The sequence below is a fragment of the Spermophilus citellus genome (genome assembly GCF_964194105.1).
Source record: "Spermophilus citellus genome assembly, chromosome: 6".
Classification (NCBI taxonomy): Eukaryota; Metazoa; Chordata; class Mammalia; order Rodentia; family Sciuridae; genus Spermophilus; species Spermophilus citellus.
The window spans coordinates 67,469,101-67,541,189 of record NC_138187.1 but is presented as its reverse complement, the minus strand read 5'-3'; the positions used below and the strand labels follow the sequence as shown (position 1 = coordinate 67,541,189).

The window sequence follows — 72,089 nt, the reverse complement described above, 5'->3', positions numbered from 1 at the left end:
TGGTTAATCACCTGAAAGCAAATTTCTGCCACAGATAAGGTATCTTTTCCCAGTGAAACAACCTAAGACACAGGGCAAAATCCTTTGGTATAATTAGAAATAACCACTTTATGTTATTGTAGATTATTGCTTTATTAATCTGATTTGAGTGGTTGGGCTGGTGGCAATAAAATTTCTGCTGGTTTTCCTATGACTTGATCTGTTTAATCCTAGATATTGGTTGTTATGTATATACACACACATGCATAATACACACACACATATTGAGTATAAAATATATAGAATGTATACAAGTCTTGTTTTTAAAAAATAGAATAAGTAAACTTGCCAATCACCATAAATAAATGAAAAAATAGGAGAGATTCTTCAGTTTCAGTTATCTGAATTATATCCACTCTCCCAATGATGTAATTAATAGTTAATATTGTATGATTTGCTGAATGCAAACAAAATCATAGCTGATGAAGACATGAGGGAGCTGCTACACCTTGTCAAACCATGAACCCATGATATAATCAGCCCAGTGTTCTGCAAATGAGAGGCAGATTTTGTGAAAGATTTCTACTTTTATGCCTGAAACTAACTTCAAATTGTCAGGAAGTTTTCCCAAAATATCCACTCTATGTTTTCAGGGCACTGCTCTTACTAAAATTACCCCTAAGATTTTGATTATTCTAACTCCCCAATAGACCAAGACTTCCTCAAAGGAAGACTGTTCACATGGAAGCTGTTCACATTTGCATCCTACCACCATCTTGAGCACAGTATGGTAATTAATGGGTTCTTATTGAACTTCAATTTCATTTAATACATGGGATTTAGTGGCACTTAAGAGATCCTGAACACTGAGCTAAATAAACATTTTTGGAGAAGATGAGTCAGAGTCGCTGCCCTCAAGAAACTTGTTATATTCTTGGAGTGATAACTAGAGACTAAGGCAAAAATGGTGGCCAACTAAATATGGCAGATTGAGTGAATTCACATTTACCTTTGATCCTCCCTGAAGCTCCACTAAAATAGTAAAGATATACAAAAATCCTAAAGTTACAAGTATAAGGAAAACTTGATAGACGACCATCATCAGGCTGGATTTCAGCAAAATTTTGGAAATGTGTAAGTGCCTAAATAGCTGGGAGAATGTTATGACCTATACTGGCAGGGTAGAAAGTTAAGAATTAAATCTGTTTTCTACAAAGAACACCAGAGAGCCTCAGGAATTACAGATAAGGAAAGGTAGAGGTGAAGGATAGAGCTGAAAATAGAAAGATTTAGTTAGAAGTTTATGTAGAGAGCTGTTAAAATGCAATTCCCCTCAACCAAAAGTGCCAAAAGATCTCTCCCTCCCTCAGGACAAAAAAAGGAAAAAAGTTCACTATCTGGAAAAGTTGAACCAGAGGAGGTTATGGACTCATAGGCACTAGACACAGCTAAAGAGAAGGATGCTTTACTGAAAACAGGGAAATAAAGTCTTCAAACTGAATGTTGAGATTTCTTAACCACACTTATCTGAGAGAAACTGGTAACCAGACTTATGCTAATCTAACAAGAAATTAGAGAGTTCATCTCTGGGGAGAATTAACCAGTTAAAGACATTTAGGTCCATACTGCTGAATGTAATTCCTATCAAAATACCAATATCATTCTTCACAGAAATAGAAAAAGTGCTAAAATTCACATGTAACTACAAAGACCATGAATAGTCTTAAGTAAAAAAGAGAAAAGCTGGAGGCATAATGATTACTGACTTCAAAACACACAAGACTATAGTAACCAAAACAGCACATTATTAGTGTCAAAACAGACATGTAGACCAATGGAACAGAAAAGGTAACTCTAAAATAAATCCACACATTTACAGCCAACTGGTTTTCAACAAGAGTACCACAAACAAACCTCGGGGATAGGACAGTCTCTTCCCTAAATGGTATATTTAATGGCTATTCATATGCGGAAGAATGAAATTAGAACTTGTCTCATACTACATACAAAATCAATTCAAAATGGATTAAAGACTTAAATAAAACACCCCAAACTATGTAACTACTAGAAGAAAGCATACAGGAAAATCTCTACTACAGTTGCAGGAAAATGATTTTTTGGATATACCCCGAAAAGTACAGGCAACAAAGGCAAAGATCAAAAAATAAGATTACATCAAGCATCTAATAGAAGAAAGTAGACCATAATCTCCATCGTGTGGGATTAGGCCCCAACTTCCTTAATAAGACTCCTGTGGCAAAAGAATTAAAATCAAGAATCAATAAATGGGATGAACTCAAATTAAAAAGTTTCTTCTTAGCAAAAGAAACAATCTGTGAGGTAAATAGAGAGCCTTCATCTTGGGAGCAAATCTTTACTCCTCACACATCAGATAGAGCACTAATCTCTAGGGTATATAAAGAACTCAAAAAGCTAAGTACCAAAAAAAAAACACAAATAACCCAATCAATAAATGGGCCAGGGACTCAACAGACACTTCTCAGAAGATGATATTCAATCAATCACAAATATATGAAAAAAATGTTCATCAGCACTAGCAATTAGAGAAATGCAAATCAAAACCACTCTAAGATTTCATCTCACTCCAATCAGAACAGCAGCTATTATGAAGACAAATAACAATAAATGTTGACGAGGATATGGGGGAAAAGGTACACTCATACACTGCTGGTGGGTCTGCAAATTGGTGCAGCCAATATGGAAAGTAGTATGGAGATTTCTTGGAAAATTGGGAATGGAACCACCGTTTGATCCAGCTATCCCTCTCCTCGGTTCTATACTCAAAGGACTTAAAAATAGCATACTACAGGGACACAGCCACGTTAATGTTTATAGTAGCACAATTCACAATAGCTAAACTGTGGAACCGATTTAGATGCCCTTCAATTGATGAATGGATAAAAAAATATGGCATATATAGACAATAGAATATTACTCAACAATAAAAGAGAATAAAATCATGGCATGGCAGGTAAATGGATGAAGTTAGAGAAGATAATGCTAAGTGAAGTTAGCCAATTCCCCCAAACCAAATGCCAAATGTTTTCTCTGATATAAGGAGGCTGATTCATAGTGGGGTAGGAAGCCAGAGCATGGGAGGAATAGACAAACTCTAAATAGGGCAGAGGGATTGAAGGAGAAGGGCGGGGGCATGGGGTTAGAAATGGTGGTGGAATGTGAGGTCATTATTATCCAAAGTACATGTATGAAGACACGAATTGGTGTGAATATACTTTGTATACAACCAGAGATATGAAAAGTTGTGCTCTATATATGTAATAAGAATTGTAATCCATTCCACTGTCATATATAAATTTAAAAATTAATTTAAAAAAGATTACATCAAGCTAAAAAGCTTGTGCACAGCAAAGGAAATAATCAACAGAGTGAAGAGACAACCTGCAGAATGGGAGAAAATATTTGCAAATTACGAATCTGAAAGGGTTAATATTCAATTATATAAGAAATGTGAACAACTTAATAGTAAGAAAAAAACATATTTTAAAATGGGCAAAGGACCTGAATAGGCATTTTTTTAAAGAAGAAATGCAAATGGTCAACAGATACCTGAAAAAATGCTCAGCATCACTAATCTTCAGGGAACAATTCATAATGAGACAGCACCTCATACCTGTTAGAATGGCTATTATCAAAAAAACCCAAAAGATTAGTGCTTGCCAGGTTATGGAGAAAAAGAACCTTCACATACTGTTGGTAGAAATGTGAATTAGTACAACCATTGTAGAAAACAATATGGAGTTTCCTCAAAAAATGAAAAATAGAATTACTTTACAATCCAGCAATCCCATTACTGGGTATGTTTCTAAAGGTGATGAAATCAATATGCCAAAGAGATATCTCCACTCCCGTGTTTATTGCAACATTATTCACAGTAGTGATCCCCAGCACTAATAAATAAATAAATAAATAAATAGATGAAGAAAATGCCATATAAAACACAATGGATACATTCATGCGTTAAAATGAAGGAAATCTTGTTATTTGTGCAATATGGATGAATCTAAAGGATATATGTTAAGTGGGAATAATGTAGGCATTGGAAGACAAATACCTTATGATCTCACTCATGTAGAATCTAAAATAGTTGATTTCAATGAAGCACAGAGTATAATTGTGGTTTCCAGGGGCTACGGTGCTTGGTAGGGGGAGAGTTGGAAAGCATTAGTCAAATTATACAAAGTTTTATTTTAAAGGAAAAACAAGTTCTAGAGATCTATTTTATAACATGGCAGCTCTAGTTAATACTATATTGTGTTCTTGAAAATACTAAGAAAGTTAACACAAAGGGTTCTTGTGGCAAAAATGATAACTATGTGAGGCTAATTGATACATTTAGTCATTCACTATATATATATATATATATATATATATATATATATATATATATATATATACACATACATACTTTAAAACATCATGTTGTACATGATAGACACACACAATAGTATGTACCAACTTAAAAAATAAAAATTTGAACTTAAAAATAATGTTTAGGGCCAGGGTTGTGGCTCAGTGGTAGAGCACTTGCCGAGCATGTGTGAGGCACTGTGTTTGATCCCCAGCACCACAGAAAAATAAACAAATAAAAAATAAAGGTATTATGTTCATCTATAACTAAAAAAAATGTTTAAAAATGATGTTTAGAATTTCTGTAATGAAATGAATCGGTCCTGCTCAGTCACACAGTGGTAAAGTCATCAATTTCTAATCTAACATGCTCAAGTTTTCATTAAGTTTTTGTTTCTCATTCAAATATGTTAAAACGCCACAGTCTACCACACATTTGAAGAAATTCTCAGATCCCAAAACAAACCATAAAGAAAATATAGAAAGAGAAGAAAACTAAAAATGAAACAAAAACATATCCTTAGACTGATAAGAAAAATTGCTCTGTGAAACAAAAACATTTCACTAAAAACATCCATTCAGAGAATAAAACTTCATAGAATTTTATGTGCTTGCACACACACAAGGGTAGGATTAGAACATCCAAGAATTTTTATTCTCTGAATATCTGTATCTATCTATTACATCTCTCTATATCCCCAACAAAAGAGGTGAAAATAAAGTTTAGAGAATTTCTGAGAAAGGAGAACAAAAACCAAAGGAATGGAAAATAGGAAAGAAAAAAGAAGTATAGGCAAAAAGATTCTAAAAGCTTTTGAATGAAAAAATTAAGATCACATACAAAGGATTAGACTTCAAAAGGAATCAGATATCTCAACAGGAGCTAGAAGACAGTGGAAAAATACCTTCAAAATGTCAAAAGTAGCTTTATGTTTCTGGTGGATATGTGGGATATATTAGGAGTAAATGATTAGGGGAAAATTGAGGCAATTTTTAATTCCAGAAAAAACAAAAAGTTGTACAAAAGAGGAAATGCAATCATAGGTATTTACTTAAAATGTAAACACTATATATTGATTTAATGATGATAGAAATATTCACATAAGATAAGAAAATGTGTGTGTTTTTTCAAATGGGGAGCAGTATAAAGGAGCGGTAGCTTCATTTAATAATAATTATTAATTAATTAAGAAACACAAGAAAAAGATGTTATTTATAAACATGGAGATAAATACCAAAAGAAACTGCTGAAAGAGTTCAAATGGCAGCACTGAAAAATAGAAATGAAGGAATTTTGCATTATTGTAGTGTAATTTTAATTTTTAAACTGTGACCATGGGTTACTTTGATAAAGTAGTTTTAAAAATATGTCCTAAAGAATTAAAGTATGATATTATATAGAGTTTGGGTGTTTTCTGTCCAACCTATGAAATTATTCCATGGTGAAAAACTACTTACAGAAAATGGGAATTGAGGAAAGATGGATAGATTCAGAGAGGCATGAGAGAAAAAGACACGGGGTGAGATAGGCATAACTTTGAAATTAGCAAATCACAAGAGGGACAGTGAAAAGGTCAGTTTCCAGGGGTTAAGAAAGTAAGTTATGGAGCAGTGAGAAAACCCTACATATCTAAGGGGAAGTGGAGTGACCAAAGGCCTTGAAGTCCAACCAGAGGAATTTGAACTTGTTTGAATCAGATAGAAAAAAAAAGTGGGGGGAGATGTAGGTTCTTGAGCAATAAAATGATGTAATACAAACAGTATTTTAGAAAAGTTAATCTGAAAAGGGCCTGCAAAATAGTGGACATAGGAAGAATGCTTTAGTCTTTTCACTGTTGTATCCCCTGTCCCAGCACCTGTCCCAGTAACTGGTCTTGGTAGGAACTCAACCCATAATTATGGAATGATCAAATAAGAAAGAAGCATAAAGTGCGGCCAATTTGGAAAGCAGTATGGAGATTCCTGGGAAAGCTGGGAATGGAACCACCATTTGACCCAGCTATTGCCCTTCTCGGACTATTCCCTGAAGACCTTAAAAGAGTGTACTATAGGGATACTGCTACATCGATGTTCATAGTAGCACAATTCACAATAGCTAGACTGTGGAACCAACCTAGATGCCCTTCAATAGATGAATGGATAAAAAAAATGTGGCATTTATACACCATGGAGTATTACGCAGCACTAAAAAATGACAAAATCATGGAATTTGCAGGGAAATGGATGGCACTAGAGCAGATTATGCTAAGTGAAGCTAGCCAATCCTTAAAAAACAAATGCCAAATGTCATCTTTGATATAAGGAGAGCAACTAAGAACAGAATAAGGAGGAAGAGCATGAGAAGAAGATCACCATTAAACAGGGTCGAGAGGCGGGAGGGAAAGAGAGAGAGAAGGGAAATTGCATGGTAAAGGAAGGAGACCCTCATTGTTATACAAAATTACATATAAGAGGAAGTGAGGGGAAAGGGGAAAAAAAACAAGAGAGAGAAATGAATTACAGTAGATGGGGTAGAGAGAGAAGATGGGAGGAGAGGGGAGGGGAGGGGAGGGGGGATAGTAGAGGATAGGAAGGGCAGCAGAATACAACAGACACTAGTATGGCAGCATGTAAAAAGGTGGATGTGGAACCCATGTGAATCTGCAATATGTATACGGGGTAAAAATGGGAGTTCATAATCTGCTTGAATCAAAAGTATGAAATATGATATGTCAAGAGCTTTGTAATGTTTTGGACAACTAATAATAAAAAAGTAAAAAAAAGAAAAGAAAAAAAATACATTGGGAATTTAAAAAAAAAGACATTTCCATAAATTCAAGCAGCAAGATAAAGATGTATACCACTATCATTATTATTCAACATTGCTCTAGTTGTTCTAGTCAAAATAACAAAAGAGAAATATAGAGAATTTCTCAACTGTTTCATACATTTGGAGTGTACAGTGTCTCTATTCATCATAATATTTTTCCATTGTGTTGTTTTTTCTGCTATTAAAATTGCTCACATTTTTCTTGTGTTAAAAAAAAAAAAAGAAAGAAAGAAGCATAAAGTACTGAATAAACCCTGGAATTGGAAGTGGAAATACAAAGGGAAAGATGTGTGTCTTCTACACATTTGAAAAGAGAGAAGCTAGCCTGGCACCACAGTACACACCTGTAATCCCAGGTACTCAAAAGGCTGAGGCAGAAGGATTGCAGTTGGAGGCCAGCCTGGGCAACTTAGCAAGAACCCATGTCAAAATAAAATAAAAAGGACTGGGGATGTAGCCCCTGGATTTAAACAGTAGTACCGAGGCGGGTGGGAGAGCAAGGAAGATATGCTATAATTTCCTATTCTAAAAACCTGTTTTAAAAAGTAATTTCTCAAGAAATATAAAACGTATTTTCTTATAATAATAATGTCCTAAACATTATAACAGTAGTTATAAGACCTTCCTTCAACTATTTAATTTATAATTAATCTAAAATAGAGTTCAATTTAAATATATTTATTAGATCTAAGTAACATTTAACAGATTATTCTGTGGTAAATTTTAAGTTCCAAATTGTAGGTTATTATTTCATTTATCAATTGCTATGTAACAAATTATTCAAAACTGAGCAACTTAAAAAAATAACCATTTTATTGTATTTCATGACTTTATGGGTCAGGAATCTGGACAGGCCTCAGCTAGGTGATTCTTCTATTCTGAGATTGTCAAGTGAGATTACTCACTGGTATTCAGTGGGTTAATATGCTGATTTGGATAGTCCAAGATGGCTTTATCATAAGTCTAGTCCTTAGGTAGGGATGAATAGAAGGATAGGATCAGCTGGGACAATAGCTTGGAGTGCCTACATGTGACCTTTCCAGTACCATGCAGTGTAGCTAGTCTGCTTGTATGGCAGTCAGAAAGAGTCTTGCAAGAGACTAAGATAGAAGCAGCACAGGTTCTTCTTACCTAATCCTCGGCATGCAATATCATGCACTTCTGGCACATTACACTAGTTATAAGTGTATCATAGGTCCAGCCAAGGTTCTAGGAAGGAAACTGCACAAAGGTGTGAATAAAGGAGGCATGGCTCCTGGGAGGATAATCATTAGCAACTAACTTCCACAGTGATAATTTAATGTTTTTAATCTGTATAAGTAAAGGTATGACTTCGATTTTCATATTTAAAAGTTGTGTCAATAAGTTTCAAACTATATGGAAACCTACTATTTCTCTGCTAATGTGGAATAACAAGTCTTTTTGAGGAAAAAAAAACTGGAACTGAGAAAAAAACTGGAACTAACTGGTTTTTTTAAATCAATCTTTTGTTTACCCATGAAAGTATTTCTGAAACCCTTATTGCCTGATACCATTATTCTTTACTAGTGTGACAGGGAAATTTCTAGATAGGTTTTGTTTTTCACATAGGATTTTTCTTTTAAAAAATTTTTGTAGTTGTAGATGAACAGCACGCCTTTGCTTTGTTTGTTTATATTTATATAGTGCTAAGGATCAAACCCAGTGCCTCACACATGCTAGGCAAGCACTCTGCCACTGAACTATAGCCCCAGCCCTTTCTCCTCTATTTTTGTGGTGACAGTCATGATCCCTTGTCCAGGAGAAGTATGCACAGCAGGTCTGAAAGCAGAAGGCTTTTGCAGGACACTTTCTTTTCTGGCTTTTGTTTTAATGAAGCCTGAACTTTCAGAATCTGCTGTTCAGGAAGAAGGAAGTGGTGTGGGTTGAGGGTCAATAGAAGTTGATTGGTACCTTATAGAGATTCCCAGAGCCTCATTCTGTGGCCCTTCTATTCACCTCCTTTCCCTGCCTATACCCAGAAAGTCTCCTGAGTCACCTCTTTGGAACCTCTGTTTCCATGGAGTAGAACATGGAAATCACTGCTCTAGATCAATTATTCCTCAGATTTCCCAAGCTGGGGAACAAATGAGAGCAATGGAGTGGAAAACTGAGGAACTTCAGTGATTGTAAACTTCTTAACCTGGAAGGATGCTGATTGATTCCAGTCATCAATCTAGAAAGCTGAGTAGTTGAATTAAGTCTTGGCAGGGAGTGGAAGACAATTAATTCCATTTCTTTTTTTGGGGGGGGGGCAGGTAGGTACTAGGGATTGAACTCAGGGGCACTCGACTACTGAGCCACATCCCCAGCCCTATTTTATATTTTGTTTAGAGATAGTGTCTCACTGAGTTGCTTAGCATCTCGCTGTTGCTGAGGCTGGCTTTGAACTCACTATCCTCCTGCCTCAGGTGTCTGGAGCTCCTGGGATCACAGACATGTGCCACTGTGGCCAGCTTTAATTCCATTTCTGAAATGCTAAATTTGAGGCTATGGTATAGCATATATGCTATGATAAGATGGCTGGAGAGATGGGAACATCATACAGATGAAAAGGTAAGGTTGTAGACAAAGAGATTCCAGCAATTGTTGAGGAAGTGAGCTCAGAGATAATAGAGCAGAGGACTGAGGATAAAACCTTCATGACATCCTGCTGCAAAGGCTGAGCTGGCAGCACACCTGTATCTAGCATACTAGACACATTTTACTTAGCTCACATATTATTTAAATTATTATTATATTGATGGCAAATTTAATTTAACATCAGGAGTTTAAACACTATCTAAATTATGCCTTTTTTGGAAAACAGGAAGACTTAACAATGTTGGGCCCACATTCTTCATGTAGAGAGTTAAATAACCACTGCTATTATCAGATGGGGCTGCTTCTGAGCAGTGGGACATAATCCTTTCTAGTGAATTTCACCTACATATACTACAAAAGTGACAAGATTCTCTTCTTGACTGAACTCTAGTCAGGTTCCTCTGAGGTCTTTCTCAGTTAGGCCTCACCCTTGGCCTATAAGTTCTTGAACAAAATACTAACATAACTTCTAATAGCTGAATGACACATCCCTAGGATGACCCCAGCTGCCTTTAAAGTACATTTCACAGAAAACACTACCAGAAAACAACAGAAGATAGGGTCCTTATCTCTCAGCATCTGTGGAAGTGTAGAAACCTAACCTCTATATATGACCAGTAAACAAACTCAAATAGGTTTCACATAAAACAACTTCCACTTCCTGTTTTTTTGTCATTGTTGTTTGTTTGTAATTTTTATTGCAATAGTTTATTACTGATTAAAATCTGTCCTTATCACTTTAGGGTCTGGCTTTATCTTTGACAGAGGCTAACAGTCAGCAATGAAGGTGTTAGGTTTTGTTGTTGTTGTTTGAAAGATGGAAAGATTAAGCATATTTGTTTCCTGTTTTTCCTTCAAGGAAGCTGAGAAAACGGAGAAATTAAATATATAAGAAGCTGATGAACATTGGTATAATCCAGTTATTGGAGTTAGAATTCAGGATGTAAGTGAAAATTAATTTTAGAGAGGGAGATAGCTGTTTTTTAATTTTTCTGAAATTAGAGATAAGGGTAATAAGACATAGAGAGAATGGAGAAATCAGATGAAGAATAAAAAGACTGAAGAGGTGAGAAAGAAAAAAGAAAATCTACCCCATCAGACTGGGCTAAAAAACACAGTTTCAAAATGAACAGGGAAAAGTATTTCCTTCAAGGACATGCTGAATCCATAAAGTGTCACAACAACCTCTTTCTTTGATTACTGGTTTTTTTGCTGAGAAACTTTGTTCTCTAAAATCATAGACTAATCAGAAATTACTGTTACAAATTACAACAGTCAGAACAAAACATTCCTGCCTGGAGAATCTAATACATAGAGAAATAGCCTTGATTTCCAAGGTAGGTGAAGAGGATTTTTGGTGGGGGGGGGCGGGGGAGGGTGTTTCTGAGGACATTTCACATCTATATTAAATTTGCAGGTTTCACATCTATATTAAATTTGATGCTTTTACTCATAGTTCTGTTTCTCATGAGGCCTTTCAAAACACTGTGTCATTTAAATTTTACCAGTATTCCACACATCTCCCCAATGGCCTGTGATTACTCCACCTTTTCCTTTGTTTGGTGGGATGCTCCACCATCCTGCTGGTGTAAATTCTCCTTCATTCAGCATGTCAAACTAAACCTACAAAACAATAGGTTCAATTCTGGAGGTATTAGGATGCTTGGGTGAGCACAGAAGACACTGGAGGTTTTCATAGTCCAATTTTTCATTTTACAAACAAAAACTGGGTGCCGGAGGGAGAGTTTTAAATGTCATTGAAGTTCTTCTTAGCACCCCAGAGCCATTTCCGCATGAAGAAGATATATGGTATCCTTCTTCTAAAAATAATTTTTTGTAGTGCTGGAAATCAAACCCAGGGCCTCAAACGTGCTCTACCACTGAGCTACATTACCAGCCTCTGGAGTGGATTACTTAGACATGTAATCCACAAACTTATCTAGGCCTTTTTAAGAGCATCTTTATGCTACAGGTCAGTCATACCCATCCCAACCCTCTCCCCTCATTGAGATTGATGAATTCTGTAAATCTATTGTTGGGGGAAAGTAAGACCCCTGATTGATTGAATATGCATGAGGCTGCTCCTGTGCAGGTTTGGGAGGCTGCCACCCACCTGTGCGATGCTAGGCCCTGGACAACTGAGGATGACAGAAACTGTGGGGTGAGGGGAGTGGAGGGGTTCTCCATCTCATGCTACTGCTCCACATTTCTTCAGCAACCTTTTTAATTCCTTAGGAGAAATCTCACCCCACACCCCCCTTACTCCTGGGTTCCCACCTATTAGCTGAAGAAGGAGCAACTACGTCAAGGAGAGTCAGGCCCCACCCTTCATTCAAACCTCCCTTTTTTGGAAGCGCGCTTTAAAAAGGTGATGTTTTCCCCAGGGCAAAAACGAAAGCAAACACTTCCTTATAGGGATCTGGAAATGTATTTAAACTAAAACATTAATAGTTAAACTCCTTCTCTCCCAAAGAAAAGTTGGCTGAGAGAGTCTAAAGAATTCGGCGGCGGGTCGGATTGGTCGCACACAGCCGCCGCTGATTCTAAAGGAATTTCTGCGCTGAACTTCCAGAGAACTTAAATCTGCGACCCCCGCCGGGAGTGGCAGCTGAGCCGCCGGCGCGAAGCGAGCGGGGATTGGTTGTCTGGACGGCCGGGCCACCGCGCCTGCGCAGTCCTCCCCTCAGCGCCACCCTGCCCGGCGCCCTGTCGCCGGTCTGTGGCCTCTAGGGATCGGGCGTCAGCCGGCAGTGTAGCCGGCAAGTGGACAGCCGCGCGGGCGGACAGGTGGGCCCGACTTGCTCGTTATCGGGAGAAAGGAGAGGGCCACTTTCTAGGGCCCCAGCATCTCCCCAGTTCCAGGAGTCTGCCCAGCCCCGCGAGGGAGAAGCTGAAGGAGCAGCCGCCGGTCTACCGGGTACAGCCGCCATGGCTGCCATGATGGATCGGAAGTGAGCCTCGGGGCCAGGGCTGCGGGCGCCGGCGTCTAGAGTCCCGGCTCCCCGGCCGCCCCTACCTGGGGAAGCGCGGCGCGGCGCGGCGGACCGCTGACTCTCAAGTCCCTTGCGACCCCGGACCCTCAGCTCAGGCCGCTCCCTCCAAGACTGAGAGGCGGGGAGTGGCTCCCGGCCTCTGGCCCCGGCTGCAAGGAAGATGGCGGACCCAGCCGAGTGCAACATCAAAGTAATGTGTCGCTTCAGACCTCTCAACGAGTCTGAGGTGAACCGCGGCGACAAGTATATCGCCAAGTTTCAGGGAGAAGACACGGTCATGATCGCGGTGAGTGACCCCCGCCCCCACCTCTCGTGCCGCTTCTTCGAGCCTGACTGGGCTGGGAGTTCAGGGACGTGGCGGGGTGCAGAGTCGAGAGGGAACACTGGTGTCCCGAACACTCTCCTGCGGGTTTTCGCAGGTTCAAATCACTCAGTCGTGGAAACTGTTCAGTTGAGTCCGGTAGCATTCCTGGATCGTCCCCACCCGGGTCCTCCGCGCGGGGAGGTGGGAGGCGCCTAGGCTCAGAGTGGGACACTCCCCCACCTGGGGCGCTGGGGGAACCCTCCGGGAGCTTAGGGCACTTTTGCCAGTGTTTGTGCTCCTGCTGTTGCTGATGCTGTTGGTATCTTGGATTACGCCCCCCGCCTCATTTACCATTCATTAAATGTGTAATATTAATTCCGAGTTTAACTAAAGCATTGAGCCATGAAACCAGCCCTAATGTATCTTAACACTTACGATGCTTAGTATAAAACTAGTTTTGGAAAGCTAACGTACAACTACAAACATACCTGTCTCAAATGTTCACCTACCTATCTTTTGAGAGATGAATGACTTTTCATTTAAACAGTTACTGTGAAAAATCGAGGACGGTAAAAAGAAATCGTCTTCCTTAAAATCGGAATTATCAATTTAATTTTATGGTAGATTTAAGCAGATTAAGATTTGGTCAGATTACCATCAGAAAAATTCAGACTCTCAAATTTACTCGGTTTTATGGGGTAGCAGTTTAGGAAAAAGTGTCACCACTGTATCAGACAGAAAGTACTAATAAAAACAAATTTATAAAAAGTAACAGTTGAGGGCTGGGGTTGTGGCTAAGTGGTAGAGGGCTTGCCTTGCACATATGAGGCACTGTGATCCTCAGCATCACATAAAAATAAAATAAAGATATTTTTTAAAAGTAACAATTGACCATTGTTGGATTCATATTTATACAGTTAAGGTCCACGTTGAAGAAAATTGATTTTGGTAATCCCAGAGATAATAAACCATTGTTCTTTCCTAGGGTAGAACAATTAGTTTTGACTATCATTTTAGGAAGACCAGAAGTGAGGATTTTTTGAGATCTGAGAAAGTAGCATTTTTAGTTCTAGTAGATTAAATGTGAATAAGATATTGCATACAATACAGTGAACTATGACTATAAATTAAATTCATCTATTTTGGTAATGTCATGTGGTAGTACTTTTTTTTTTTCCTACATTGTTATCAGGGTATACAATTGTAATATGTTAATACATTGTTTCCTCTAATGCATTTTTTTATTTAGTGTATTGTTTGTGCTGTTTAATTTGGAAATAGAACAGAGAGGTCACAGGAGATGGAACATTGATGACTTGAAAGTATTAATGTAGAAAACAGGACTGAAGTTGTTTGGAATTTTAATGTGAAGGTTTCCAAAGTTCAACTTTAGAAAATGAATGTGTTAACTTCACATCTTCTTAATAGGCTTTTGAGGGAAAAAAAGAAAAATCATTAGGTCACTAATAACTGCAAACTGCTGCTGTGTGAAAACTGTCAAGCCAGTTCTTTGTTAACAAGTCTGCAAGAAAAACTCTAGCTATAAATGACATCATAGCAAGGCAGAGAAGTTAAGCACAGTGATCCTTTTCCTTTAGGAGGATATATTTTCCATGGCATTGACATGGAATGAGTGGATGCCTGAGACTCCTGGATTAGTTGTCAAACTTGAGGCTACCAGTTTCTTAAGTTTTTGTGATTACTCAGCAATGCTTTACTTAACATAGCTATTTTTTCTTTCCCACTTGTATTGCCTCTTCAGACTTTTGTTTTTAAACAAACCTATGAGTATAAGAATGTGTTTGTTGGAATGCTAAAATCTAGGACTCACAAAATTATTATGATTAGGTTAGAAAGTAAACTTTTTGGCTCAAATATGACTTAAAATATGAAGAAAGACTTAAAAGAAACCAAATAATTACCATAGGAACCAAACATTATTCTAGGCCATTTCCTTTGGAAAATTTATAAGTTTCTTTCAAAGTAGGAATAAATGAAAATATTAGAAGTAAAGGATAGGTGTTTTGTTTATGAATCAGTAATAAGCATTTTGTTGACCTTTAGATAAACTTGTGAGCCTTTTGTTGGTCTTTTTAGAAAGTATAAGGGAAAATACATTATGATTTGGTTACATAGCCTTAAAAAGTGTAAGGGAATGGGTAGTTCATTATTTTCAGGAACCTGCTTTCTTGCATATAATAGGTACATTTATTATGTGAAAATTGTCTATTTTGTTCAGTTTTTTGAATCAATCATAGGGCAACTGGAAGGAACAAAATTAGAAAATCTCCAGAGATTCATCTCCTGGTTTGTTTTATTTATCTTAAATGTGATTTAAAAACATCTGAATAGTTTTCAAGTTAAAAATTTTTTTCATCGCCTTATTGATAAAATTGAAGTATGATAAAATGCACATATTTGAAGTATGCAGTTTGATCAGTTTTGACATGTATGTAAAATACATTAAAATTTAAACATGTGGGCTGGGGTTGTAGCTCAGTTGGTAGAGTGTTTGCCACGCATGTGTGAGGCACTGGGTTCGATCCTTAGCATCATATTAAAAAAAAACCCCACAAGTAAATAAAATAAAGGTATTGTATCTGTCTACAACTAAAAAATATTTTAAAAAATTTAAAACATGTATTTTAGCTTATGATGTTACTGAATTGTAAGCATAAACAGTGCTCATGGAGAAAATAATTTTTAAGGATTCTGGTTTTCTTCTAATTTTTAATACTTTGTGTAAATATCATTCTGTTACTCAAGGAAGCAGTGACTTTAACATAATATTACCCCATGGCAGGCAAGCCTTTTGATTTTATGGTGTTTTTCTTTGTGTTATACAGCTTTTAATTTATTAGCAATTTAAATGCTTAGTGAAGTGCTATAAATATTACATTGAATGAAATGAATGATTTTTATGGAAATTTTAAAATGATACAAATATAATCAGTTTGTTTTAAATTAGAGAACTTACCCACAAAACAGGCAGTTCAAATGAGCTTGCTGAAAAACACTAAAAGCAAAATCAATAGAAAAACTTCTGCGCCTGTTTATGCTCATTTGTATGATTAAATCATTGCTAATTGTAGTTTCTTATGTGGTATACTATAGAAGTTGGCTAGAACCCAAAACCACCTGTTGTAGTTCATTGAAATTAGAAAAAGAATACTAATTAGATCATCTTGCCCATTTCCTTGCCTAAAGCAAAACATGATTTCCCTTTTTAAGTCATCAATGATTTGGGCGTGATTTGATGGTTTACTTTGTATGAAAATCAAAAGAGGGAACCATCATCACTTACCTTTATAATTGTGGAAGGTTAACCCAAAGTCATTGTCTGATAAAGAAAAATCTTAGGGGATGTGCTTCAAAACCAAATTTGGTATTCAGTCTGGTCTGTTTTAGACTCAAAACAGGCTCACTTCATTTAAGAAATCTGAGGTATGAGTTCTAGTTCAGATAAACTTGTTCTTTTTCATTTTTCCTCCTGAAGCCTAAGTCAGATATGAATGCATCTTATGACTTGAGGTTTGTAAAACTTAGTAATTTTGAAGATACATAGAATTATAGGCTGCATCATGTATATTTCAAGTCTAAAAACCAGGTTTTAAAAATATAGCTGTCTGGATAATTATTTTTCTTTGTTTAATCTATTTGAAAAATTGAGATGCCTTAATTATACACCATTACAAATAAATTTTGTTTCACAGTCTTGATTTCAACCCAGGAAGCCAGGGTCAATTAATAACTTTTCAACTAGATCTTTAATCAAAACATTCACCTTGCTTACTAAAACTATAATTAAGTTTTGCAGTCAAGAAGACTACTCGTCAACTTAATGCTAAGCATTTAAGTTGATTTTTTTGTTTAACAATTAATTATATAAATCACTCTCTTTCAACTTATTTATTTTTATATTTGTGCTTTATCTTTTAATCATTGACATTTATTCTGGTGCGGTGGCCTATGGCAGTAATCCCAACAACTAGGGACTAGGCTGAGATAGGAGCATCACAGATTTGAGGCCAGCCTCAGCAACTTAGTCATTGCCATTTATATTATTTTAATAAGGTTGTAGTGGTAGTCTTGCATATTTGCTTCGAGATGCTAATAAAGTAAATAATTGCATGAAGTTCTTTTAAGGCAGGCTTTACTGTTACCCGTCATTTCTAGCATATCTCTTTGTAAATGGTTTAGGACCACTATTTTTAATTGATATAAAAATTGAGATATGATATTAAGCCGAGTAATATTATTCTTTCTGTTTTAAATGTTTATTTTAATAAGGTTTTATTATTTTTGAAGGGATACTTCATAGTTGTCCCCATTTTCTATTCATTAACTTGTTTCTTGTAAGCAAAATTAGCATTAACTATTAATTTTTGCTTTCATATCATTCTTTACATAACTGTTTTTAAATGTATATTTTGACTAGTTACAATCTCTTGGCTTCTTTACCAGATTTAGGCTATCTCCATTTCAACTCAATTAACATTACTTTATCAACTATATTATAGATCCTAGTATTTAACTTCTGTTGATAATCAAGCTCTACCCAGCCTTATCCTTTATTACTTTTTGAACTCTACAGTCTATTGTATAATTAAATATCATTTATAAAATTGTGTTATTTATCCATAATATCTGATATTTTATAATCATTAAGTGTTTTCTGGATAAATAAAGAGGAAAGATTACTTTCTTTTTATATAGAAAAACTATTTGCATGGTTTATCTCTGGGTGGTGAATATTCTTTTTTTGGTACTGGTGATTGAACTCAGGCACTTAATCTCTGAGCCACATCCTCAGCTCTGTTTTGTATTTTATTTAGAGACAGTCTCACTGAGTTGCTTAGTGCCTTGCTGTTGCTGAGACTAGCTTTGAACTCATGATCCTCCTATCTCAGCCTCCTGAGCTGCTGGGAGTGAATACACTTTTAATTTTATATGTTTTCAGTGTTATTTACCATGAATATGTCTTTTATATTTGATTGTATTTTTTAACCATAACTGTGGAATTTAATATTAATGTTTCAGTAGCACCTTAGCAAAAGATACTTTCATCTATGTTATAGCTAAAGAATAATCAGACATTGATGCCATTTTAAAATTGATGACAAAGTGAGGTCATCTTAATGTATTTATGAGGAATGCTTTTAGAAGTACAGGGAAAACAAACAGTAGTGGCTTCAATAAATAAGAGGTTATTTCTCTCACATAACAAAAGCCTAAGAACGGGCCCTTAACTCCTTCTATTTCTAGAACCCTGTTCTGTTAAATTCTTGTCATTCATAACTGTTGAATTTTCATCATAATATTTGTCATGTTTCCAAGATGGATGCTACAGTTCCAGTGATTCATTATAGGAAGGAAAAAGAGCAGTTTCAGCTGAAATGGTCCCTTTTATCAGGAAAACAACACACTTCTCAGAGACCTCTCAGCAAATGACCATTTCAGATTATCCAGAATTAGGTCATGTGACCACTAATTGCAAGGAGACTAGGCTAGCTGGCCTTCAGGTTTCCAATGGGAGGTAGTAAGGCAAAAGGAAATTAGGAATGACTTTGGATAGCTCTTTAGGGAGTGTCTGCTTCATTTTAACTGTTTTCCAAGCTTTGGGGAGAGGACTATAAGATAATTTCTGAAAAAGTAGATCTTTTCCAACTAAGACCTAGAAAGTATTCTATAATGTTATGTTTTTTTCTGGGGTCATAATTGTTTTGTCTGTTAGGGCCCAGCTTCTTTTCCTTTAGAAGAAACTGAGGGCAGGCAAATGGTTGCAAATACCCAGAACCTCCTGTCCTCTTTCTCTCATCTTTAGATACTCACTCTCCCTACTAGATTATTTGATTGTTCCTGCTAGTGTTTATACTTATTCAGGTCTGCCCATCTTTTAAAAATATAAGCGAATAAAGTAGACCACGGCCAAATTTTCTGTTCTATTTGGTTTCTTCCCTTCTTCTTGTTCTTTTTTTTTTTTTTTTTAACCTATTGCAACCTTATACTTTTCAGTTTTGTCTTGGCCTCAGGGCTATATTTTTTTCTTTGATTTACCTGGATACTATATTGTGATTCTTTTCTACTTCCTTTGGTTTCTTGAATGCTGTAAGCTCCTTTCTGCTTTAGAATCTTTAAGCATCTATTCTTAATTCCTACACTACTATCCTTCACTAACCTCCACCCCTTCCTGACTGTTGTTGAAGAGGGTGACAGTGAGCTAGGTGCTACTTATTCTTAGATTCTTAAACATCTCTTTTCTAAGAGTGTTTTCCTGACATTTTCCTACTCTCCCCTAAATTCAACTTCTCCTGTATTCTCTTAGAACTATGAAAGTACCCAGCTGCATGAGTCAGAATTCTAGTCAGTTAATAGTCTAACTAGTCTGCCCCACTATTAGTTAATCTCTACTAAAGTAAAGAGAGTATCATCTTGGTCATCATTCTTTGGTGGCATCTCACATTCCATAAATATATGTTAAATGAAACAGTGCTTCAAAAGCTGTTTCAGTAAACTGAAAAGCTGAGTAGAGTAGTAGAAAGAGGCCTGATTTTAGTATAATTGTTTTACTAACAAAATTAATGGAATATTTGAATTCAAATTTAGTTTTCTCATTAACAATTTTTGTTTCCAAGTCCTAGTTTCCTTATCTACAAAACCATATTAAGCATTGAAAATAGAGACACAATGCTTGCCAGAGTAGACATTAAAAAAAAAAAAAAAAATCAGCAGTATCTGACTGGCTACCATAGTAGTGCTAATTGTAATTACTGGACTGGGCCCTAGGAACATAACAAAGACTGAAACAGAAATTCTTGTTTTCATAGAGATTATTCTAATGGATTTGTACTTGGGGAACCATTTAAGATCCCTTCCTACTTAAGATAAATAACATGAAATGATGCATACTGTTTATGTTACTTTGAAGGTTAAATATATGATGACATCTTTAAAGGAGCTTAGAAATATGCTCTCACCGTTTTATTTGTGTAATTGAAATGCTTTTCTGTTTTTCAGTCCAAACCTTATGCATTTGATCGGGTGTTCCAGTCAAGTACATCTCAAGAGCAAGTGTACAATGATTGTGCAAAGAAGATTGTTAAAGGTAAATATATTTAACTTGATGTATGCAGTTTACTTATTATAGTCGAAGCAGTAAATAAAATTTGTTTGTGATTTTTTCACATTTACACATTTGCTTTTTCATTATAATGCCCCTTTCTTTTAAATTAGTTGCAGAATAAAGATTTTAAATAATAAATTACTATTTAATTAGTAAATACTCTATAATGCTCAAATACCATGATCTCATTCTCGTATTCAAGGGTGTTCTAAGAATTATCTTACATACTTGTTCTTGAAAGATGGATTTCTGTTAGAAACTAGAAGTTTCCAAGGTAGCAGTTCTAGAAATAGAACAGCATGAAAATGAAAACAAAATGGCTAGACAAATTTCAAAAAAACAGTAGAAAATGGCATTTATCTTTCTTTAGTTTCATTGTTATTCTTTCTCCCAAACTTTTGTAGTCAGCAGAAACCTTTGAGAAACCTAACAGCATTTGCCAAGGATGAGAAAAGCATGCACAGTCCAGTTAATACTGTTACCTTATACTAGAATATGTCCCAATTTTATATTTTCTAAAATCATAGAATTCTAGATTTGAAAGGGTGCTGAGTTGATTGCTTATTTTCCAGTTACTATAAAAGTACCTTTTTCAAAGGAATCCTACAGTTAATTAGCTATTTATGATACAATTCATTTCATTTTTTTGACACTTGTAGTGTTAAAAGGGGCTCTTAGATTGAAGCAAAATCTCTTTTTTCTTGTGGCATTTACTCAAATTAGAGGTTGGGATTTGGTATAAAAGGTTAGATAAGTAGGAGCACAGACAGTACGGTAGTAACATGAGAAGAAGTAGAGTTTGTGGATAGAAGTGAGTTTATAGATGTGATGGAAAATGTAGACAATCTTTTTATATTAATACCATATTGTCTGTGATATAAGAAGCAAAGTCATCACAAACAATGGGGAAGAGAGGGGGGAGGTTTAAGGAAAGACGTGAAATGGATGGATTAGGAGAGGGTAGTGGTATTAGTTAAGGACTAGATCATAGAAAAATTAATATCTTAGAGGCCAGGGTGTTTTAGTGAGTCATCTTCTGTATGGACACTGAGATCACCAAGAATTGCAACAGGAGTGGTATTGGTGAGAGACAGTAAACTGGGTGTTGAAATCTTTATAAGAGGAAAGAGGGAATTAACTTGTGACTAGAAAAAAGAGGTATAGGTAGTGTCATCTTATGATGTGAGCATCAGATAATTTTCCAAATGGATCTATTATTGAACATAATTACTACATTCTTTGTGATGTCTTATGTCCTGATGTCTAAAGTAACGTATCTACTACTTTTGTTCTGTTTTATAACTGTTTAGAATTCTAAGGTGCATCATGTGTTTCTTGAAATTTTCCACTTTTCTAAAAGATTAGTTTTTGGTTTTTTTTTTTTTTTTTTTTTTTTTTGTATAAGGGATTGAACCCAGGGGCACTTAACCACTGAGCCACATCCCCAACCCTTTTTATTTTTTGAGACAGGGTCTCACTAAGTTGCTGAAGCTGGTTTTGAACTCATAATCTATTTCCCTTTGGCCTTCTGAGCCACTGGAATCATAGGCATGTGCCACTGTGTCCAGCTTTTATTAGCTTTTTAAATACAAGGACATGATTGTTCCTTGAGCTGTGGGCAATTTAAATGTTCAGATCTTTTTCACATGAGTTACAGCCAGTTTAAACCCCATTCTATACTTGTACACTACAGTGCAGGCCTTTAAAGAATAGGTTCCATTTTGTTCATTTTAGCTCCTGATCATATTTTAGTGTTGTTTTGATATTTGTCTTACTCTAGTAACTCTACCAAGTTAGGACTGTTAGCATATTTGTTAAGTCATTTATGGTGTCTAGGACATCAAAGTTTAAAAAATATTATTTTAAATCATCTGTAAATGCTTAATGGATTGTGGTCCTTAGACCAATTTTCTGAAAACTAGAAAATGCTGGCTTTTAATTAAATCACACTGCTTGGTGGTATTCAGCCAACTTCAGAGCCTGTCACCTGTGCAATCTGGTTCATTGTCAAGATACCTACAAAAAGATAATGAAAAATTTGGTTCTTTCTGTGAAATTGTGTTGCATGACTCTGGTATTTCCCCCACAGTACCAACTGAATGTAAAATCAAACAAGAAATGAAGTTAGTTTGACCATATTTTTTCCTTATGAAATTTTGGTATACTTGTTTATAGTTCCCATAATCTATTATTTTTTTTTCCTTTTTGGAAATGAGTATAACATTTGCAAGTTATTCATATCCTGTAACCTTTGTTCTCTCTTGACTTTTAAAATTTACCTGCAGTAACTGAGAGATTTTTATCCCTGGAATTAATTCTCTTTGTAACTAGAAACGTGGGCTCATTTAAAACCTTTTTTCCTGTCATCCTACCCACATATCAATTCTTTCCAATTTATTCTGGTTTTGTTTTGAGGATCATCTTTCTGGAAGATAGTGATAAAATAGGAACATCTCTGTTTTGGAATCAGTTAACATCCTCTTTCTTAAGCAGTGCAAGTTTATTTGTTCATTAATTATTTTTTTCTGGGTATTGCTTTCAAAGCTCATTTTTGGGCTTTAGGGTTTTTTGGTTTGTTTTGTTTTTTGTTTTTTTGCTTTTATAAGATTTATCCTGGGTGTTTACCTTTCACATACTGTTTTAGTGATTTTTTTTTTTGTCTTTTGTAAATTCTTGATTATATATAGTCTTTTTAAAATAATAGACTCATACCTACCATTCTCAGAATGCTTTGAAATACGTTGTCCTGATATCTAGGGTACATGTACTACTTTTGTTCTATTTTATTACTGTTTACAATTCTAAAACAAAGATAATTTATTTCCTGAAATTTCCCTCATATTAAATTTTTAGTTCCTTTGACATTTTTCTATTTTACTGTTTGGAACTGAGTTCAGGATAATAGTTCTCTTTCGCAGTACGGTTAAGAACATAGAATTTATTATCAGACAGACCTACATTGAAGTCTAAGCTCTTGTTGCTTTTTATCTGTGTGACTTTTGATGAGTTACCTAATCTTTCATTTTCTCTTCTACAAAATAGGAGATACTATAAGTTCTTACACAACAGATATCAGCTACTGTTTCCTCTATCTTCTGAGACAAAATTGTTAATTCAATTTACTGAGACTGTACCTGGGAGAAACTCATAGTGTATTTGCACTCTGCAAAATTAGATGCCCGACAAGTGTTGGGATAGAAAGTTTCTGTCATTATCTTTCTTCCTTTTATATGCCAACTTTGTAATTTATATTAGTTCAGTGTCACCTGGCTATGATTTCCTTTTGTCTTCACCCCTTTGTCTCTACCATTTTAGGGGAGCCTGAATGTGGTAGCTAGTAGGACTTGTCTTGGCTAAGGATGTGAATGTGACATTTACCACTAAACAGAGGTTTAACTGGACACAGTGGCACATGCCTGTAATACCAGCAACTTGAGAGGGTGAGGCAGGAGGATCACAAATTCAAGGCCAGCCCTGGCTACTTCGTGAGACTCTGAAAGGGGAAGTACTGAGTTCTAAAATATAGTGAATTATATTCTATGAATGTATAATTATGTCAGAATGAACCCACCTATTTTGTATAACTATACTGCACTAATAAAAAACATTTAAAAAGTACAAATAAATAAAAAGGGCTAGGTATATACGTCAGTGGTAGAGTGCCCCTGGGTTTAATCCCTACTACCACAAAAACATACATACATACATATGCAGAGAGATTTAAGGAAAAAGATGGTGTGGGTGCCTAGAGAAGTGGGAAGATAGGAAATCAATTAAATATAAGGCCAATTGAACTTGGTACAGTCATTGATAAATCAGTTAGATGAAGGACACAGAAGCTGTTGGTGGGCAAGATCAGCATTATCATGGGCCAGTTTGAATTTCTCCTGAGATGTTGATTTGACAGGTAAATTGCCAGAAATGAGTTGAAAACAGATAGTACTCTCTGGGTCCCTGTCAGTGACATTTCATCGTGTTTGCATCAGTTCATAAATATCTGCACAACTATAACATTATTATGTGTGGGGCTGTTATCTTTCTGTAGATTCATTAGTAGAATTGCTTCTTTTGAACAAGACTTATCCACTTGTATTCTCTTTTGAATTCTGAATCTGAGTAAGTCCGTTGAATTTGTTGCCCCTATATTAAGTAGTTGCTCATACAATGCCATGTATAACACCAAACCTTCAGAGATTTCTTTGTTTCCTGCCATAGCTACCTGGACTACCTGCCACTTCTGATTTTTCCACATGTAGTCTGCTACATATGTATTTTATCTCTTGTGCTTCTTGAGAATATAGTACAGGGATTAAGAGTATGTCTCTGCAGACAAAAGTGTGTCTTAAAGGATACACAAAGACTAAGGAGAAGAGAATGGTGCCTTCCAATCAGAGAGATGACCCCTGGACCAAACCATTGCATGTGCAGAAATAGCAAACATTTATACTATGACTTTGAAGTTGAACCATATGAAATTTAAAAGTATCTAATTTTATCTGACTACAGTTTTGTGTTCCCTAGAATTTCAAATAGTTGAGTATTATTTGTATACTTTAAAATATACACACCTAAGGAAAAATGTAAAATACTGAATTCTAGTTAGAAGTATATATGCATGGTGAAATATCTAAGTGAAAATATACTGAAGTGTATTGATGTCTGCATTTTACTTTTAAATTATTAGAGGAGTGGATAAATATGTGATTAATAGAAGCAGTAAAAATATAAAATGTTGGTGGTAGAGTATTTGATAATAGGATTGTTCACTGTAAAATTCAAATTTTTACACATTTAAATTTTTAATTTTTATAATTAAATGCTTAGGGTAAAATTGCTGTAGAAAACAGGTTGAGATTTGAAGATAGAGGAAAACATATTATAGTCGACCCTCAGTATTCTTAGGTTCTGCATCCACCAACCTCAGATAAAAAATATTTGAAAAATTATGTCTGTGCTAAATATATACAGATTTATATATTTCCTGAACAATAAAATATAATATCTATTTATATAGCATTTCCATTGGATTAAGTATTATGAGTAATCTATCTAAGTATTATGAGTAATACCTATCATGGTAATAGCAAGATCATCTCATGAAAGTACCTTTTAAAGTTCTAACAAAATTTTATGCTTAAGTTTTATGTAATCGATTAAAACATCTCAAGCAGGGAATGTGGCATAGACCTATTGAGAATAGTTTTATATAAAGGAGGTGAATTGGAATGGGTCTAAAAGGTTTATTTCCTAAATAATTTTTTCTGAAGAATTACTGGCAAAGGTGTCGCAATCCCATCTATCATAAATGTACTTTGTGAGATGATTTTGTGCCCCGTCTTAAAAATAAAACCAATTTTGAAGGAAAGTTTCAAATGTTTGGAGTCTCTTAAAATTTTTAAATCTGGGCTGGGGATGTGGCTCAAGCGGTAGCGCGCTCGCCTGGCATGCGTGCAGCCTGGGTTCGATCCTCAGCACCACATACAAACAAAGATGTTGTGCCCACTGATAATTAAAAAATAAATATTAAAATTCTCTCTCTCTACCTCTGTCTATCTCTCTCTCTCTAAAAAAAAAAATTAAATCTTCTGGGGAATTGAGTACTGATGCTTTCTTTTTCTCATTAGCTTCTGTAGTAAATCTTTTGTCTAGTTACATGTGTCTGATGTTGGGAGTTTGTTTCCTTTTCCTTTTAGAAATAGTAAAAACAAGGATTCACTTGCTTACTGCTTTTAGTTTTTCCTGTCACCATCTGCTGTTTGTAACAGAGGCTTTTTATTTTGCCTTCCTTGAAAATATGACAATTATATAGTACCTTTCTTATCATCAAAACCAAAATAACAAAATCATTGAAACTGAAAATCTAAAGGTTGCCTTGTTTGTAACCTTTTTTTTTTTTTTTTAAATCTCCTTCAGCCTCATAGTGGAAGATACTTAATATGTTAATGGTAGATCTTGGAGTTAAAAAAGATATTTTTGTAATTTCATAAGAATATTCTGATAATTGTTTTTGAGATAGGGCTGAGTGTGTTATGTTTTATAGGTGGGGTAAGGAGAAAAGTATGGGTTTGTGAGGTTTAACCACCACTTAATTATAATTAATCCTGTTTCTAAAAACTAATTCATGTCTGTATATAAATTGGTAGAGGATTTTTTTCTTTTAGGTCACAATACTTTGGAATACAAATGTAATGACATTTGAAATACATTGATTTGAGATGATTGGTTATAAGTAATCTAATTTAAATTTTGTTTCTTAATTGATCATAGAAAGTAATTTAGGTCTGAGGGTAGGAAATTGCTTAGATGGATCATCACTAAGAAAAATTATTATGAAATATATTATTTATTTTCTTTTGATGTCTTTATAAATCCTTTCTGTACTAAACTTTGATGGACCTTGATGGACTCTTTCACATTAGTGTAAAGAAAATCTGAATCTTATCATTCTTCCTACAAATATTGTATTATTGCAGAGTTGAATATACATGGGTTAAGAACAGAGTTGTGTTAATGAATTTGTTTAGAATGATTTATATGTCACTAAGGTTAGGTGTGACTTTTCCTATAACATTCTTAAGTAATTTATTATGAATCTTACTGAAGGAACACATTCCCTGACATATAAAATCTCTCATTTTCTCATAGATGTACTTGAAGGATATAATGGAACAATATTTGCATATGGACAAACATCCTCTGGGAAGACACACACAATGGAGGTAATACTTTATAATCTGTACTTGAATATGGTTTGCAGTACAGACAAGTCATTCATTATTTGTGAGATTATTTTACTATGCTTAAATCTTTATTCTTTGTTGCTTTTTCTCATATAAATAATATACAGGGAACATCATTATTGGAATTAAATTAGTTCCTGAGTTTGAATAATAAGGCATCACCTATGCTTGAAGTATTATGTACCTTTATCTTATCAATTAGCATATGTGATAACATTTTAGAGTATAACAGGGATTTTCTGTCACCCCCTTATTACATGGGAAAATTTGGATTCTTATGTGTTGTTTATTCTATTTAGAGACATTAATTTTTTCTCCATTCCTTGACCCCTCCCTCCAAAATACCTGCAACATTTCTCAGATAAGAAAGTTGTCACAATTATCAGTGCTGCTGTTAATAATAGATGTAGTGTGTTCTAGCTTTGCTTCTATAAAACAGCCTGTGATTCTCTACCACTGGTTCAGGTCATCTGCTTTTATCATTTATCTGAGGATAGTAAGCAAAGTAGTTGACTGCTTATTTTGGTATAATTTCTAATACTCATTCTCATAAAGTAATAGAGAATAAAGACATTCCTAACGTTTGCATGAATTTGATTTGAAGTAGAAGGAACAATGCAGACTTATGGAAAGAAACTAAAACCTTTTCAAATATATGCATTTTACAAGCATTGGTCATCTAGATGTAGTGATAAGGAGCGAGGATCAGTTGATAAACTATGAGATTGATGTATGATATTATGTATAATTGTTGAATAGGATTAGGAGTATTTGTAGAGCTATACATTAAAAAATAGCTATTACAAATTTTTATCCTATTGAATATAAATTATAGATTGAAAGTTTTCATTTTTAATTTATATTAATTTAAGAAGTCTAATTTTGTTTTCCATATAGGGTAAACTTCATGATCCAGAAGGTATGGGTATTATTCCAAGAATAGTACAAGATATTTTTAATTATATTTACTCCATGGATGAGAATTTGGAATTTCATATTAAGGTAAATCCTTGTGGGAAAATTGTGTTTAGGCCTATACCAGAATAATTTTTTCCCAAAAGAATAGTAAAATTATTTTTTCAGCCATATATATTTGAAAGGTAGTAACCTTAATTCTTATTCATATGCCACTAGATTACTTTAAATAAGTCAATTAAGTCTATAATTTTTTTTATCATTTATCTGAGGATAGTAAGCAAAGTAGTTAGCCACCTTCTTTTTTTTCTCTAGCCACCTTCTGTATAAAGTAAAAAAGCTTGTTTTCTGTTCTGTCTAGTCTGATTTATTTTAGATGAAGATATTAATAGAAATTGCTTTTAATTTTAAGTATTTAAGCAACTTAATTAATCTATGTCTTTCTATTAGAATGTGAAGTGTCACTAATTAATCTATAACTCTGTCCCCCTAGTGTAGACTATAACTGCCAGTCAGACCTCATTAAATATTTAATGGGTAAGTGAATAAGCTAATTTCTAATTTTAATGGCTTGATCTTTTTTCTTTGCCCTTTAGGTTTCATATTTTGAAATATATTTGGATAAGATAAGGGACCTACTAGATGGTAAGTTAAAATTTTGCTTTTTGTTCATTTTTAAGTGGTACCTGTTACTTTTAGTAGAATGAGACCATTTCTTAATAAGTTATATATGAAATTGACTTAAATGATAGGAAATGGGCATTTAAAGTTTTGCTTTTGAGGTTCTAGGGAATATCTTTTGACATACAGAATAATTGATTTAAAGAATATACTAGTGAGTACTTTTTAAACAATACTTAGAATTGGGAGTTACAGAACCCGAGTTCTGATGAGCTATCAGTTAGATACATTGTCCATATATAAACTATTGAATCACTTAAGCTTAATGTTCTTATTTATAAAATGTGAGTAATAGAGGTTTGAATGGACCTAAAATTGTATATTGCTGGATTGGTTTCTATTGAATTTCCAATTGTATATAAAATATTGCTTTAGGAGCAGTATTTTCATATTTTTAAAAGTTTACTTTACTTTTTTAGGCTGTTCAAGGAAGCCTGTTATTTATAGGAGTTATTTCATAGCTAGTGTTAGAGTTTAGAGTAATATTGATATTATTTATTTTTAATTTTCAGTTTCAAAGACCAACCTTTCAGTTCATGAAGACAAAAACAGAGTTCCCTATGTAAAGGTACTTATTAAAATAATAGAGAATGTTTAGAATAGCCTCATAACAAATTGTTTGAAGATATTGACCTACTTTTAAAAACAATTATTTCACAGGGGTGCACAGAGCGTTTTGTATGTAGTCCAGATGAAGTTATGGATACCATAGATGAAGGAAAATCCAACAGACATGTAGCAGTTACAAGTAAGTAAAAAATTTGTTAATACTACGTAGGAAATAAGTCAAATTTTATATCCTTAAGGATATGAGAATGACTGGATTTATTTCTAGTTGATTAATTGCAAGGCTTTTCTTATATAAACTAATGCTTTAGGAAAATTAATTAGTGAAGGAAAGCCGTGTTTATTATTGTTTATTTTCTTTTCAGATATGAATGAACATAGTTCTAGGAGTCACAGTATATTTCTTATTAATGTAAAACAAGAAAACACTCAAACAGAGCAAAAGCTGAGTGGAAAACTTTATCTCGTTGATTTAGCCGGTAGTGAAAAGGTAAAGTCTTAATTTATATACTCTTGTAGATATTTAAGCATTTTTCTAAATTTTAAATTGGGATTTATGTAGTATTTCATTGTTATAATTTGAAAATCTATAATATTGTATTTGGTAATCTGAAAATTTAACTGCCAATGCTTTATGATTATGTAAGTTGAATTATCTGTTTCCAATTTGTCTGGCCGTATTTGGTTCAACCAGTAAGTACTACCTTGACTTAAAATCTATATTTTGATTGCTTAAAGAACCAATAAAAAACAAATTATTTGATGAGCAAAAAGAAGTCTAGCAGAATAGAGAAAGGGGCAGGTGATGACAGGAGGGAAAGGGGGTTCCTGAACTGAAATTGATTTTCATGTATGTATGAGTTTATCGGGTGAACCTAACTATGTATACTATGTATAGCCATAAAGCTCTTAAAAAAAAAAAAAGTTGTTCAGCATATGTCATTATGCATTTTATTAGATATCTCTCTCTTAATTTTGCTATTTATTTTCTCTGTATTGACCATTAAAACTAGTCCCTTAGTCCTTTCTGGTTTCATCCTACAGTTGTTCCTCAGTGTCTGTGGGGGATTTTTTTCAGAAACCCCCCAAGTCTCTATACCCAAATCCTCAGCTGCTCAAGTCCCTTATATTAAATGGCTTAGTGTTTGCATATAACCTATACTTAACACAATGTAAATGCTGTATAAATAGTTTTTTTTTAAAAGAGAGATATGTGTGTCAGAGAGAGAGAGAGAATTTTTTTTTTTAATATTTATTTTTTAGTTATCGGCGGACACAACATCTTTGTTTGTATGTGGTGCTGAGGATCGAACCCAGGCCGCACGCATGCCAGGCGAGCGCGCTACCGCTTGAGCCACATCCCCAGCCCAAGTTATTTTATTTTGTTTAGAGAATAGTGACAAGGGGGAAAACTTCTATATGTGTTCAGTGCAAATGAATTTTTTTTTCCTGAGTTTTTTCCATGGCTGAATGTATGGATACAAAGGGTCCATTCTGCTTATTTATTTTCTTTCCTTTTGAATGTTTGTCATTATTATAATTCTGTTTAATCTAGTTCTAGTTTATGTTAAAATTTGAATGTTTGGATGTTTTAGTACGGACCTCTGTCGCCATTATTATTATATTGTTCTGGTAATATCATTTCTTCGGATTAGAATAATGTATTTATTCCCTTCTACTCAAGTCTTGTATGCATATTTCAAAGACTACCTCTCATTGTGCAAGAAACCATTTATTTAGTAACATTGCTAACTTACTGTTCTAACTTATCTTTAACATGGTATTTAGACATTTTACATTTTTTAAAAGAAGCAGGTTTTCTTATATGTTTAAACTGCTTTTTAAATTATAGCATCAATATTAGGCTTAGTAAAGTTTAGATTTCTTTTTCAGTGTAGCAAAGGGACTAGCAAATTATTTAAATACAAATTTGCATGTCAATTGGTTATCTTCAGAAACACAAACCAAAAATAAAATTTGATGTCTCTTTAATCATATTTTTATGCAACTAGTTGTTTGATAAAGTCTTTAAAAGTAGAACTCAAAAAATAGGAGTACCTTAAATGTTTGACAAATAGCATCATGAATCTTTCATTTTTTTCTCTTTTCTTCTGGTTACTGATGACCTATATGAGTTTTTTTTTTGAAATTCAAAGAAAATCATCTTCAACTTTTAATTTTTTTTTCATTATTTGGGATCTTACGTATAGGTTAGTAAAACTGGAGCTGAAGGTGCTGTGCTGGATGAAGCTAAGAACATTAACAAATCACTTTCTGCACTTGGAAATGTCATTTCTGCTTTGGCTGAGGGTAGTGTGAGTATACATATTTTTAATTATCTTGTTATTTTATGGGGAATTATTTAACTGATTAATTATTTAGAGTAGTATATAACGTACTTATTATAGAAACCCTTCAATCTTCTGTGTTTTCTTTGTTTTTGACTATAGACATATGTTCCATATCGAGACAGTAAAATGACAAGAATTCTTCAAGATTCATTAGGTGGCAACTGTAGAACCACTATTGTTATTTGCTGCTCTCCATCATCATATAATGAGTCTGAGACAAAATCTACACTTCTATTTGGTCAAAGGTTTGTTGTTAAGAAATCTAGGGCCTAGGGCTGGGGTTGTGGCTCAGTGGTAGAGCACTTGCCTTGAATGTGCGAAGCACTGGATTCTATTCTCCGCACTGCATAAATATAAAAAAGTAAAGATCTATCAACTAAAAAAATAAATAAATATAGGCCTTTTATTATATTTATTCCTGTCAAATATCTAATATTCAAATTAGTGCATATTATTGATGTGCTAGACTCTACTTTTTAATTTAACTAGACAATACTAGTTAGGTCTACATTTTATTTATGCTGCTTAAGTTTGAGTTGAATTTCATGATATTTAAAGTCAAACATTAACTTTAGCCAAATTTATGTGAGCAACTTTATATTCACCATTAATGCAAGTGAGCATATGAAGCATATAATAAAGCCCAACAAATATAATCCTTCATTAAGCTTCTTTACATGCCTGACAGATTCAAATAATCTATAAGAATGTTAGTCTAGGAAAATCAATGGCAGTGACCTTATCTTTGACCTTTTAGTGATAATTTACTTTTTAAATTTAACTGTGCAAATCACTTGAGAATATATATGTACTTGTTTTTTTTTTTTTTTAACTTAATGGATGGTTGATTTTTATTTTTTTAAACTTTTCATAGATTTTTGGGTCTGGCTCAAATTTAGCTGTTTTGTGAATAGAATGAGCACTCTATCTAATAGCTTTTAGTATTTAGACTGAGAGAACTCCATGTTAACAGGACAGTCTGGAGTGTTACTTAACCATTTAAACATATTACATAAAGATATGAGAAATAATTTCAGTCACATCCTTTTCCCCTCCAATTAACATTTTTTAGGGCCAAAACAATTAAGAATACAGTTTGTGTCAATGTAGAGTTAACTGCAGAACAATGGAAAAAGAAGTATGAAAAAGAAAAAGAAAAAAATAAGACCCTGAGGAACACCATTCAGTGGCTTGAAAATGAACTCAACCGATGGCGTAATGGTAATAACTTCAGAATTTGTCTGTTTACATTTTTTTTTTTGAATAGAGATTTAGGCCTATTTTATAAACTTGAGATTTTGACATAAAATATAAATAAAAATTACAAAGCATATTCATTTTAAGTTTTGAAACACTTGGGAGTCTTCAAATAAAAAGGAAAATAAATCTTTTACATTAAATTTTGGTTTTACCTGACGTAGTAATTATATAGGCATGGGTGCTAATTAGAAAGTCACAACATAGCAGGGTGCCTAGATAAGGGTGGAGGCAATACAATGACAAGATTTGGTGACTGAATTTCAAAGAATAGAGGAGGATCAAAGATAATTCCAGATATTAGAATCTCAGAGACTGGACAGAAAAGAAAGTTGCTAATAGCTGTTAAAACTGAGTAAGAGAGGGACAGAGCAAGATGGTGACATAGGATGCTAGCAGTCATCCTCTGCAGAACCATGAATCTTGAATAACTGTCCAACAAGAAAATACCATGAGAGTTAAGAAACCAGGTGAAATCACAATACCTGTTTATAGCATAAAACTAGGAAAAGATTTAATGAAGAAGATAGAAAGCACAATTTTATCTTACCTGTGTCATCTCTTTCTCAGTCCCACATATCATAGTGTTTAGGAAAAAGAGAAGGAAATGAGCACAGAATTTTTCAGTGGACCCCAGGACACTAAAACCCAGCAGTAGGCAGGCTCCCATTGCCCTATCCAAGGAGTAATTTACAGACTGAGCCTTCAGGTCATCTCAGTGTCTGGTGGAAAAGCCCAGACTCTGGACAGTTCTCAGCAACATGGCTGCTATTGCAACTCCAGTCTTACAGCCTATCCTAACACTAAACCACCCTAATGGCCCCAGACTATACAATTACTTCATAACAGCTTACCCGGAATTTCTGGGTGGGCTGGCGGTAGAAGGGCTTTCCCAGATGAGCCCAATCTAAAATGACTGGAATAAATAGCTATTTCAAATGTGCCTCAAAGCACAGCCATAAGGGTCAAGAACATTCAGGGAAAGGTGGCATCACCAAAGGGATAAAATAAGTGCTGGTGACTAACCCTAAAGAAATGCAGATATGCTGGGTATAGTGGTGCATGTTTGTAATCCTGGCAATTTGAGAATCTGAAGCAGGAGGGTTGCAAATTTGAGTCCAGCCTGGGCAACTTAGTGAGAAGGCTGAAGTTCAGTGATAGAATGCCCCTGGGTTCAGTCCCTAGTACCAAAAGAGGGAAGGCAGAAAAGGAGGGAAGTAAGAAGGGAGGAAAGGGAGATATTAGCTACTGGACAAAGAGTTGGAATTAACTGTTGTAAGCTGTGGAAATTTCAGGAAAATACAGAGAGAGTCCAATGAAAACAGTAAGTGACCAGAGTGAAAAATTTTAGCAGATATTGAAATAATTTTTAAAAATCAGCCAGAAATCCTAGAGCTAAAAAATACAACAAATAATGGGAAAAAAAAAAAAAACAATGAGGAACACCAACAGCAGAATTGATCAAAGCAAAAGAATATGTAAACTTAAAGACATGTTATTTGAAAATATACAGTCAAAAAGGAAAGTAAAAATGAATAAAATTGAAATTAGTTTTAGATAGGTAGATTTTGATTAACCATTTTATTGTCTCATTTTAGGGGAAACAGTGCCTGTTGATGAACAGTTTGACAAAGAGAAAGCTAACTTGGAAGCTTTTGCAGTGGATAAGGATATAAATATTACCAATGATAAACCAGCAGCCACAATTGGAGTTACTGGAACTTTTACTGATGGTGAAAGAAGAAAGTGTGAAGAAGAAATTGCTAAATTGTATAAACAACTTGATGACAAGGTAGGCATTGTTCATTTTAGATCTTTTTTGTTGCAGAATATTACTAACAGGTATTTTTATTCTATTTTTTTCAAATTTCAGTATTAAGGTCTTTATGATATTTATACACATTCATTGATTTCTTTTAACCTTAAACAATTGGTTAACCAGGTGTGATGGTGCATGCCTGTAATCCCAGTGACTCAGAATACTGGGGCAGGAGGATTGCCTCAGCAGTTGCATGAGACACCGTCTCAAAATAAAAATAAAGAGCTAGGAGGTATAGCTCAGAGGTAGAGAGCCCTCTGAGTTCATTCCCCAATCATCCCTTCCCCCGACATACACACAGTTTTTTTAATGTATTTTAAACAGATGGTATATGTAAAGTGGGCTACATGACCATTTTCAATAAAAACTTTAAAAAAACTTTTATTTTTTTTTAGACATTGAAGTACTTAGTGAATGACTTTTATACCAATGATTGAAAGAAATTCTTTTTCTTTCAAATTTTTTTTAAGATGTAAGCTATGTTGAATTTATAGAGATGGTTTTGAAATATTTTGAGGAAAATTCATTTTTTAAATTTATATTGGAAAACAGAACCAAGTTGTGAGCTACTTTTTTAACTGGGTACTTTTAAAATTCTAGGATGAAGAAATTAACCAACAGAGCCAACTTGTAGAAAAACTGAAGACACAAATGTTAGATCAGGAAGAGGTGAGTTAAATACCTTTTATGATGCTTCCAGAAAAGCTTTACAGTTGGTCTTTATCCTTTTAATATAAAAGGTGAAGGAATTACAGAGATGTGATACATAAAAGATCGTATTTTGAAGTTTGAATTTCCTCTAACCTGGAGGGGAGAAGAGATCTTTTAAAAATATTCATTCTTTAGCAAACATCTATTGGATTGTTTTAATTATCCTCCACTTTATGTTAGAAATACATTGCTGTTTATCTTTTTATTCTCCCTCAATAAAAAGTACATGAGGAAACAAATGTATAAACACAATTTTTTATATTCACTCATTCATTTAAACACAAGGTACAGGTCTAAAGTGTTAATTTTGAATATGACTCTTTTTGTGGGGAATTGAAAATGTCATGTGTTGTGGTCAGTTCATTTTTATGCTTATTTCCACTATAGTATTGTTTCTCAAAGTGATATTTGACATAGATAATTTTTTTGTCTTATGCATTATATAGGACATTTAGCACCCCTCATCCCTATTTCTAAATGCTATTAACTCCCATTATTGACACCCTCACAAAGCTGGGCATGTAGGTCAGTAGTATAGTACTTTCCTGGGAAGTATAAAGTCCTAGGTTCAATCCCCAGCATTGTAAACAACTCTGAACCACTCATACACATTTCCTGATGTCCCTACTGAAAAGCTTCTTACCTGCATGGTTGTAGTATTTTCCTGACTAGTCTCTTCTTGTCCTTCCAGTTAAATTTTTATATGCTGATGCCATAGTTCTCTGAGGCATGGCACAGATGCTACTCCTTGTTTCACCCAAAATGAGTCTAAACTTTTTTTTTTTTTAAGAGAGAGAGAGAGAGAGAACTTTTTAATATTTATTTTTTAGTTTTCGGTGGGCACAACATCTTTTATTTTTATGTGGTGCTGAGGATCGAACCCAGCGCCCCACGCATGCCAGGCAAGCGCATTACTGCTTGAGCCACATGCCCAGCCCTAAACTTTTAAGTAATTCTTCTGAGTATATGACTTCTTGTGTCTGTGTATACTGTTCTTGAGTCTAGAATTCCTTTGTCTGCTATCAATTCTGATTTGCACAAGACTTAAATCTCCCTATCCTTAGCCGACTTTTTTATGAATTCCTTCGAGAAATATCCCCCTTTCTTATACTATCAAGCACGTTATTTGTCCCTTTCCTCTTTTATGGCTCTTATATTCCATCTTGTATTGCACTTATTTATGTGATGGTCTTCTCTTTTACTGGATTCTTCAGAGCCAATGTCTTTATTTTAATATCTGCTTTCCATTTTGCCACAGTGTCTAGAAAAGTGCCTAGACATAGTAGGCATTCAGTAAGTCTGTTAAATTGATGAATGTTGATATGCCTAGCACCCACATTTAATTTCCCTTGTGCTTAGCAATGATGAATCAAATAGATTTTTTTAAACCTATATAATTTCAGTACAAATAGATATTTTACTTTTTGTATATAGCTTTTGGCATCTACCAGAAGGGATCAAGACAATATGCAAGCAGAGCTGAATCGCCTTCAAGCAGAAAATGATGCCTCTAAGGAAGAAGTAAAAGAAGTTTTACAGGCCTTAGAGGAACTTGCTGTCAATTATGATCAGAAGTCTCAGGAAGTTGAAGACAAAACTAAGGAATATGAACTACTAAGCGATGAATTGAATCAGAAATCGGTAGGATTTATTTATTATTTTCTTTCTTAAAACATTAGTACAATATTCATTTTTAAATTACTAAAGTATCTTATTTCTATATTAGCCTATGATTGAAAGCATCAATTTTCAAGGCTCTCAACTTTAATTCCATCTGTTTGTGAAGCCTTAGAGGTATAGGTAGGGAAGGAGGATTATTCTTTGGATTCATAAAGGTCTATTAATATGTAACTTAAATTCTATTTTTGAAGATGTTGGCTGTTCTTAAATGATATTCCAAATGCTAAAGGGGGAAAGAAACCTATTTTTTTAGTTAAGCTACTAAATGATTTTTCAAACAGCAAATACAGACATGCACATAAAATAAAATGCTATTTAAGTGAATTCTTTGTAGTAGTCATGAGAATATATAGATGCACATACCTTACCTTTTGTTCACTATTATATACTCACCACCTATGCCTTCCCAGCACAATGTATTAGAATCTTTCATATGGTTCTCCAATAGATGGAGATGTTTATTTGTTGCAATAGGAGAGAATTGCCAACCTCTAATACTAATGCCAGGAATAGTAAGTAGCTTTAATTGTTTTAGTTTCACCATTAATGAGCTGTCTTCTTATGTTTTGTTTTTGTTAATGCTAGCTTTTTGTTAAGAAATCAGCACCTAGAGTTGTAGTCAGGATCAATATCCACCACTTATTTCCCTGTTTATGAACTCTACAAAATAGCACTTTTAAAAGGTTTCTTGTTCCTGATGAATTCATTTTCTCTTCTTAATCTCCAAAGTAATTGTTGACTTGAAGTTATATTTAGTACCACAGAGATTGAAGACATCATTATAAATTTTTTCCTGAGTTGATTTAATATTAAGAAACTTAATTGTTATCTGGTAGAAAAACAGAAGTTTCTTAGAAGTCTGTAAGTTGGTCCTTGTCTACTGGTTTTAGTCTTCCAAACAGTGGTAATTATGTCTCAATTGTGGAGCTAAAGTCAACATTACATTGATAATTAGTTAGAAATCACTAGTGTTTAGCATCATTTTATATGTTTAACCAATATTAATAATAATTTGATAGAGAAAATGTCAGGCAATTTAAACATATGATAGAAGCATACTATGTTATGACACTTTCAAGAAAACTGGTATCATATTGTAGATGAAAGTGGGTGAACATACACTGTACTGATGCTCAGAAACTCCAGGAAATAACCAACCATTAGAAGAAATAAACAACTGAGATGATGGCATCATTACTAAAATATATTGACTAAAAATCATTAGGTCGCATTAGAAATGCATCATCTGATCTGTGATAAAAGAGCTTTAAAGTGAGCCAAAATGGGTTATAATTTTCAATATTTGGTGATTTTTGTACCTGGTAAAATAGCTATTAATTTAAACTTACAGTCATTAAAGTCAAGTAATACAATTACTTCATCACTAACACCTATTAAATTGCATCATGTATCAAAAGTAGTAATATGGGGGATAAGGATGTAGTGCAGTGGTAGAGTACTTGCCTACCATGCAAAAAACCCTGGGTTTAAGTATATTCTTTTAAGTGATAAGTATATAGAGAGTGGATGAGGAGAGCACATTAACCATATAGAAAACTGTTAGTTTGATTATAAGGTTAGTTTGTTATTTGTAAATAACGATGTTATTTCCAAAGATTAATTTTGATGTGTCTCATTTCTAGGCAGAAAACATTCAGTCTCAAAAATCTAGTGAATTTAAGAGTAGGTACTTTATCTCAGTGAAATATTATACAGCTGCTTTATGACATAGTTTATAAGTTAAAGTACATATTAAGCTTGAGATGGGAGCTGGCCCAGTATTCAGTAGATAGTTCAGGAACATGATACATGGTTTAGTGCTACAGTCTGGCTGGGCACAAAATCACGAGCCAGTCACAGCCTTGTAGATTCAAACAGCAACTCTTTATTCCGGAACTCTCACCGGCACTCTACGCTTGTTCTGGGGAAAAATCCACTACCTTCACCTGGCTCTGCATTCCAAAAACCCTCTCAATCCCAGGAGAACTCCAGGAGCTGGTGCCTGGAGGCAGCAGGATACAGCCCTATTCCCAGCAGGATACACCTTAAACCTGGAACCGCCCTAAACCCGATCCGCCCTGGTCCTTGAGCAGGGTCACCTTTCTCAAACATTCATGCAATGTCACTGCAAATGACCTGGGTCCAAGGCAAGCCCATTTCCACAATGGAGAGTCCTCCCTCTAAGCAACATGGGGTAGGCTGACAAGGAAATTGCCATGCGTCATTCCTACTTGGCTATGGCTCTCAGCAGTTTAGTAAGAGCTAGGTGAAAAACTTGAAATACCTGTGAATATTTGAATTTTATATTCATTTAATAGTTTAACTATACTTTTTATTTTTGGTCCGGTTAGGCAACTTTAGCAAGTATAGATGCTGAGCTTCAGAAACTTAAGGAAATGACCAACCACCAGAAGAAACGAGCAGCTGAGATGATGGCATCTTTACTGAAAGACCTTGCAGAAATAGGAATTGCCGTGGGAAATAATGATGTAAAGGTAAATATAGTAACAAGTATAATCTATATGTAACTCAGACTTTCGTTTACTACTTAATTTTTACATACTTTCCATACCCATACTTATTCTTAAGACAGCCATGTGTGGTGGATGGTATATGGGGAAAAAAAAGAGAATGAGGTTATCCAAATAAAATCTTCAGTAAGAGGCACTTATCAAACCTCACGTTTGGCTTTTTTTCCTACTGTGAAAGGATTTCACACTTAGAAATCAATCTTAATAAATTGCCATATGTGAAAGTCTTTGGAACAGATTAGCTCAGGAAAGAAACTATGGTGCTTTAAGTAAAAAAATTTTAAAAAATTTTAGTATGAAATATTTTAAATATACAATAGTACAGAGAATAATAATGAACTTTAGAGTTATCTTTTTCTTAATTTGAATATTCTAATTATACATAGTAGTTGGATTCATTTTGACAAAATCATACATGGAGAGAATTTGATTTCAATCCCTATCCCCCCCTTCTAGAGTTAACAGTTTTTAAAAATCTGCCACGCTTTATGCCCTTTTTTTGCCCCTTCAAATAATCTTTTGTTGTTGATGTTTTGTTTTCAGTACTAGGGATTGAATCCAATGATGCTTTACCTCCAGCCCTTTTATTTTTTAAAATAGTCTTGCTAATTTGCCCAGGCTGGCATTGAACTTGGCTTCTCCTGCCTCAGTCTCTCAACTTACTGGATTACCCATGTGTGAGCTACTGCATCTGGCTCCTATCTTTTTTAAGTGCTAAAATATGCCATTAATATGAAAAATTGTATGTTGTAGTAGTTATTCCTTGGACCTTACTTTTTTGATTAAAACAATTATATGCCTGTAATTCTAGAGGCTTGGGAGGTTGAGGCAGGAGGATCATGAGTTCATAGCCAGCCTCAGAAATTTAGCAAGGTGCTAAGCAACTCAGTGAGGCCCTGTTTCTAAATAAAATACATCAAAAGGGGGAGCTGGGGATGTGGTTCTGGTTAAGTGCCCCTGAGTTCAGTCCCCATGTTTTAGTTAGCTTTTTCACTACTGTGACTGAAATGCCAGACCAGAATAACTGTAGAGGAGGAAAGGTTTATTTAGGGGTTCACAGTTTCAGATGTCTCAATCCATAGACAACAGGCTCTATGGCTGAGGGTGAGGCAGGACATCATGGCAGAAGAGTGTAGCCTAGGAGAACACCTCACATGGTGATCAGGAAACAGACTCCACTTTCCAGATACACCCCCAGTGAACCACTTCCTCCAGTCAGATCCCACCTTCCTCCAGTCCCCACTCAGTTAATACCATCAGGGATTAAATCTCTGATTAGGTTAAGGCTATGACCCAGTCATTTTTCCTGCAAACCTTGCATTGTCTCACATGTGAGCTTTAGGGGGACACCACATCCAAACTGTAACACCCCAGTATTTCCCCCCCCACCCCCACACGCAAAAAAAAAAAGAATAATTATAATAACATGGAAAATGAGCTTGTACTTGGGTTTATAGTGAGCGCCTACAAAAAGTCAAGTTTAACAAGAGTTAGAAATGAAGATAAAGGTTTTTTTATATGGAACACACATTCTTTCCATTTGTTTATTGTTTAAAGTCGATTTTTGTTGATGAAGGCAAGGATTCTTGTGACCTTTCGAATATCTGGTCATTTCTTCATTGACTTACCTTTGAAACAAAGGAAAGGTATTATTAAATTATGGGTGACTTACTTTACACTCTCTTTACCATCAGTCTGAACATTCTGCCTTATCCAGTTTATGGTGAAATTATATGAGATATAGAGATATGTAGGAACCTCTGGGAATGGAAAAGATTGACTTCTTTTCATTAAACACTAGAATGGGGTTGTTCAAAATTTGCTTTATATATTAAAGTACTTCTTTTAAGAAAAAAAAGCCTTTCCATTTTGTGTTCAAGTAATCATAATCTAAGTGAAAAAATGATAAAGTTAGAGAAATAAATAGAAGTAGCTTATGTTTAGTGGCAGAGCCAGAGATAGAGTATAGGTTCCCTGATTACTTGACTGCTTTATTCACTATGCCATTATAGTGTTTTGAATGTTAGTCAGTCTTGCAAATAGGTACTTGGATAAAAATTTTTTAAAATGAGGATCCTCAGTAATTGTACCATTTACACATTTATATTTTCCTGTTAGTTTTCCATATAACAATTCAATCTTTGTTTTACATTTGTATGAATAAAAATTGTATATGATAGCTCCATCATTACATCATGTATCAAATAGAATACTTTCACTACCCCCATGCTTTTTTTAACCTATTCACCCCTACCCCCGAGACTTACGTTTTTACAAGATCTGTGTTTCTCATTTCCAAAATGTTATATAGTTGAAATCACACTGTAAGCTTTTCAAACTACCTTTCATTTGTGATTCTTTCATGTCTTTTCATTGTGCAATAGTTTATTTCTTTTATTACTGAATAATATTACAATTTATGAATAACTTATCTATTCACCTACTCAGTGGCTTCTACTTTTTGAATTATGAGTAAAGCTGCCATAAGTATTCATGTGCAGGGTTTCTCTGGACAAGGTTCTCAATTCAATTGGGTAAAAATATCCAGCAGTGTGATTTTGAGTGTGACTGCTGGATTATATGTTTGAAAACTCCCATACTGTCTTCTAAAATAACTATAGCATTTTACCTTCCTCCCCGCAATTAATTGAGTTCTTGTTTCAGATCCTCACCATCATTTAATATTATTTGTGGTTTTTTTTTTTTTTTTTTTTTTTTTGGATATTAGCTATTTTCTTAATGTATAAGGTTAGGTCATTGTTATTTTAATTTGTAGTTGGGTTATTTGGGTTTTTGTTGAATTTTCAGAATTCTTTGTACATTTTGATTATGAGTCTTTTATCAAATAGTATTTTACAATACTTCTCTAGTCTGTGTCTTATCTTATTTCTCGTAACAATGTCTTTTATAGAGCAGAAATTTTTAATTTTAATGAATTCCAAATTAACCTTTTTTTTCTTTCATTGATTGCATTTTTTGTATTATATTTAAATATTTACCCCCAAACCCAAGGTCACCTATATTTTCTCTTTTTTATTGTCTAAAAATTTTTTAGTTTTGTATTTACATTCAGGTCTGTGATCCATTCAGAATTAAGTTTTTTAATTTAAAGATATAATATCTGCATTAGGTTCATTATTTTGTGTGTGGATGTGTGGTTATGGCACCATTTGTTTAAAAGACTATCTTTTGTTAGAGATCTTATTTACTATATTTGTGTGGGTCTATTCCTGTGTTCTCTCTGCTATTCCATTGACACAATTATCTTTTCTTTTGTCAATACTTTTGTCTTTTCCTCTTCATGGTTTTGCTTTCCAAAATTTCAGTTACTTGCAGTAAACCATAGTGTGAAAATATTAAGTAAAAATTTTCATAACTAAACCATAAGTTTTTAGTAACTTTTTATAGTATATAATTATAATTGTTATTTTACTGTTGTTGTCAGTCTCTTACTATGCACACTATATAAATTAAACTTTATCATAGGTATATATTTATAGGAAAAAACTTGGCACATACAAAGTTAAGTAATATCTGATTTCAGGCATGTGTGGAACATCTTAAAATATATTTCCCTAGGAAAGAGAGACTACTGTACTATCTTGATTATTGAAGCTTTACAGTAAATCTTTAGTGTCAGTCTTTGTTCTTCTTTAGCATTCTGTTCATTATTCAGGATCTTTGATTCTACTTACAGATTTCAAAGTCAGTTTGTCAATATTCACAAAATAGCTTTCTGTGATTTTGATGGGAATATATTCTTTCATCAGTGTTTGGTGTTTCTATATGTAGATCTTCTACATATTATGTTAGACTTACACTTAAATATTGTTTTTTCTATTCCTTTGGTGCTAATGAAAATGACATTGTATTTTTTAATTTCAAATTCTAGTTATTCATTGTTGATATATGGAAAACGGTTTACTTATACATCAACCTTGTATCCTGCAACCTTGCTATAATGGCTTATTAGTTCCAGGAGTTTTTCTTGACATTCATATCATCAACAACCACAAAACCCAAAAAACAAAAAAAAACAAAAAATTTTTTTCTTCTTTTCCAAATTCCACTAATAATTTTGTAATAAAATCTGTAAAAGTTACAGAAGTAACCATGGTTCCTCCTATTAAGCTTAAAAGTCTTCTTTTCCCTCCCTAAGCACCCTTATTAAGTTTTAAACTTAAGTTGCACATTAATGATTTTACAGAAGAGGTTCTGTGAAGAAGAAATACAGAAGTTGAAAGAGGCATAATGCATCAGTATGTTCATGTTTATATTCTTTTTTAATGTTTTGTAGGCATAGATTAATATTATTTCAGGGTTCAAAGTAGGAAAGGAAAAAGTAAGTTCTTGCCCTTTATTAAAAGAGTAATTATAAAAAATTGCAGACTTTCAAGTCTAATAGGAAAACATAAACTTGAATGTTTTGGGCTTTAAGTTTTTATTTCATTTTTATCTCACAGCAACCTGAGGGAACTGGCATGATAGATGAAGAGTTCACTGTTGCAAGACTATACATTAGCAAAATGAAGTCAGAAGTAAAAACAATGGTGAAACGCTGCAAACAATTAGAAAGCACACAAACTGAGAGCAACAAAAAAATGGAAGAAAATGAAAAGGAGTTAGCAGCATGCCAGCTTCGTATCTCTCAGGTATGTGTGTTACAGAACAAAATTTCTTTATTTTTTAAACAGATATAAATTGTGCTTCTGTAACTAATCAAATTGCCAGTAACTAAATCAAAACCTTAATTTAATCAAGTTGTTTACCTAATCTCAATATAGTATAATAACTTGAATGACTTAACTAGTTTATATTTGCCAATATCTATATACAATAAGTATATTTAAAGATATGACTGTTATGACCATTAAAGACTAGAAGAATTTCAGAATGGGCAGAATTGCAGGGCACCAGTTTTCCATTTTGGCTGCTGAGTAACGGGTCATTCACCAAGATAGGAATTATTCACAAAGGGAAGGTGGATGACATTAAATGGAGGTAGTGAGAAAAATATTATATTGTAATCTTTCATCGCTTTAGTTTACAACTGGCATAGCTATACATGTAACCATTGAATTGAATAAATTCTTTAATGTTTTAAATCTGGTACCTGAACATTCTGGAGTGAAATACCTTCAGATCTACTATACATTTACATATATTAGTAAAACTTATTTCCTTGAAAATATTCATAACAAAATGTGTGCATGAGATAGTTTTTCCACTTCATATCAGTATATTTTTTTCTCAAAAGCATGAAGCCAAAATTAAGTCATTGACTGAATACCTTCAAAATGTGGAGCAAAAGAAAAGACAGCTGGAAGAATCTGTTGATTGTCTCAGTGAAGAATTAGTCCAGCTCCGAGCACAAGGTATTATCTTTCAATTATCTATGAGTTATATCTATATTAATCCTTTTTTACTTTAATATAAATTTTGTATACTTATAAAGAAAATGGTAGGAATATAGATAACTTGGAATGATAAGCAAATCGTAATACTTTAACATGACTTTAAAATATTTTTTAAATTGTGTTAGAATATATAAATGGCCAATCTAGGAATGTCCCACAAAGTTATGTAAAGAAAGAGAGTATGTACGTGCGCATGTATGTGTTTAAATCTTAATATAGGGATCTGAGAGGCTATTTCATTTCCCTTCCATATTATCAGCACAACGGATATAACTAAGGGTACTAGTCAACATATCATTGATTGGAGGACTGCTAAGAAAAATATAACACAACCCATTTGTTTCCTTGGCTTGGTGAGAAACTAGAAGGTTTATTTCATTCTTTTCTTCCTTACCCAAACAGAAAAAGTCCATGAGATGGAAAAAGAGCACTTAAATAAGGTTCAGACTGCAAATGAAGTTAAGGCAAGTCTGATGTTACATTTGATTCTAATGGCTTTAGTCTATCATTATTAATAGTTTTTATTAGTCTCTTTTTAATATCTTTATTTTTTTTCTGAAAATGTTAGCAAGCTGTTGAACAACAAATCCAGAGTCACAGAGAAACTCATCAAAAACAAATCAGTAGTTTGAGAGATGAAGTTGAGGCAAAGGAAAAACTTATAACTGATCTTCAAGAGTAAGTATTATACTGTTTCTTTCTTAGAATAAATTAGTTCATAAACAGTGGTTGTTTAAGCAGGATGAAATAATAAATTCCAACTGACAATCTTAGAAACCTATAGATTTTTTACTTGAGAAATAAGGAATTTTCATACTTATAAGTAAAACATCTAAGTTCCTGGTCAAATTCTTGAAAATTTAGGTCATTTTATCAAAATATTCAGTAAAAAGACAAAAAGAAATCTATGTTAAACTCATTATAACAAATAGATAATTTCTGAGTCATTTGAGAAAAGTCTTTACCTGGAAATGGTGGGATTTAAAATGCTAATGTTTTAGTAGAAATTGTCATTTTAGTTTATATAGAGTACATTTTGCCTACTTCCATAATCAGATTCATACCCATAGACTGTATACATTAGAGGTTTGCAACCATTTAAGTAGGAACCGTAGGAGAGTAAAAAACAAAGTGATGACAAATTTGGGACATGTGGGTGTTGTATTAATGCGTAATGGAAGCAGGAATAGGGATTTCTTGAATAAAATCATTAAATCAAAGTATGAAAAATATCATATGGCTCTAACTAGGCATGTCCCCTTCCTTTCTGCCCTCATGGGATAACAGAGGAGGCCTGTAATTATATAATTTTAGCCTTCAAAAAATTGTGATAATGACATCCAGAAAATTGAAATTGAGCTTATATTTCTTTTCTTTTGTTAGCCAAAATCAGAAAATGATGTTAGAGCAAGAACGTCTAAGAGTAGAACATGAGAAGCTGAAAGCTACAGATCAGGAAAAGAGCAGAAAATTACATGAACTTACGTGAGTAATTGTTTTCATTAAAATTTTAAAATAAAACTGTATATGTTATGTAGTTAATATCAGTCTTCTGAGTTGATTTATGTCTAAAAGCTTGCAATATACACTTGTACTTCAGTGAAAGCAATGTTATATTTCAGTGTAGTCAAGATTTAGAGTCCTGTTATCAACCTACTTACGATTTCTTTGTTGTCATATTACTTCAGGAGCCATTATAAAAATAAACCTAAAACATGACAGTAGTATAGAAAATTTTGATACCTGCCACAAAAACTGACATTTTGTCAAATTTGATTTTATTAAAGAAAAATTATTATTTTAACCTTATCTTTTCAAACAGGTTTTCACTGTTGACTTTTCCTCATTTACTGAGTTAATGCTCAGTTTTCCAGAATCTGAGCAGATAAAAAACTTGTGGCTATAATTTTTCACATCTTGAATTTCTAAGACAATTTACAGTGAATTACTGTTGAGATTGTTACACCATCAACCAGTTCAGAGAAGATTTTATAAATATTCTGCTGAATTACAGCCATAATTTTGCTAAGAATAATTTCAATTTAAAATGTTAATTTTGGACAGTTTATAATCTCTATTATATACTAATTAACCAGTTAATCAGTATCATTTTGGTCAAGTAGCAGTATACTACATATGTGGCATATTTCAAAGTGAAAATTATCGATTTAAAAGAATATATAAAATTCTGGGCATGGTGACACACACCTGTAATCCCAGCAACTCGGGAGGCTGAGATAGGAGGATTGCAAGTTTGAAGCCCACCTCAGCAATTCAGTGAGTCCCCAAGCAACATAGGGAGACCCTATGTCAAAATAAAAAATAAGAAGGGTTAGTGATGGAGCACAATGGTAAAGTCCCTGGGTCCAGTTCCCAGTAATTGCTCCTCCCAGATAAAAGGTTATAAAGCATATAAAAATTTCTTTGGAAAATACAATATGGATTAACTTAAAGTATATTTCATTTATTTGGATTTAATGATCAGTTCTTTCACAAAATATTTTGATTCAGCTCTTGCATTAAATAAAACTAGAATTTATAGAATCAAACTTGAAAAAATACATTCTTCTACTTGTAGTGTTATGCAAGATAGGCGAGAACAAGCAAGACAAGACCTGAAGGGTTTGGAAGAGACTGTGGTAAGAAAAATGTAAAAATGAGTAGAATTGGGGAGGGGTGTGTGTGTGTGTGTGTGTGTGTGTGTGTGTGTGTGTGTGTGTTTTCCCTGAAATTAAAGACTGAATTCCAAAAATATTGCTATTCTTAATTCAAGGCAAAAGAACTTCAGACTTTACATAATCTGCGCAAGCTCTTTGTTCAGGACCTGGCTACCAGAGTTAAAAAGGTAATAATAATGCTGAGGTGGTTATTTTTTATTCATCAGTGAAACGATTTTACATTGTCCTATAAATGTTTATGTAGATAGGCTTAGATTTTGGGGGGGATTTTAAATTTTTTCACAGTATTTATCAAACTTCTTTTCTCAGAGTGCCGAGATCGATTCTGATGACACCGGAGGCAGTGCTGCTCAAAAGCAAAAAATCTCCTTTCTTGAAAATAATCTTGAACAACTCACTAAAGTACACAAACAGGTAATAGTTTATTTTGTGGTAACAGATTTTAAGATTGAAGTACAAAGTATTTTAATCTTTCAGTGTCGTAAGAATTCTTTATACCCTGAGCTATTCCATCATTATAGTAAGTGATTATAAAAAAGAAACCACTAAAGACTGCCATATTAACAACCCTAATATCAGCCAAGGCCAGTGAAAACATGTATTCTTATTTCCCTTGCAGGATTTTAGATCTGTCAGTTTTCTTTATTTCTTTATAGTAATTTTTGGTAGGTGAGTATTTGTAGTTAAAATAGAATCATCATCCCCATTTTTGGTCTTTTTACATTTACTCTCCTATCTGAAATAATGATGCAGTCTTTTTTTTTTTTTTTAATAATTCTGTGTTTTTTCCTGATTTTTAAAATTATGGCTTGATAAATGATTTTAAATTACTATTAAAAAGTAATTTATACCTCAATGATTCAAATGTATGAATTGCCAAGATCATTGTAATGTCATGTGTAGCTAATAAAAAATAATAATAAAAAAAGTTCATTTTTTTTTTAACTTTATTGCTGTCTAGCACCAGAGTAAGATAAACTTATCTTCAATACTTAACTAAGGGACACACTAAGTTTATATTTACTCGTGCTTTAATATTCTAAAAGGATATTAATTTCACCTTATGAACACTGAAGAAAGCACTACGCACTATCACTATGTGTACTTTATTGTTTTTGCTTAGTAGGAGAAAGGAACAATCCATTCTTCCCCCAAATTAAATGAAAGTATATCTTTGGGAGAAATATGTGTAAGTAGGTATGAATGTTTATAATGTTGCATGTTGCTGCTTAAATTCAACTAGCTAAATGGAAAAACCTTACAGAAAATGTAGTTTTACTTCTTTTCTAAAGAAAAATTTTGAAATTCTCTTATTCTTAAACCATCTTGTTAAAGCTAGAATCTGTATTTTGTTTGTGTACCTTAGTTGGTACGGGATAATGCAGATCTTCGCTGTGAACTTCCTAAATTAGAGAAGCGACTTAGAGCTACAGCCGAGAGAGTGAAAGCTTTGGAGTCAGCACTGAAAGAAGCCAAAGAAAATGCGTCTCGTGATCGTAAACGTTATCAGCAAGAAGTAGATCGCATAAAGGAAGCAGTCAGGTCAAAGAATATGGCCAGAAGAGGGCATTCTGCACAGATTGGTTAGTAGAACATACTGAAAACCTTTAAGCTATGAATACTTTGAAGTATAAATGCTTTTGTGTACTTGAACATGATCTGAAATGTGATGTCTTCTCATGGTAGTATTTGTCTTTTGTTTATAGCTCTCCAGGGTGACACCTTTAGGAAGGAAAAGAAAAATTGAGAAATAACTACATAACTAGGACAAGTAGATAAATAAGTAGATGCAAGCAAGAATGGTTAGGGATACGAGAAACTATAGATAATATTAATAAAGCAAAAAGAAAATTACAAGAAAATAAGCCATCAGTGTTTATTTCATGTTTCAGAGTAATTACTGCTGCAGGAATAAGAGTTTTAAGGAGCTAAGGATTGTATAGGTTCTGGAGAAAAGGATGTGTTCAGAAAGAGAAAAATCAAAAAGGCAAAATATATTGGGAATTCCTTAGAAAGAAAAGGAGACCTAAACCGTCACTGCAGTCATGTGTTAAGCTTTTTTCTGTTTCTTAATAGCTAAACCTATTCGTCCTGGGCAACATCCAGCAGCTTCTCCAACTCATCCAAGTGCAATTCGTGGAGGAGGAGCATTTGTTCAGAATAGTCAGCCAGTGGCTGTACGAGGAGGAGGAGGCAAACAAGTATAAACATTTACACATCTTCACAGGTTTGTAGTTTATATCTGACTTTTGAATCATAGGTGCACATGGAAGTGTTGAGCCATTGGTTGTTAAACAGACTTTTGGACTTTTTTTTTTATTATTTATATTACTGTCATTTTTTCCTTTCATGATTATAGAAGGAACTTAGTATGGTTTCTTCCAATCTTTTTTCTTTTAAATTCAGATCATACTATACAAATTTGAGTTCTTACTGCTTTTAAACCTAACATTGGATCATTTGTAATAGTTCTTGGTATTCTCTCTAATGAGTATGCCATGGTTTATAATTATTCCTTTTTCTTGAAAATTTAATGAGATATAATAATTTTTTTCATATTTGTTATTTTCCAAAACTGATATTTCTATATATGATATTTGAAGTATGAAGCATCCCTCATCTTTTAGATTATTTTCAGAAGATTGCCAGAAGTGCAATTACAAAGTGTGAATATATTTAAGGCTTCCTAGAAAGATTGCATAAAATCAATGAGTCAGATACGCTATTTGGTTGCAGTTTTGGTAGCATTGAGTATTAATAGTTTTTAAGCTTCTAATTAAAATAGCTGAAATAGCATCTTAATGATCTATCGGTCCATTTATATTTCATTTTTTATGAGTTATCTCTGTACTTTTTTCATTTACCTATTATAGGTGATTTATCTAACAGATTTCCAAGTTTTATTATTTTTTAAAATATCTTTATTTTGTTTATTTATTTTTATGTGGTGCTGAGGATGGAACCCAGGGCCTCACATATGCGAGGCAAGTGCTCTGTCACTGAGCCACAACCCAAGCCCTACTTATTTTTTTTTTTTAATTATATAAGTACTATCTGTTCCCTGGAGAAAGATAAAAATTATCAAAATAGAAGAAAAGTATCCAAAGAACTACCCAATAAATTAGATATATCTTTGAAGAGCTTTCTTTATACATTATGATCTTTTTTTTTTCCTTTAAGTTATAGATGGACACAATACCTTTATTTATTTTTTTGAGGATTGAACCCAGTGCCTCACGCCTGCAATACTAGATAATTTTATGGTTAACTGTTACTGTCCTGACAAATAATCAGGCCAATTTCTCTTAATCTAACTTGTTTTTGGCATTTTGCATAATACTGTCCCTAAATCTGGGTAAAGAATAAAGCATTCTACTAAAGGATTCACATTTCCAACAATTTAATATAAAATTGGACCATACAATATAAGGTTAAAAGCCAATGATGTAAGAAAAGAGTGTGGACTTATGATTTCATGTAAGTTTGAATCTGACTATACTTTTATAAACTTGAGCCAAATAATTTTTTAGGTTACTTTCCTTCTCATTTTGACTTTATAAAAAATTCTTCAGCATAAAAATAAATTATGGATTTATGATTTAATTATTTAATGAATCTAAAATAGTATTTTTTCAACATAGCCACAATGATACCTAATAAAATCATTTTTAATATTGTCTAATACCAATCCATGTTAGGATTTATTTTATTTTATTTATTTTTGTAGGGCTGAAGATTAAACTCAGAACCTTTTACATGCTAGGCAAGTGCTCTACCCCTAGCTCCTCTCTCTTTTTTTTTGTTTTTGTTTTTGTTTTAATGTCCTATACAGCTGATTTTTCTAGAACAGTGTATAATCCAAAACTGGATTTGAATTTATCCAGATGTGTACTTAGTTTTATCCCTTACATCTCTACTAATTTAGAATAACCCCCCTTCTTAATGACTCTGACATACTAAAGAGAACTAGGCCACTTATTCTGAGTATACACTTCCTTCAGGATATGTCTGATTGTTTTATATGTGTATTTGCCTTGTTCCTCTATCCCCCTCTATTTTCTGTGTATTGAAATGTATATCAAAAGTATTGGTTAGATTCAGTGTACACATTTCTGACTGGACTAAGTCATAGTTAAATAAATACTACTGATCTTAACACATGTGCAGCAGTTTAGCCCATGATAGAGATAGGTAACCCAGTTAAACCCAGTTTTGAAGATTTGAAATTATAATAACAGTGTCATTGTTTATAGGTTTGTTTTATTGCTGTTCCAAAGGATGGTGGTTCTTAGTTTCTTATACCAATCAATCTTCAACCACGATGGAAGAATGTAAGATGTATTTAGGTGATAAATTGTTGAAAGTTAAAAATTCTGTAGAGAAGATTTTAAGTTATTTTTAAAATGTTAAACATTTCAGCTGGGTGCATTGGCACACCCTGTAATCCCAGCAGCTCAGGAGGCTGAGGCTGAGGCTGAAGGATTACAAGTTCAAAGCCAGCCTCAGCAAAAGTGAGGTGCTAAGCAACTCAGTGAGACCCTGTCTCTAAATAAAATACAAAATAGGGCTGGGGATATGGCTCAGTGTTGGAGTGTCCCTGAGGTCATTCCCCAGTATCCCCCCCCCAAAAAAAACCCCAATTTCATTACTCAGAAGGCTGAGGCAGAAGGATCACAAGTTCAAAGCCAGCCTCATTAACTTGGTGAGGCCCTAAGCAACTTAGGAAGACCCTGTCTCAAATTAAAAAAAAATTTAAAGGGCAGGGGTTGTGGCTTAGTGATTGGGGGCCCCTGGGTTCAATTCCTGGTACCCAAAAATAATTTTTTTTAAACATTGTATTTATTTTGGGGTAAGATGACAATGTTAATAATACTAATACCCTTAATTCTCAGTTTTACATGTTACTTCTTATGTCTTGGACCACACTTTGAACAGTTTTTTAGTTAAATGCATAAGTAGCGATTTAGTATGAAGATGACTCCAGAGAACAACTACTATAATTATTTATTTTACCCATCTCTTTTCCTATCATTTTATGTTTTTTGTTTATGCCTATCCCTCCACTCCTCTCTCCCCCCATTTTTTTTTTAATAGCTACCATGTATGTGACAACTAGTTGCTGGTTAGTGGTCCTTGATTTAAGAATGTCACTAACAGGCCAAGTGTGGTGGTTCATGCATGTAATCTCTGCAACTCAGGAGGATCACAAGTTTGAGACTAGCCTCAGCAACTTATTATTAGCAAGAGTCAGTCTCAAAATAAAAAATGAAAAGGGCTGGGGGTATAGCTTAGTGATAGATCGCCTCTAGTACTGCAAAAAAAACCCCAGAGTGCACTAATGACTGTATATTGCTTTAAAAATTAGCCAACCTTTTAATTTGAGGAGGAAAAAACATAAAGGATTGAACTTTTTATTTTATTTTTTTAATAGTTTTCAGTTGTAGTTGGACATAATACCTTTATTTTATTTGTTTATTTTTATGTGGTGCTGAGGATGGAACCCAGGGCCTCACACAGGCTAAGTGAGCGCTCTACTGCTGAGCCACAATCTCAGCCCCAAAGGATTGAACTTTTAAAAAGTGGTCAAAGCTATTGGCTAAAATGTTCATAATCTGTTGGCATATTTTATTTCCTTCATGATTGTCTCAAACATGAGTTTTGTAAAACTAAAAAATTTTCCCCCTGTTTTCTCATTGTCAGGTGTTGAAAGTAATTGAAGTATGAAGAGGACATAGTATCAGTCATTCAGTGACTGTCACTTCTACCCCCTTGGGATTGTAGAACTATAACTTTTTAAAATGTACAAATTATACCTGGCCTGTACAGCTGTTCCTACCCGCTCTTCTTGGAAACTCTGCTGCTTCCCAACACAACTAGAGTGCAATTTTGATGTCTTAGGAAGAGAAAATGACAGTTTACAACTGTGGCCCTATTTATTACACAGTTTGTCTTTTGTGTCTTAAATTAGTCTTCACTGTGCCAAGCTAACTATACCTAGTAGGACTATGCTTTTTGTATTTGCTTTTTTAATGGATGTTTAGTTTTGAGTTTCTGTTTAAGTTACCTGGTTGCTACTGCTTCCTCTTTCTTTTTTTTTTTTTTTTTTTTTTTTTAGGGAAAATTGAATCTTTAGATTAAATGTCTTACATTTTACCACTTCCAACACTACATATCCACAAAATATATCAGGTCAGTACTGTATTTTAAAATCCCTTGAAATGAAATCAGGGTTAAAATGATTTGTATTATCTCTGGTGTTTGCTTCTGAAAATTGCTGTTTAAGCACTGAAACCTTACAACTGCCCTAACTAGGCATTTGAGATTGAGTGAGCACGGCTACTTGATTGTTATCTTCTGAAATGCTTGTTGCCCACTTACTGAATGGAAATATTTTACATATCAAAAGTAAATCTCAGTTTAAGAGGGAGTTATCTCCCATCCTCATTTATGCTTAACATAGTTTAACGGAATGAAAATACCCTGCTTCATTCTGATGAGCCTGCTAGCTAATATAAGAATTGGGCAGGTATCAATTTGTCATCTTTCATATAGTAAAATGAATTAAGATACTATAAAATTAAACAATTTTATATTGTTAGCTATTGTATGGGCTGATCTAAATTTTTAGCCTATGAAAATTGAGGGGAAAATGAATAAACAGGACAGATACACAGTGAAGTTAAAGATATGTAGGTAAATTTTAGTCACAGTCTCTAAAGGTGTTTTTAACCTGCTACACTAAGTCATACACTATAATTTATTTCTCGTTTAGTCTAGAAATAGTGAATTGTTTGCAAATCACTAATAATCCTCAAATTACATTGTTGACCATAGCCCATAATTTTGTGCATATATATATATATATATATCTCCACATATATATGTATATATGTGTATGTGTATATACACACGCACACATAGTTTATATAAAACTATGTACCAGTTTTTGCCACTTCTTCCTCAGATCATTATACTAAGTCAACAGTTTATTTTAGGGAAGAGATTTCAATGTTTGCTTCACCATTGGTGGGGGGAGTGACTACAACTACATTAGCAGAAGTTTGCAGTGAATGTAGAGAAACTGGAGAATTCTGTTATTAGGATCTGGCTGGCAGAATTAACTTTTTGAAAAAGTTTTATACACAGATATTTGTATTATTAAATTTGGAGCTATAGTCAGAAGACTCAGATCATAATTGGCTTATTTTTCTATTTCCTTAACTATTGTAATTTCCACTTTTATAATAATTTTGATTTGAAAGAAAAATTTATTTATTTATTTTTTTAACAGTCAAAAATCCTTGCTGTTGTAGTCTGCAGCCTTTAAAATGATTGTTGCTTTTAGAATTGATTAAAAGAAACACTCCATAAATTGAGATGAAATCTTGGGTGCAGTGAAATATAAGTACTACAGATAAGAAAGTACTACAAGCCTCTTTGTGGTGATAGTTTTTTAAATGGAGAGACATTTGGCTGCTTTCACATAGACATTTATATTTTGTTCTCAAGTGAAAACTTGCTTCTTTAGCAATATTCATAAAAAACTTTTTTTCTCGTCTGAATACAGTAGTTTCTTGTAAGATGTATCATGGGTATGGTGCTGTGTAACAAACAATGAATTGTAACTAGCATGTGGTTCAGAATACACAGTGTTAGGTTTTTTAAAATATCTTAATGGTTCTTTTCTATTTATAATTTCAAAATTTCATAAAGTGTACCAGGAGTTTCATAAAAATTGTTTTCAGTGAACTGTTCTTTTTGCTATGGTAGGTCATTAAATATAGCATTTACTCTCACAAATTGAAATGTCTGACCATCTAGAATATTGATACTTATTTCAATTTACAGTCCTTTTTTTTTTTTTTGACTGGATATATTAATGTTACTCTGAATGGTATTGAGTAATGGTTCAGAAGATAAACTCAATGAAATAAAAGTAATATTTATTCATGGTGATCAATTAAATTATTTGCTTAACTTAAGGAAACTGACTACTGTGCATAACTCTTAATTTGTATGTGACTCTGAATTTGACATGAGGTGACAGAATAGAGTCTGAGTCTACCTGTGGAATATGTTGGTTTATTTTCAGTGCTTGAAAAACATGCAAAGATAATTGGTATGGGAAGACACCATATAATTTTAAGTTAACCTGCATGCTGTAAATGTGTTTTATGTTTCAATAAAGAGGAAAATTTTTTTGAAATATAATGACTTTTTATTGAAAACTATTTCGAGTATCAGGTTGATTTTACCTGAACTAATAGATGGCCCTCTGACCTGTCAGAATAGTGACTGGTTCATATAAATTTTGAGTACTAATGTATTGCAGCTTTTTAAACAGCAGGTAGGCTGAAAAATTAAGAGCTAGAAATGAATTATCAGCCTCACTTATGTTTTTTTACTTTGGTGTAGTTTTTCCTCGTTTAGTCTAGAAATAGTGAATTGTTTTGTTTAGCTGAGTCTGTTTTATCAACAAATATAAGAATAAATACAAACAAATTCTACTCCAACTACTTCCTGGCAGCTTCATATCTTCCTATTTAATATGTTCAGATAGCCAAGGATCACCACACATTTGAGGAACATCTGGGGTAAAAGGTAGCCTCAAAACAAGCAAACAGAAAACCCAGTATGTTGGAAAGGGGGACTATGAAAGGAGAGGAGAACATTTTTTAAAGAATTGCCATTAATTTCTCAGGTAAAAAATTAGTAGTTTTTCTCCATTACAAAACCAGAAACAAATATCCAGAAAACTAAAAACATCTTGAAATATAAACTTAAAACTCAATAGAAGGATTAGAAAATGAAGTTGAGGAATTTTTTTTTACAATGTACTACAAACAAAACAGAGAAGTTGGAAAATAGGAAAGAAAAGACCAGAACAAAAGGCCTCATGTATGAATAATAGACATCCTATAAAGAGAGAACTAAGGGAGGAGAGCAAAGAAATGATTAGTGAAATAATTCAAGGAAATTTACTGAAGGCCATCAGTTTTCAAACCCCACACTAAGGTTTATCATTGTGAATTTTAGTACAAAAACCCTACAATAAAAAAAAATAGATTTCATACAAAGGATGGAAAATCTTAATAATATGATGCCAGTAACTAGAAGAAAATAGATCAATACCTTCAAAATTCTGATGGAAAAGTCTCTCTGTCCTCAATTGGTAAAAGGGTGGGTAAAATTTCTAAGACATCCAAGGTCAGGGTTTAGAAATTTTACTTTTTATGCCCTTTATTGGGAAAGTTATTGCTCAACCAAAATGAGTGATTAAGAGGAAGATGTGAACAAAAGAAAGACCCCGCAATACAAGGGAATGACCAAGATGACTGCATAGAAAACCACCAGTCCACATGGAAGAAGGCTACTAGAGATATATTTTTCACCAAAAATTGACAAACTGATATATTTAACATATTTAGAGAAGAATTATATATTTGGTGAGGAGTTTATGGTTGAGTAAATAACTGGTACATAGAACATTAAGAAAAATAGAAAGGAAAAGTCATCATATTACACTGCTCAGCAGTAATTTTTATTTCATTGGATTGTGAAATAAATTCACAATACAACCTAATTGGGAGAAAAGGAGATTATGACGTGGATAGGGTTGTTGATATTACTATCAAGTTCCATTCTAGTCTATAGTAGTGACTTGAAAATTGATAATGCTTATACATTGATAATTAGAGATTTGGAGGTAAAAAGAAGTGGTTGATCTGGAAGTGGAAAAGAGGCAAAGCTGGGCAGGGACCTACACACACACACACACACACAAAAATGTGTGTGTGTGTGTGTGTATTTTTAAAGTGGAATAAGATTATCATACATCATTATGGAAAATTGAAGTCCATTCAGGCAAAATATTCAAGAGCTATACCACTGAAGAATAGAGAGCCTGCTCTCTATTACTTGAAGTCCTGTCTGGCCCTTTGCCCTGGCTGTCATAAAAGTGGCACATTCACGTCCTTTTTCCTGGACTGAGAACATTTGTCAAAAGTCTGGCGCCAAATATCACCACCCATCATGCCACTTTTTTCTCCACCACTGCTTCAAATCAATGAAGATACAGAAACTGAGAGATAACTAGAATCAACAGGATTTTATGCACATCATTAGAGAAGGAGGATAGCAATGGGAGGGAGGGAGGAGAGAACTAGCAGTGGACATCAGAGCTAGATCCAAATGCAAGGAAAAGCCTAGAGCTCAGATCAGCCAAGCTAGACATTGAAGGGGCTTTACTGAGTATCCATAAAGCTCCAGTGTGGGGTGCCTCAGATCCAGCACAGTCTAGATTGGTCTCCAGACTTGGGTCCAGGGCTTGGGATGGGGAGCCAAACCCAGCATTCCCTCCACTCTTGTGAGCTGCAGGACCCACAGGACTGGAGTTATGCTGGCAAATAGTGAAGTGCCATCTGTGCTTGGTGGCAAGTCCTTAGCCAGATCATGTGACTGTACCTATACTTGGGTTCCAGGGGAAGGCTGGCCAGCTGTTAAATGTTCCAAATGGGGTTGGAGATGATATCATATGCCCAATTCTGGCTGCCTTGTGCTGCCCAACTCACCAGTTGAGCTATGTCAGAGGTTAAGCCCATAACCTGTTCTGGGGTTCCTGGAATGCCCAAAAAGAAAAAGTTGTGCTGTCACTGCCCAAGAGGAACCCTAGCTATTGACTAAAGGGTGCCTCCTGCACCCCACCTTGGAGATAAACCAAGGCAGTGCTACCACTGGGTGAAAGTTTCCCAGAACCAGAAATCACCCTAGAATGTGGGAGACCAGAGCCTTAGAAGGAGAGGTGGTGTCCATAGCAGTGTCAGTGGCAGGGTTGAAGGATGATGGTGCAAAGGCTCTGCCTGGTAGTAAGGAAGTGAGTGCATGATCCATAACTGGCAACAGGAGAAGCATTGCAGTGTTGCAGAGACAGGTCACCTTTGTTGCCCAAGAAAGCTCCCAGAGGTTGGCTGAGGAGTGGTTGCTGGTACAAATAGTGAACTGGAATGGTTGGTGAAGGAGACCCTAGGTGTAGGTGGGCCTGTGGAGAATAGACCACAGCCAGTTGCCTGTGTTGCCTAGGCCAATGCACCTGGGTGAATGGGGAAGCAGCTCCCTGGAAAGTCAGGGACAATTCTGAAGACGACCACCTTAGAAAGCAGAATAGTACCTATGGCTGTGACCTCAGGATCTCCAGCTGGCTCCTGGGACTGAAGTACAGATGCATTTGCTCTGGTTGTGGAAGTGACACTTCCAGAGTTAGGGACTGGCCAGTGCTCATCGGGTTGCTGGTGGAAGGGACTAGAGGAGAGTAGGAGAGAAAGAAGAGGAGGATGAAAGGGAAGAGGAGAATCTGTGCACATGGGGATTGGGATTTCCATTCTGCAGGGAGAAGCCTTGCCAGAAAAAGGCTCTGAGATACAAGATATAGGGTTGTAGTAAACCGGAGATGCTGTAGCTCTTGCCAAGTGAGTGTTGACTGTCACTGGCCAGGACCCCCATCTTAGGACTGGACCTAAAAAGAGGAAGAAGGCTACTGGGAAGAACAAAGGAAGACAACTAGGGATTCCCCTCTCATCCCTATTGGGTGTGGAGGTGGGGAGGCAGAGGGACAGAATCAGGGACCCAGCAGCTTGGTTTGCCAGTTGGGAGGTGGCAGGAATAGCTAGCTGGCATCTGACAAATGTCAGTGGGTGGGGTCAGTGGGTCTGCAGTCCCTGTGGGAGCCAGGTGGGGAGAAAGAAAGGTCAGGCTGAGTACTGGTGCAGTCTGCCACAGCCTCCACCATAACCTCTGAGGTCTCTGTGTTATCCTCCAAACTGCTATTCTTCTTCAAACCCAGAACCTACTCCTGCAGGGTGCCAAAGTCTTCCTCCAGAGAAAACAAGAAGAGGCTTCGAAAGTGGGAGCAGCTCATCTAAATTTCTCAGTATTGGCAGCGGCAGGGCCATTGGCATGGGCCTCTTTCTCTCAAGGGGCCTCCAGCTAGCAGCTATGGGCAGAGGACAGCTTCCAAATGGACCACAAAAAGGCTTTTCTCCCTGCACCCCATTGCCTGATGCATGGGAACCTCGATAGCTCCCCAAATGATGTTCATCCAGCCTTCCTTGGCCCCATTCTCTGGTAGCACAGAGCCTGGGGCTGACTGCATCAGACTGCCCCAGATTCAGCACACCCCAGCAGGGCTGTGCCTGTTGGGGACAGCATGGCAACCAGAGCACAAGTTCCCACCTGGGTCCTCTCAAAGTGTTTCCCTCCTGAGGCCCAGGAATGGGCTGCACCACAGTGAGGTCTCCCTGGATCTCCAGGGGCTTGGCTGTGCTGCTTTTCTGTTTTGAGAAGCATGCTTTCCCCATTGTCCTGCTCTGGTCTGTCTCTTCCTAGCCCTGATCCTCCTCCTCCTCATAGTCATCCCTACTTCGGGTTGCTCTGGGGTCCTCACTTCTGTTTCCTTGGAAGGAGGAAAAGGGAGGCCAGCTGGTGACATGGGCTCCACAGCCCCGTGGACCTGCTCAAATGGTGAAGGTAGGAGAATGTGTTTGCACCATTGAGGAAGGATCCTTAAAGTTCTGGGAGATGGGAACACCCATGAGTTGCTGGTTGACAGCACGGGCTTTTTCTGGGAATCTCCCTAGGACACCAGCTGGATGATCCCCAGAGAGGTGTGTGCAGCCTGCAGGAGAGGGACTCTGTAGCAGCCAGCAGACCAAGAGGATGGAGATCCCGGCTGAAGAGCCTGCAGGCAGGGTGCTTGGTAGATGATGGAGCCCCAGGGCCATGCAGACCTGCGGGCCAGGCCAAAGTGCAAACCTCAGTTGGACAGGGGCAGGCAGTAGAATCCACAGATAGAGCAGATGCTTCCTTCAGGAGCGACCAAGGGAGCTCGTCTAGGACACACCTACTAGAGGCCCAACACACTGTTCAGCCCAGGTATAGTGACGTCTGGCTGGAACATGTGACTGTAGATAGGGCGGTGCAGCCATCTTGAGGAGGAAAGGGCCAGGGCTAGGCCCACTGTTCACTACCGGGCTGCATTTTTGAGCTCCTAGGGATGTGCCCCTACTCTTGCATGTGAGTAGCAATGTGTGGGCCTCTATGTGAGGATTGCTGGGACTGAGGCGCTATCCAGCAGAGCTTCTGCGTTCTGGATGGCAGGTTCTGAAGGCTCTGCGGTGCTCGGCCCAGGGCACTAGCTTGGGTACCTAGTGCCTTTGTGTCACCAACACTCTCCTCTGGAGCGCGGAGGGCTGGTGGAGTGAGTGGGGCCATATGGGGAGTTGGAGGTGGGGAGAACTTAGGGGGCATGGACTTTACACAGCAGCAACAGTGATGTTGAAAACCTAGTGCCAGGTGACTCAAGATCCTGCCAGGCCCCTCCAGCCACCTCTCCAGTGCCTCAATGACGCCTTGCCACCGGTGTTTCTTTTCCAAGGTCAACACAGTTTCACATGTATATCTGTATTTCTGAGGAGAGGGAGCACTGTCCTGAGGCTGACTGGATGCTGCCACCCGCCCCACCCCCTCCATCTCGACAGGTTCCATTCACTTGTTGGAGGGCATGTCCTAAGAACACAGTGAAGCCCAACACCCTTCCTCAGGTCAGTCACCTGATAGTGGCCCAGCCGGGCCTTGCACTCAAGTTGTGTGATTCCAGAGCTCATGCTCTGCCCTCTGGTGCCTCTGCCTGGTATAGATGATCCTGTAATAACATTCTTTTCATGGTCCTGAGAACCATGTCTTGTCAGTAAGGGTTGAATTCACCAACCAAGAGGAGGTCAGTTCAGGAGCAGACCGAGGCCCATGCAGGGCTCTAGTCTCCTTAAGAAGATGTAAGTCACCAATTGTCAGCAGAGATTCATCCATCCATCCCTCTTCTGAATGTACCCTGGCATCCAGATTTCTTTTCCATTGATTTCCCAGGATCCAAATATGTAAAAGTTGTATTCTGGACCCACTGAGGTTCATGCAGAATGAAATCCAGTGCTGTGTTCTTCCATAGAGATAAGCTAGTTGATGTGGGCTTCCTGGAAGGCATCTAAAAAGGCAAATTATAATGGATTTTCAAGTGAATAGGTTTCTGCTCATGACCTGTGTGGGGAGGAAGCAGGTAACCATCAGTTGGCCCAGTTGGAAATAAAAGCTAGGAAGTAATATTAAGAAATAAACACAAAAACCAGGCACAGTAGCACACACCTGTAACCCAGTGGCTCTGGAGGATCATGAGTTCAAAGCCAGCCTCAGCAATGGCAAGGCACTAAGCAACTCAGTGAGACTCTCTCTCTAAATAAAATACAAAATAGGGCTGAAGATGTGGCTCAGTGGTTGAGAGCCCCTGAGTTCAATCCCTAGTACAAGAAAGAAAGAAAGAAAGACAAAAAAACATAGGAAATTGATTAAAGCAAGGACTTGACAGGTGGAAGAGACCTGATGGGTCTGATCCAAATAAAGGGAAAAGCCTTCAAATGCTTTATTTATAATGCCCATTGGAAAATGATACTGTTTTTTAGTAGCTCAAAGGAAATGGAATTGCCTGGGAAGGTCTGGATGAAGCAATCCTTACATGTTTTCCTGGCACCTGTCACTTCACAACATTTGCATCAGACTAATTGACTCATGGGTTTCCTCCCTCCAATGTCGATGTTGTTGTGGGCCTACTACCAACACCCAAATGTTTTAATCTAGGTACTGGAAGGACATTTGCAATGTTTCCAATTCATTAGTCTTCTCCATTCTTCTGTCAATTTTGGCTGTGTATCGGCAGGCAGCAGAAGTCATGTATTTAAGCTGGGCATGGTGGCGCGTGCCTGTAATCCCAGCAGCTCTGTAGACTGAGGCAGGAAGATAATGAGTTCAAAGCCAGCCTCAGCAAAAGCAAGGCACTGGGCAACTCATTAAGACCCTGTCTCTAAATAAAACACAAAAATAGGGCTGGGGGTGCGACTCAGTGGTCAAGTGCCCCTGAATTAAATCTCCAGTATCCCCCACACACACCTGGAAAAAATCACATATTTAAGTAAACCATGATTTTGAACCATGTATTGGACTTGCCAATCATGTTCTTGTTCTCCCATAGTTCCTCCTCAACACCAAGAGAGATCCTGTCTGAGTGTCAGGCAGAGCCTATCTTTCAACTCTCTTTGGAAAGGAAGAGTAGGGGCTAGAACTCCTCTGCTACTATCCTACAGCAGGCAGGAAGTGTGCCCATTGAAAAGTGACACCTCTACTGAGCCTATGACATAGTCCTTCTCTTCCTTTGTATGTTTATAATTTTTTTAACAAGGATATTCACATCAGCTTTATCTTTAAGAATTGAAGACTCTAGCACAGACCTCCACAAAGAGCTGGGTGAACAAACTCACCATGCTAAGCCCAAACCATGTAACCCTACTCAGCCAAGAAGGGGACCATGATTTTGACACACATGGAATTGTATCTTCCTCTCCAAATAATTTTGTTTTGTGAAAGGAGCCAAAGAGGCCATATTAACATATATTTCTAAAGAATAGGGACACATCTCTAGTGACGGAGAGCAGGTCAGCACCTGTCTGGGGCTGTGGAAAGGAAGCATGGAGTTCCCAGACTGCCCGAAGAGAAAAAGTTGTATTGTCACTGCTTACAAGGAGTCCTAGCTGGATGGTAGAGAGCTGTGCTCAGTCCCTGTACCCACTGTGCATGCTAACTTGTGGAGATGGGGCTGAGGCCATACTACCATTTAGTGGGAACTTCCCAGAACCAGGAAGCACCTGGAATATGGGCCCAAGTGGTTGTGGGAGACAGTTAAAGACAGGAAGAAGACAGCCTTGGAAGGAGAGATGGTTCCGTAGCACTGATGGTGGCACGTTTACAGGGTGATGGTGCAGAAGCTCTGCCTGGTAGCAAGGAGGCCAGCACATGATCCATGACCAGGAGCAGGAGAAACAGGCTCTCCCTGGTTGTGGATGAAGGATCCCGGATGTAGGCTAAGGAGCAGTTGCTCAGACAGAGGGATGTGAAAATTGAAATGGTTGGGGCAGGAGACCCTAGGTGTAGGCAGGCCAATGGAAACTGGTCCCTCTGCTGGCTGCCTGTGCTCCTAGGTGATTGCACCTGGAGGAATGGACAGCAGATACCTTTGGATCTGGGGGAAGATCTGAAGATCTCCACCTTATATGAGGGAGTAATGTCCATAGCAGTGACCTTGGGTTCTACAGCTGGCTACTGGATCTGAAGCCCAGATGCATCGGCTCTGGTGGTAACTAGAGACACTTGCTAGTGTTAGGATTGGCCAGTACTCATGGGATTGCTGATGGAAGGGACTAGAGGAGGAGTGGGAGAGAAAGAAGAGGAAGGGGAAAGGAGGAGGAGGAAAGGGAAGAGGAGAATGTGCATGTGGGGATTGGGATTTCCATTCTGCAGGGAGATGGCTTGCCAGAAAAAGGCTCTGAGATAAAAGGTGTAGGGTGGTGGTAAATGGGAGGTGCTGCAGCTCTTGCCAAGTGAGTAGGGCGTTGACTCTCACTGGCCAGGATCCCCACATTAGGGCTGGACCTAAAACAAGGAAGAGGGAAAGTGAGAGGAGGCAAAGAAAGGTAGCTAGGGATTCCCCTTCATCTCTATTGAGTTTGGGGGAAGGAAGAGTGACTGGACCAGGGACCCAGCAGCATGGTCTGCCGGTAGGGAGCTGGCAGGAATAGCTGGCATCTGACAAGTGTCCATGGGTGGTGCCATTGTGTCTGAAGTCCCCCTGGGGTTGACAAGTTGGAGGAAGAAGGGGCAGACTGAATGGTGGTGCAGGCTCCAGAGCCTCTGCTACATACACCCTCTAAGGTCCCTGTGTTATCCTCCAAACTCCTGCTCTCTTTCTAATCCAGAACCTTCTTTTGCACGGTGCCAAAATCTCCCTCCAAAGAAGCAAGACGATGCTAATGAGTTCAAGGCATCTTACCTTGATTACTCGATATTCGCAGCAGCAGCAAGGCCATTGGCATGGAACTCTTCTCTTGTGGGGCCTCTTGCTAGCAGCTGTAGGTAGAGGAAAGCTCCCAAATAGACTGAAAGAAGGCTGTTCACCCTGTACCTTTTTGCCTGACCCTTGGAAACTTGGAGATCTGGGCCAAAGTTCTTTCAGCCCTTCCTCGACCCACTTCTTTGGCAGCGCCTGAGCTGCCTGGGGCTGACTCCTAAAGCACTGCTGCCACTGTCTCAGGCTTTCTCATTTTCAACCCATCTACAGCAGGTCTGTGCCACTTGGGGACCACATGGTGGCCAGAGCACAAGTTCCTGGGAGACACCTGGACCCTCTCTGGCAAGGTGTTTCCCTCCTAAGGCCCAGGACTGAATTGCACCACAGTGAGTTCTTCCTGGATCTCCTGGGAATGGCTGGTGCAACTTTTCCGTTGCTAAGGACACCCCTTTCTCCATCCTTCTGTGGCATGTCTGTCTCTTCCTAGCCCTACTCCTATTTTCCCTTCTCCTTCTCCTCCTTGGCCTTCTCATCAGCCATCCCAACTTTGGGCTGCTCTGGGGGCCTCACCTTTGTTTGATTGCACAAGTAAAAGGGAGGTGAGCTGTTGCCTTGAACTCCACAGCCCCTTGGACCTGCTCAGGTAGTGAAGGCAGAAGAATGGGTTTGTGCTGGTGTTGAGGGATCCTTCGGGTTTGGAAGTTCGGAACATCCACGGGTTGCTAGTTGACAGCACGGGGTTTTTCCGGGAGTCACCCTGGGACATCGACTAGAGGATCCCCAGAGACGTAAGCACAGCCTGCAGGATAGGGGCTCTGTAGCAGTCAACAATAAGGTATGCGAGGACAGAGATCCTGGTCAAACAGGCTGCAGGCATGGGACTCTTGCTAGATGATGGATCAGCAGAGTGCAAGTGTGGCAGACCAAAGGGCGGGTGAGTGTCGGATTCACCAAGCGGCTGGTAGGCACCTGGGACTGTGATGATTGAGCAGAGTGCCCATTTAGAGCACTTATCACGGGTCCGACCCCCACACCAGTGAAGATCCCAAGAGAGCTTGACCTGGACACGATGTCCTATGGGAGCCAAAGGCTCACTGTCTACGCATTGTTCAGCCCAGCCCTTGTGACGTCTGGTTGGAATATGTGATGGGGAGAGGACTCACCTGGTTCCATTAAGAGAAGGTGACCCAGAACAAAGGGCAAGGTCCACTGTCCATGATCAGGCTACATTTTCTAGCTTCTGGGAATGTGCCCCTGCACCTTACATGTGTATGGCAGCCTGTGGACCACTATGTGAGATCTGTTGGTTCTGTTGCCCCATCCAGCATTGCTCCTAAATCCTGGGTGCATATTGTGAAGGCTTCCTAGTCCTAGTGCAGTGCAAGCTTGGGCACACAGTGACTGCGAGTAGCCCCAATACCCTCTGGTACATGGAAGCTGGTGGAGTGCATAGGAGGAGGCCCTATTAGGAGTTTGGGGGGGGGGTTTAGGGTGGCAGGGACTTGGAGCAGCAATGCAGGTCCTGTTCGAAGCACAGGGCTGGGGAAAATTGGATGCTAGGCCCCTCCAGTGATCTAACACCTCAATGACACCTTGCAACTGGTGCCCCTTCTCCAAAGCCAGTGCAGCCTCACCCACTGAGCCTGGGCTTCAGGAGACAGGGAGCAGTTCCCTGAAGTGAATGGATGCTGCCATCAGCTCCTCCTCCCATCCCAGTCTTCAAGTTCCATTTACTTATTGGAAGGCATGTCCCAAAAGCACAGTAAAGCTCAACATCCTTCCTGAGGTCATTCACCTGGTAGTGGCCCAGTCAGGCCTTGCACCCAGACTGTGTGACTCCAAAAGTCATATTCTGTCCTGTGGTGCCTCCATGTGGAATAGACACATCCTGCATTCACCACCTTATTTCCAGTAGTTCTTCAGCCCTGTGCAAAACGTCCTGTCACTAAGGATCACAACCACTGCCCAGGGGGAGTTCCACTCAGGAGCAGACCAAGGACAACACTAGGCTCCTGTCTCCTCAGAAAGATGCAGGCTACCACCTGTCAGCAAAGCTGCATCCATCCATCCCTCTGCCAACCGGACCCTGCAGTCCAGATTGTTTTCTGTAGAGTTCCAGGGATCCAAATGTGTGAAGGTCACATTCTAGACTCATCCGCATTTGTGAAGAACGAAATCTAGCAGTGTCTTGTTCCACAGAGTGATAAAAAGCCAATTGGTGTGGCCTTCCTTGAAAAGGTCATGAAAGTCAACATATAATGGATTTTCAAGGGAATAGGGGAGCAGTGTGTTGGATTCAAGTTAGATCAACCAAAGGTGGTCATGTGAGCATGTCAGTGGGTCCACTCCTTAATCTGCCATGTGACCAGCACTGGCTTCATGAAAGAAGGTTCAATTCATGAGTAAATGCTAGGGAGTTTTAAATTAAAGAGACAAGACTCTAATTACCTTTAAGACCAGCTCCGGGATGGCTCCTCCTAGCTCCAGCCTCCAGCCACCTAATGCAGTAGTAGCGAGGTTTACTCAAGAGGCTAGCGAGAGAGAGAACATACCAGGGAGTGGACTTTTATTGGGAAACAAAAAATTCCAGGGAAAAATCCTATCCAATGAAGGTTAAGGGGGGGCAGCATCCCAAGGTCAGGGGCACGATTGAGTCTTTGGGGCAGTGGCCAGACACGCTTCTGCACGGACAAGCCCTTGGACCTGGAAAAGGGTGGGGAAAGCTCTGACACAGCTGTGTCTAAGCGCCTCTCACCCAGCCAGGGAGGTAACTCAAATCATGTGGGAGGATGGGCCTTCCACACTTTAACGTGCATTATTGTCTCCTACATGTCAAATGAGATATCTATGAGAAGGGATATGCTCTTGGGGTATCAGCATGATGAAAACGATTTGGAAAATCCTACACATACCTGACTTTAGCCACCCCGATCCTTGTTTCCATTCCTTCCTTCATCACAATGTTTTTCTCTCTCCTGGGGGAGACATGTATCAGACACATGGCCTGAAGGAGTTTCAGAACCATGAGTCATGGCTATCAGTAACAATATTTCTTATATAGGTTTTAGAATTTAAAAATCATTTTTTGTGGTGCTGGGGATTGAACTCAGGGCTTTGGGCATGTGAGGGAAGCATTCTACCAACTGAGCTACATCCCCAGCCCAAAGGTTGGCTTCTTTAAACAGAAATGAACTAGTAGGAATTTGAGACAAAGATGTCCTACAGGAACTCTGTGAAATGTGACCCCACATCAGATTTCTTTGAAACAATCAGTTACAGTCTGGTTTTTTGTTTTGTTTTTGCTTTTTTTCTCTTTAAATCAAATAATGAAATTTGTTAAGTGGTGAATATTGGGCTTCACGACAGTAAAAGGGAATCAGGAAAGAATGTCCCAGAAAAAATCCAAATGCTGAATTTTCTTGTCAAAATAGGAAGACATAGACAGAGTGCTTTTCTTTCAGTCATGTTTGGTAGATTTTTATTAGTCATTGCAAGGCTAAATAATATTTGCTGGCACATGATTATTCTGCGATCATTTGTCTTTGAAGAAGAGCCCATGTTGAAGTAAAATTTATGAGGGAAAAATATTTTCCAAGGGGCTGGGGTTGTGGCTCAGTGGTGGAGCACTTGCCTGGTATGTGTGAGGCCCTGAGTTCGATCCTCAGCACCTCATATAAATAAATAAATAAATAGATAGATAGATAGATAGATAGATAGATAGATAAAATAAAGATCCATTGACAACTACAAAAAATATTTTTAAAAAAATATTTTCCAAAAAGAGCATATAACTCACTAATTCAGAAAAAGATTTAATAAACAGAAATGATACTTGCCAGGTTAGATAACTTTAAATCTGGTGGTATTTAAAGCACCAGTCTCATTATATCAAAGGAAATGAGAGTGGCCAGCACTGGATACAATTGCCATAGTGATAATCAAACCAAATTAGACAACCTGTGACTGGACCTTTTGCTCCCTGCTTTCTTGTCTCCATTTCCATCACACGTCCTATGCAAAATGTGGGGACATACTGAAGGGCCCATCAGCCATTTTCTTAAATTTTATTTCCTTTTTTAATATCTTTTAGTTTTTCTTCGCTTCATTGGAACCAGGGCTCAGCTAAGGCAGACTGGCTCTACTGCCTCTTCTTAGACAAGTCTTTCCTTGAGGATCTTGTCCATCAGCTGTCTGTTTACCTTACTGTTTTCCAAGAGGGATGAAAACCTGTCTGTAGTTGAGAACTTCCACAATCTCTTGCTTTCACTGGTCTACTCATTTTGGTAAGAGTATATTTATCAAAATATGGTTTCAGGAAGAACACAAAGTCAATCTGTGTCCCTGCTCTGTCATCTTAAAATTAAAAAGTTCATGTGGATTAAAAAATTAGGTGTTTCCACAGGAGAAAATCAACTTTAGGATTCACAGATATTAACATCTAGCTTTCTTTGTGCAACTGCTCAGGATTTAGGATAGAGAATAAGATTAAAAGATGAAAAAAGAAAATATCCCACAATAGGCTTTGTAAATATGAAGGAAAAAAGGTGGGGGGGAATGGTTTGCATTGTTCATTTATTCTTTACACAAAAAAATGTAAAGAATTATTTTTTTACACAAAAAAGTGCCTTTGGCATCCCCTTAGAAGATGAAACTCTATTTTCAGTAGCTCAATTGAAATGACATAGCTTGGGAGGGTCTGGATGAAGCCATCCATACATGTTTCCTGACACCTGTCACTTCACAACATTCTCATCAGGATACTTGACTCATGGATTCCTCCTTCTAGCATCATTGAGGGCCTGCTACCACGATCTGAATGTTTTATTGTAGGTACTGGTAGACATAATGTTTCCAATTCTTTAATCTTCTCCATTCTTCTGTCAATTTTGGCTGTGTATCTGCAAGCAGCCAAAGTTACATGAAATTAAGTAAAGCGGATCTTTGAACCAAATGTTGAACTTGCCAATCATGTCCTTGTTCTCTCACAGTCCCTCCTCAACACCAAGAGAGATCCTCTTCAAACATCAGTGAATGTCTCAACATCTCTCAACTCTCAACTTCCCAAGAGATTCTGTTCAAAGGCAGTTAGAGTCTTTCAACTTTCTCATTGGTGTGGAAGTGTAGGAATTAGAAACCTTCTGTGCTCTTATTGGTACCTTCCCTTCAGAGGGCAGTAAGTCTGCCCATTTAAAAGTAAAACCTCTACCTAGCATATGACACAGCCTTTCTCTTACTTTGTATATTTATGCAAAGCCTTTGACAAGAATATTTGCAATAGCTTCATCTTTAAGAACTAAAGATTGTAACGCAGACATCCACCAAACATGGCCAAAGAAACTCACCATGGGAGGCCTGAAACATAGCAGGCTCTGCCTGCTAGCAAGGAGGCTGGAGTGTGATCCATGACCAGGAGCATTAGAGACAGGGTAGTGTTAGGGAGAGACACTCTCCTTTGTTGCCCAGAGGGCTCACAGATGTAGGCTGAGGAGTGGTTGCTGGAACAGAGGGATGTGAACATAGGAATGGTTGGGACAGCAGACCCTAGATGTAGTTGGGCCAGTGAAGACTATTCCCTTTGCTGGCTGTCTGTGCTCCCTAGGAGAATGCACCTGGGGGGATGGGCCCCAGCTCACTTTGGATCTGGGGACAGTTATAAAAATGACCATCTTAGAAGGCAGAGTGGTGCCCATGGCAGTGACCTTGGGCTCTACAGCTGGCTGCCCGATTTGAAGTGCAGATGCATTGGCTCCTTGTAGTTAGAGACACTTGCTGGTGTTAGGATTGGCCAACACTCACGGGGTTGCTGGTGAAAGGGACTAGAGTAAGAGTGAGAGAAGAAAGAGGAGCAGGAGAAAGAAGAGAATCTATCCACATGGGGGTTGGGTTTCCCAATTCTTCAGGGTGTAGGCTTGAGGGAGATGTGCTCCACGACAGGTGTGGGGAGGTGGAAAACAGGAGGTGCTGCAGCTCTTGCCAAGTGAGTAGGGAGCTGACTCTCACCTGACAGGTCACCTACATTGGGACTGGACCTAAAAGAAGGAAGAGGGATAGTGGGAGGGGAAAAGGAAGATAACTAGGGATTCCTCCCTTATCACTATTGGGAGTAGGAGAAGGGAGAGGGACAGACAGGATCAGGGGCTCAGCAGGCTTGTCTGCCAATTGGGAGGTGGCAAGAATAGCTGGCATCTGGAAAGTGTCAATGGATGGGGTCAGTGGGTCTGCAGTCCCTGCTGGGACCACAGGTGAGGAGAAAGAAGAGGCAGGTTGAGTGTGGTGCAGGCTTCCAAAGCCTCTGCTGTAACCTCCAAGGTCTAGATGTCATCCTCCAAGCTCCTGCTCTTCTTTGAACTCAGAACATTCTCCTGCAGGGTGTCAAAGTCTTCCTCCAGAGAAACAAGAGGATGCTTATGGGTGAGGGAAGCTCACCTCGATTCTTCAGTTTGGGCAGTGGCAGAGCTATTGGTATAGGCCTCTTGCTCTCTAGGGGCCTCTGCCTAGCAGCTATGGGTGGAGGACAGCTTCCAGATGAACTTCAAGAAGGGCTGTTCTCCCTTCACCCTGTTGCCTGACACTTGGGAACTAGAGACTTCCATAATCTCTTGCCTTTACTGGTTTACTCATTTGGGTAGGACTGTCATTTATCAAAATATGGTTTCAGGAGGAACACAAAATAATGTCTGTCCCTGGTCTGACGTCTTGAAATGAAGCCTGTGTGGATTCTAGAATGGAGTGTTTCTGTAACAGTGGTACACTTTGCTTTGCTGCTTATTTTAAAAGGGACATGTTTTTCTTTTCCTCTTCTCCCTTCCCCCCCCCCCTAACCTGGAGGAGAGGAGCAAGATTATCTTGAGTTATCTGTGCTCCACAGGAAGGAGATATTTGCCAGAGGATCTAGAAAGTGAGTATCTCCCAAATTAATAAGTGAATCCTAACACACCATCAGGGTGCCCTGGGACCCCCTCCCAGAGCACACCTGGAATGCAACCCTTGAAGAGCTTCTTTAAAAGCCCTCTGTTTTCCCTGATGGGCAGAGCCACAGCCTCAGGGACAGGAGTCCCCTGTGTTTCTCCTTTGCTATCAAGGCAATAACACTTTTTTTTTCTCAAAACCATGTCCTCACTATTAAATTGGCATGAATTGACACTGGGGACAAGGACTGATTTTGGTAACATTTCCATAGGAGAAAACCAACCTTGGTATTCGTAGGTGTTAATATTCAGCTTTTGTTGAGCAACTGCTCAGGATTTACAATGGGTAATATGCAATAGGAAAATCATCTCTACCCACGGAGTACAAAGATGCAAGAAGTGGTCCCACAACAGATTTTTAAAGTATGACACACTACAAAAATCAATCAATCAATAAAGCTATGCATTGTTAATTTATTTCTTGCTGCACCAGAGTTCAATGAGAGTTAATTTTGGAATTGTTTTTAAGAGAAAGTGCCTTTTGGCAGACTGTTTGGAAAACAATGCTCTACTTTTCAGTAGTTCAGTGGAAATGGCATTGCTTGAGAAGGTATGGATGAAGCCATCCAAACACGTTTCCTGACACCTGTCACTTCACAACATTCTCATCAGACAAATTGGCTCATGGATTCCTCCT

General features: G+C 36.6%; 1 protein-coding gene across 1 annotated transcript; it reads left to right on the top strand.

The window, feature by feature from the left end:
* Positions 1-12,405: 12,405 nt before the first annotated feature.
* On the top strand, positions 12,406-54,451 carry KIF5B (kinesin family member 5B). The gene is made up of 26 exons (XM_081296893.1): positions 12,406-13,057; positions 20,093-20,180; positions 26,844-26,917; positions 27,836-27,940; positions 28,450-28,498; positions 29,047-29,102; positions 29,195-29,282; positions 29,467-29,591; positions 31,312-31,416; positions 31,552-31,697; positions 32,525-32,673; positions 34,308-34,501; positions 35,129-35,197; positions 36,674-36,880; positions 39,271-39,414; positions 43,914-44,102; positions 44,708-44,825; positions 45,270-45,331; positions 45,436-45,545; positions 46,251-46,352; positions 47,446-47,506; positions 47,641-47,712; positions 47,855-47,959; positions 48,912-49,128; positions 49,622-49,772; positions 53,246-54,451. The coding sequence occupies exons 1-25, from the start codon at positions 12,932-12,934 to the stop codon at positions 49,750-49,752; spliced, it is 2,892 nt and encodes a 963-aa protein (XP_081153019.1). The 5' UTR covers positions 12,406-12,931; the 3' UTR covers positions 49,753-49,772; positions 53,246-54,451.
* The last annotated feature ends 17,638 nt before the right edge of the window (positions 54,452-72,089 follow it).

Excerpts from the sequence above, each read along its gene's own strand:
- KIF5B (XM_081296893.1), top strand. The coding sequence starts at position 12,932 with ATGGCGGACCCAGCCGAGTGCAACATCAAAGTAATGTGTCGCTTCAGA. Across the intron at positions 29,592-31,311 it reads ATTTAGCCGGTAGTGAAAAG|GTTAGTAAAACTGGAGCTGA; the intron begins GTAAAGTCTTAA and ends TCTTACGTATAG. Across the intron at positions 44,826-45,269 it reads AGTCCAGCTCCGAGCACAAG|AAAAAGTCCATGAGATGGAA; the intron begins GTATTATCTTTC and ends TTACCCAAACAG.